At 35.2% G+C, this 72,089-nt stretch overlaps 1 protein-coding gene, 1 long non-coding RNA gene and 1 pseudogene across 12 annotated transcripts; all 3 read right to left on the bottom strand.

Annotated features, from left to right (window-relative positions):
* Positions 1-33,352: 33,352 nt before the first annotated feature.
* LOC147394304 (uncharacterized) lies at positions 33,353-39,459 on the bottom strand. Its single transcript, XR_015181507.1, has 2 exons — positions 39,321-39,459; positions 33,353-33,760 (listed from the first exon to the last, which is right to left on the bottom strand). It is a non-coding gene; the product is annotated as an uncharacterized LOC147394304 (long non-coding RNA).
* LOC147394305 (protein FAR1-RELATED SEQUENCE 5-like) lies at positions 34,503-39,314 on the bottom strand (annotated as a pseudogene). Its single transcript, XR_015181506.1, has 2 exons — positions 35,878-39,314; positions 34,503-35,788 (listed from the first exon to the last, which is right to left on the bottom strand). The product of XR_015181506.1 is annotated as a protein FAR1-RELATED SEQUENCE 5-like (transcript).
* A 4,406-nt stretch (positions 39,460-43,865) lies between the features above and the next one.
* On the bottom strand, positions 43,866-52,345 carry LOC147394303 (DNA (cytosine-5)-methyltransferase CMT2-like). 10 transcript variants are annotated; one of them, XR_015181336.1, is made up of 7 exons: positions 50,953-52,345; positions 48,625-48,823; positions 47,546-47,690; positions 46,079-46,122; positions 45,662-45,747; positions 44,243-44,314; positions 43,866-44,128 (listed from the first exon to the last, which is right to left on the bottom strand). XR_015181336.1 is itself a non-coding variant. In XM_086453400.1 (7 exons), exons 3-7 carry the CDS (start codon positions 48,690-48,692, stop codon positions 44,035-44,037), a joined length of 423 nt encoding a protein of 140 aa, XP_086309526.1. In that variant the 5' UTR covers positions 48,693-48,823; positions 50,235-50,275; positions 50,953-52,345; the 3' UTR covers positions 43,866-44,034. The 10 variants fall into 10 exon arrangements, 7 of the variants coding, with proteins under 7 accessions (XP_086309526.1, XP_086309528.1, XP_086309524.1 ...); XM_086453400.1 differs by lacking the exon at positions 45,662-45,747 and adding an exon at positions 50,235-50,275; XM_086453402.1 differs by lacking the exons at positions 45,662-45,747; positions 50,953-52,345 and adding exons at positions 50,235-50,275; positions 50,397-50,944.
* Positions 52,346-72,089: the final 19,744 nt, after the last annotated feature.

Here is a 72,089-nt window from a genome sequence, read left to right as displayed (position 1 = left end):
TTATGGGTTGGATGTGAATTGGATATGGATAAAGGTTTGTGGGCTTTTTAGTGTATTGAGCTTGGGTTATGGAATGATTTTGGGTTATTGGATTGGGTAGGGTTTGTTTTGGATTAGATTTTTTAGGGTGGGTATGTTTTAAGTTTTAGGTGGTGTGGGATTGATTTAGGTTAAGGGATAAAGTTAGAAATGTAATTTGTGAGTGTTGAGGGTTTGTGGGCCTTAGGCGGGCTTAGAATTTATTCGAATTAGGAGCGGAGCGGTGAGGGGTAAGGAAGCTGGAGATGGTCCCAAGTCTCATTTTATATTTTTTATCTTTTTAAGAATTTTTTGAATTATTGGATTGATCGAAATGCCACGTGTTGGCAAATCGGGCTTTTTAGGCCCGTCGCTTAATTTCATTGAGAATTCGTCATTTTTTATTTTGAGAATGGCACGACGGATATTGGGAAAGTGTAAGGTAGACCGAGTCCTTTTTGTGGGCCCCCTAGACCCTTAGGGGGTTCTTAAAGGCCTTGATTCAATCAAAATGCTATATTTCAATTGATTTGGGCTTTTGAGACTCGTTGGCAATTTTTATTGAAAAATCTGTACTTTTGGGCCCTTTCGAGTATGGGCATGTTCAAATTGGGGTGTCTACAGATGCTCTTCTTTGCAGGAATTGTGTGCAAAGAACTGCAAAGAATAGACTAAATCCCTATTTGCACGGGCAAGAGAACTTTGTAAAACACAACTTCGAATTTCAGATTAAATTGATGACTTTTGTAGAAAATGACTACTCAAGCACGGGGTCTGACAGAGTTTTGCCTTATTAATTCCTTGATCTTTATAGCGCGAAGCTCGTGTGAGATCTCGTGTTTGATGAAAGTTTGATGAGTTTTGAAATTTGGATATTTTTTGTCGTGTTTTAACAAATCAGAGTTAAGTGCAACTCGAAAGGATTTTTGAGATTTTTTTATTTTTTGATTTTTTGATTTTTTGATTTTTTTTGTATTTTCTTGATTTTGATTTTTTTTTTATCCAAGAAGGAGTTTTGTTGTTGGAGTCGAGTCAACCAAGATCTGAAGGCAAGAGGGTTACATAGTCTGAGTCGTCCCCATTTAAAGCCACATTCATCACAACAATGTCAACAAAAGCATAGACTACGAACGAGCCTGTTGCATCGGTGCTACTTTCTTGCAGTATCAACATAGTCTTTCGCACTTCTTGATTCATTATCACACCAATCGATCTAAAGTAGCAACCCATCGCTTTGCTCCAAATCCAAGGTCAGAGTTAACCAGTGCTCTATATGTACTGTGAACTGCTTTATCATCCACTTCTACATGTTCGACCCATATGACCTTGGAGTGACCATTTGACATTTCTTGGATTAAATAACGTGATGGCCTTCTTCAACATCTCGATATCGTGTTAGGACACAAATGATCCAAGGAAACATCGACCACCACCCAAATCCCTTTGTCATGTTGTTTACAATACCTTACCAAGAAACTCTCTCAAGTCGGAATCAGAGGTGAAGGGACTTGAAATTCTACTGTCGTCACTTGAAGGGTTCCATTGTAGTTTTCTGCTACGCCTATTGATACGACCTCAAGAATCATTGCTCTTGAAACAATGCTAGAAAACACGGTGGACCATTGATTCACATTTATAAGGATCTCAACAAGGTTAATGTGATTTCATGATAACAATGGCCGTTTCTCGAAAAGCTTCTGACTTTAATCCAAATGGTTTTGGCCCAACTCTCCTCGGGAATGTTCACATGTACTCATCTTCACTTAGAATCTCACAAGCACGATCAAGGCTATGCACCCACAACGGTTTTCCTAGTTGGGCCATTTTTATAAACTCTTTCATTGTTGCAACTACGAGTTCGATGATTAATGGTTTATCTGCCTCAGTAGGCCCGGAGAGTGATCTCAGGTGAGACTTGCTCAGGGTCCCTGCTTCGATGCCTTCGCATCTTGTCTAGTGAGTCGTGATGCTTCGGACGCTAAAAAAGTGATGATGAGTCAAGCTGCCCGGATCTGTACTTTGGAGGATCACCTTGACTCTTTTTTCATGATGTTTGATTAACTGCATTGTATTAACTCTTTTTGTATTTTCTTTTCATTATTTGAATGTATGCAAAATGCAAAGAAAATAGGTTTTGTACTTACTTGGCCTCAGGTGTATCTAATGCTTTGAAAACTTGAAGTTTGAATAAGTCTTAAAATCTTCATCATCGGCCAAAATAGTAGTTTTTTTTTTGAAATTTTATGAAATATCTTTATCAAATGAATACGATAAATTCAGAGTTTGTAAAATCTTTGGTTGCAACGATCTCGGTGTTTTTGCCAATCACAGAGGATATAAACATCAATTGCTCTTTTGATTCCTTTAGAGTCATTCCCAGTGCCCTGGTATTGGAAGACTATTATCTGTTTAGGTCTTGGGATTTTGGAAAGATTTTGCCGTTCACAGTTTATACTCTTGCGGGTCAGGAGTTTTTTTTTTTTTGTTTTTTAACCTTTATTGCTCCTGATGCCAATTACGGTTTTCATCAGACCCAATTTCCACATTTTTACGCATCGACATCCTTTTTGGGATTTTCATCGTGCTGGTAGCTTTGATCTTGTCATAGTCTCATTCTTTTACTCGTAGTGCCCTTTCAGGTTTTCACTATACCCATTTAGATTATGTTTGTATTTTTTTTATTTTTCATTACAATTCTACTCAGAGTCTCTGTGTCTTTGTGGCTTGGTGACTCAAGTTGAGCTGTGAGATCGTTGACTCTACTCTTGTAGTGGCACTTTTTCTTGAGTAATAGATTTAGATTTTCCTCTCGAGTTTGCTGACAACTATTCGTGGTTGGACAACTCAAGTTGAGCTGCGAGATCGGCTACTCTACGCTTCAAGTACTCTTTTTTTTTCAAATATCCGATTTGGATTCTCCTCCCGAGTCTTCCAACGACTAACAAGACTTTGAGGTCCGGACCAAGTTGCAAGATCATTGGTGCTGTCACTGTCATTATGTTGCCCTAGAACATTTCCTGATCAAAAAGGACTTTAAGTAGGACTAAACGTTGGCTTAGGCTTATGGTAGTAGAAGGTTACAAAAAGGTTAAGGTTTAGGTTTGTCTAGAAAGGGTTAAACCTGGGATTTGTCTATTTTTACTTCGAAAAGGTGATCTATGTCTCCTCTCAGCGTTTCTCGAACTTGTTTAGGCTGGAGATTTAGTTCGAGCTTAGATCAAGTATCCGAGTTTTTGACTTTTTTGATTTTTTTTGTATTTTTAGCCGTTCACAATTTATCCTCATGCGGGCACGGAGTAATTTGATGTTTTGATCCTTCTGATTTTTTTTTCTTTTGTCTTTTTTTTTGTTTTGTAGTTGTTGACTTGCCTTTTTCTTAGGTTAAGAAATGAATGTGATGGCTCAAAAGGGTTGACTAGGGTGTAATAGTTTGTTTGAGATAGCAAAGATGGCCTTTCGTCATCTCAGGATCAATTTTAGGCATAGTATTTCTTGACAGTGTCAGCATTAATTGGTTGCGGGAAGACTTGTCCATCCATTTCTATGAGGATTAGAGCTCCTCCCGTCATCACCTTTTGCATAATGAATGGTCATTCATAGTTTGGTCTAAACTTTCCTCTGGCATCTTCTTGGATTGGCAGAATCTTCTTCAATACAAGGTACCCTGGTGAGAAGTTTCTAGGCTTAACCTTCTTGTTATAGGCATGAGCTATTCGTCGTTGGTAGATTTGTCCATGGCAAATGGCTGTAAGGCATTTCTCTTCAATCAGATTCAGCTGATCAAACTAAGCTTTAATCCATTCAGTTTCATCTAACTCTACTTCTTTTAAGATTTGGAGGGAGGGAATCTCAGGGCCCGTGTGGATATAGGAACCAGAAGTACTTAGAACATTAAGTACTTTCGTAAGTACTTTTTGAAGTATTGTATGGAGTAGGTGGATAATTGTTGTGTGTTTGGATGTAGGTTTTGAAAAGTACTGTCAGAAGTACTTTTGATAGAGTTTTGTATTTGGAAACTATTTTGGATTCTATTAAAATGATCAAAATGCCCTTATAAGTATCAGTTACTATTTTTAACATTATAAGTCAACAAATTATTCTTTAAAAGAAATAAAAGTTATTATTTTTTATCCATAAAAACTAATATAAACACCCAACAATTATAAACAAATAGAAGATATTGTGAGCAAATATATACAACCACTAAAAATATGAAGAAGTTTTCACCACATCAATGGATAGTAAATTTGTGTGTAATTGTTCACATCAATCTTGCAATAAGAAAATTTCAACCATGGTTGGAATGTTCATGGATAAAATCATTGAGTAAGCAATTGGGGGAGTTAGAAATCCAAATTCAAATACTACACTAAAAGACTATCACCACATCAATGGATAATAATAAAATATTATTTAATTACTTTTTTGAGGATATGCTTGTAATTTTCAAAATTTATGAGGGGCATACTTGTCCCAAATGCTACACCAAAAAGCTACCACCACATCAATGGATAGTTATATATATTACTGCAATTGCATTTTTGAGGGTATGCTTGTAATTTTCAAATTTTATGAGGGGTATACTTGTCCCAAATGTTACACCAAAAGACTTCCACCATATCAATGAATAGTAATATAATATAATTCCAATTACCTTTTTGAGGGTAGGTTTGTAATTTTCAAAATTTATGAAGGGCATACTTGTCTCAATCCCGTCATTTTGACAATATTTTGTGGCTCCAGGCAAGAGTAATTTAGAGAAGTAGCACCATTAGTACTCTGTGAAAAAGCACTAAAATGACTCCGCAATGAAGTAGTTCTTTCCATATCCAAACACCTTTAAAGTGCTTCTGACTCCCCGCAAAAGTCAGAAGTACTTAGAAAAATCAATCCACACATGCCCTCAACTTCTACGGGTAAGACTACTTCCATTCCATAGACCAATGAATACAGAGTTGCCCCAGTCGAAGTTCTGAACGAGGTTTGGTAGGGCGTGTAGTGCAAAGGGCAACATGTCGTGCCAATCTTTGTATGTAACTGCCATTTTCTCGATTATTTTCTTGATGTTCTTGTTGGCTGCCTCGACTGCTCCATTCATCTTAGGTCTGTAGGGTACAGAGTTGTGATGAGTGATCTGGAAATCTTTGCACATCTTGATCATATCTTTGTTCTTAAAGTTTTGGCATTGTCAGTTACCAATCCGCTTGGAAGTCCATACCGGCAAATGATGTTATTTTTGACAAACTTCATGATGTTGCTCTTAGTGACATTAGCGTATGAAACCGCTTCTACCAACTTGGTGAAGTAATCGATAGTAACAAGGATGAAACGATGCCCGTTTGCAGCTTTTGACGAGATCTGCCCAATGACGTCCATTTCCTAGAGTGAGAATGGCCAAGGAGTGGTCATATTATGTAGTTTTGAAGGTGGGGCATTGATCTTCTTGGCGTAGATATGACATAGATGGCATTTGCGAACATGCTGATAGCAGTCACTCTCCATTGTCAACCAATAGAATCCCATCTTAATGATTTTCTTGGCCAGCATATGACCATTCATGTGAGGCCCACAGACTCCACCATGTACAGTCTCAATTAGTCATTTTGCTTCTATTTCTGCCACACCTGAATAAGATCTCGTGGTGTGATTTCTTGTATAGAATACCGTTGCTCAAGAAAAATTGTCCTGCTAGCTTCTGAATGGTCCTTCTATCATTTGACGTTGCATCTTAGGGGAGCGTTCGATCTTCAAGATATGCCTTGATGTCAGAATACCATGGCTTTTCTTCAGATTATTCTACTTCGATGGGTAAGCAATAGGCTGGCTCATCTTGAATTCCAATCTCAATATGGTTGATGATTAGGTCTTCCAAGATGTTGATCATAGAGGCAAGTGTAGCTAGTGCATCTGCAAACTGATTCTTACCTCTTGGCATGTACGTGAATGAAATCCTATCAAAGCGTGAGCTTAGTTCTTCCAGATATTCGTGGTAGGGGACCAGTCTCTACTTTCAGGTCTTCCATTCTCCAATCATCAGATAGACTACTAAGCTTGAATCTCCGAAAACATCGATCTCATTTACCTCGAGATCTAGTGCTGCCTTCAACCCTGCTATGCATGCTTCGTATTCAGCCACATTGTTGGAACATTGGAATTTTAATCTGATTGCAATTGGTACGTGGGATCCATCTGGTTTGATCAAAACTGCCCTTATTCCGTTTCTTTTCTGATTGGCTGCTCCGTCGAAGTATATTTTCCAACCTAGCTCCTCATCATCGTCTTCAACCTCAGTGATTAGTATGGCTTCATCAGGAAAATTCGTCTTTAAAGGCTCATAGTCAAGCAACGGGTGCTCGGCTAGGTGGTCGGCTATTGCTTGGCCTTTGATGGCTTTTTGAGTGAAATAGGTGATGTCAAACTCAGATAATAATAATTGTCACTTTGCTGTACGACTTGTTAATGTCTGTTTCTCGAAAAGGTACTTGAGGGGGTCCATTCTGTCAATAAGCATAGTTGAGTAACTAAGCAAAAATAGTGACGTAGTCGTTGAGATGCCAAGACTAGTGCACAACAAGTTTTCTTAATTGTCGAATATTTCGCTTCGTATTCGATAAATTTCTTGCTGAGATAGTGGATGTCATGCTCCTTTCATCTTGATTCATCATGTTGCCCTAGCACACACCCCATTGATGTTTCTTTCACTAAGATATACATCAATAGAGGTCATCCTGGAGTAGGAGGGAGTAGGACAGGTGGATTGAGCAGATATTACTTGATCTTATCGAATGCTTTCTGACAGTTCTTGTTTCACTTCTTCGGCGTATCTTTCCTTAATAACTTGAAGACTCGCTCACAGAGAGGCGTGAGTTGAGCAATGAAACGGTTAATATACTGTATTCTTCCCAAGAATGCCCGAACATCTCTCTCAGAAACGGGTGTTTTCATCTCGAAGATATACTTGATTTTTGCCGGATCTATCTCGATGCCTCTTTTGCTGATGATGAAACCTAGTAGTTTGCCCGATGTTGTCCCAAATATACATTTTGCAAGATTTAGTCTTAAACTGTACTTCCTCAGCATGTCGAACAACTTCTTTAGATTCACCAGATGGTCTTCTTCAATGTCAGATTTAGCAATCATGTCGTCTACATAGACTTCCATTTCCTTATGGATCATATCGTGGAATAATGCGGTCATTGCCCGTTGATAAGTCGCCCTTGCGTTCTTCAGTCCGAATGGCATGACTTTGTAGTGGAAAGTACCCCATGGTGTGATAAATACAGTCTTTTCTTGATCTTCTTCTGTCATTTTTATCTGATTATAGCCTGAGAAACCGTCCATGAACGAGAACATGCCGTGTCCTGTTGTACTGTCTACTAGAGTGTCAATGTGTGGTACTGCGAAATCATCCTTAGGACTAGTCTTGTTCAAGTCTCGATAGTCAACACACATGCGTACCTTTCCATCTTTCTTGGGTACTGGGACGACATTAGCCAACCACTGAGGGTATGTAGAAACTGCGAGAAATCCTGCTTCGAACTGCTTCATGACCTCATCTTTGACCTTGAGGGTCCATTCTGATTTTAGCCTTCTCAATTTCTGCTTGATCGACTTCCTTCCCGAGGCAATTGGTACCTTGTGTACAACAAGATCTGTGTCCAACCCAGGCATATCCCTGTATGACTATGCAAAGACATCTTGATAATCTTGTAAGAGTTTGATCATTTCTTCCTTTTGTTACAACGTTAATAAGGCTCCGATCTTAACAATTCATGCGTCCTCTTCGATACCAAGATTGATTGAATCTGTATCCTCAATGTTTGGCTGAACACCTTTCTCATGACGTTCTACCAAGTCTTTGATTTCTTTAGACAGGTACTCCATTTCGTCCTCAGACTCTTCTTCGATCCCCATGAGGTCAAAGTCGAGTTCAAGATCGAAATCATACTCGTCCCTTTCAAATTCTATTTTATCTAGATACTCATTTGATTGAGACAGATCCCTTGAAAACTCTTTTTTTGACTTTTAGAAAATATCTATTTTTTTTGCAATTTTGAAAGTTTTTTGATTTTTTTGTCTTTTAAGAAATTTTTTATTTTTTTGTCTTTTGAGAAATTTTTGATTTTTTTGCTTTTTGAGGAATATTTGTTTTTTTGTTACTTTTCGAATACCTGAAATAAGAAGAACAATCATGCAAATTCATTAATAAAGATAGGGAGCCCTCAAAACAGTCTTTACCCGAGGAAGAGGGCCCGTTATGATCCTCAGGCAAACTAGATTCGTTTAACGATAATTTTTTTTAGGCCTCAACAGCCTCAAGGGTCAATGGGAATTCCTCCCAGTTGTTCAAAACTTCCCCTTCTCTGAGTGGACGAATGAGATGCGAAAGTGATTTGCTGGGTGATTTGATCAGTGGTTCGGAGATGACCATGATCTCCGATTGATCTTTGTCAAGTTGGGGCATAGTCCCTCCCAAGCTTGGTAGGATGACGACTGATGCCCAGTCAATGCCAGTGGGAAAGGGTGATTCTTTTCCCTTACTCTTAATTGCTTCCTCTTTTTTGGGTTCTCAAATTCTTTATGATAGACTTTCGTCGGAATCCCCATTGAATAAACATCAATGCCTTCTATGAAGGATGATTGGGACTCAACGACTGAGTCTTCTTGAATGTGCATAGGTTTGAAATTTATCGTCTTTGACTTTTTTGATGGTATTGTTGGCAGTGGTTCTGATAAGTTGTTGGGTCTAATCTGTGATTTTGGAAAGCTGACACTGATATGTGGAACTCTGCCCAGATTCCAGACATTCGGTTCATGGTTTTGCTTTCTCACTAGTCGAAGTTCTTTTTTCTTGTCGTTCATTTCTGCTATGTCCTTTTTTGTGGACCTAAACCCCAAATCGAAATAAGGATCGTGCTTTGTTGCTTCGACCGGTGTAGCTTTCTCTCTTCCTCCTAGTCCCAACCCTTGTCTGGGTTGATAACCTGCTTTCTTCAGAACTCGTCCAACCATAGGATTTGCCCTTGACAACTCTACTCTTACCTTCTCCTTCCCCTTTTCAACATGATTGACAGCAGCGAATTGGTAAAAATGGTAAAGTGTTTTGTCCTTTGTCATCTCAATGTCGATAAAGGGGACGTCCGGAGCTCTCCCCGTCGGGATGAGATTTTCTGCTAATGCCGATATCATTCTCTGCCCCATGATGAATTTGACTCTTTGGTGCAACGAAGACGATACAGCCCCCGCTATATGGATCTACGGCCTGTCCAGCAGTAAGTTGAAGGTTGTAGGTATCTCCATGACCTCGAAGGTGTAGGGTCCTATAGTGATTGGTAAATCTATCTCTCTTAGAGAGTCCTTTCTCGAACTGTCGAAACCTCGGACAACCTTATTGTTGGGTTTAACATGCGACCAGTCTGCATTAAGTTTTCGAAAGATTTCGAGGGGACAAACATTGAGGGTTGAACCATTATCGATTAACACCCTAACAACCATCATGCCCTTGCACATGACCATGATGTTTAACGGTTCCACGTGCCCCTGCCCTTTAGGCACAAATTCACTCTCTATGAAGATAATGGGATTGGAGGCCATGATCTGACCGACCGTTTGTTCCAACTGTGCTGGTGACGTGGTCGAAGGTACATGTGATTTCCCTAGAATCTTCAGCAATACTTCTTGGTGCTCCTCTGACTTCTGTAACAAACCCAGAATGCTGATCTGAGCCGGTTGTTTGTTCAATTAGTCTACTATATTATTCTCACTCTTGCGAATGAGTTTAATGAAGTTTGTTGTCTCATTGTCTGATATTTTCTCATTCTGGTTATTCTCATACATCTTGCCTTTTTCCTTTGCTCTCATTTTTTCTTCATCTGTCACCCCTTTCACTGTTTCTTTTATTTCTTCTCTAATATCTGCCCCTTTTAATGTTTCTTTTATCTCTACCCCTTTCACTGATGCTTTCTAACATCTTCCTACTTTTGTCATATGACCAATGTCGGCCACCATTGCTTTTTTCATTGTATCGACCCCTGTGGATGTGGTAATAATGGTCTCGTAGCTCCAAGGAACTGCCTGGTCGGAGCTATAAGGGAATGGTTTAGGTGAGTATATGGTCATGGGAGGTGGATTGGGTTTTACATTGAGAATGAAGGGTGGTGGTGGTGATTTAGATGTAGTGGTGGTGGGGAGAGTTACGTGAGGGGTTGATGGAGTGTATGGAATGACGAGCGGTGGACGTGAGGGTGAAGTGTATGGTATATGAAGGGGGGTCGGGTAGATCCCTGAGAAGTTGACAGTGTGTAGGGTATAACAAGAGGAGGTCGGGTTGAATTTTGATAGCTTGGTGATCCGTAAGGTATAACTAAAGGTGGTCGGGTAGTAGTATTTTGATGAGTAGGGTGGATGTGAGGTCAGACAATCTGAGAGGTGGTAATGAATTTTGGGATGAGTTTGTTGTGTAGTGGTTGACTGTGTTAACCGTAGGTGCTTTTGATTCCTTTGTTAAGTGGACCCTGATTTTTGCTCCGATAGGCTCTATCAAATCTGAGGGATTGAAGTCGAGTTCTCCACAGACAACATTTACCCTGTGCCCACTCCCCTCTCCATTGTGAGTAGGTAGAGGGTTTTGATTGATATTCTGTTGTTGGGGCGGGTTGGCAGGTCCATCCAGGATGAGAGCTTTCTTATCGATCAAATTTTGTACTTGATGTTTGAGCTGCCACCATTGATCTGTGGAGTGCCCTAGTGCACCCATGTGAAATTCGCAGAACAAATTGGGGTTGTACCCTGGCCCTTTGGCAACCTCAGGATTTGGTTGACATTTTGCAAGATACTCACCCCTGAGCAAGATTGGCAGTAACTCAGATAGCGTCATAGGTAACCTGGTAAACACTCTATTCACCCTATTAGGTAGTGCCTGTTGGTTCTGTCCATATAGTGGTGCCTGCTGTGCAACTGGTGGAGGATTCATCCTGAATTAGTTTTGAGGTGCAGGAGCCTAGGCAGCTCGAGGTATTGGCGTCCAAGGGGCCTGGGGTGCCGGTGTCCGCTGAGCTGGTGCCTGAATAACGAGAGGTTGGCTGGGTTGTACATTATTGACTTGGGTTTCCTCTTTCTTTTTGACAAAAGGCATTGATTTCTTCTGTGCCAATGTCCCTACTATTGCACTCAAGGCTGTAAAGTCGAATATTAGACCAGTTCGGATCCCGTCCTCGACCCGGTCTGCCACTTGAACTAAATTTGAGAAGGTGCCTGTTGTGTGTCTGACCAGATGAGTATAAAAGGCATGTCCTAGTGTAAAGATGAACGTGGTGTTCATCTATTATTCAGTTATTGCAGGCCTCACTTGTGAAGCAGTCTCCCGCCATCTCTGGGCATACTCTTTTATTGTTTCCCTCTGTTTTCTCACCATCTTAGCCATGCCGTTTCGATTTAGTCCCACATCTGTATTGAACCGATAGTTGTGCCAGAACATCTCAGTTAGATCCTGCCAATTCTTGATGGGTGTATGGTCCAATCCGGAAAATCACTTAAAGATCGGCCCTATTAAACTCCTCTGGAATAATTGTACCAACAGCCTCTCATCCTCGCCATATTGGCACATAGACCCACAGTACAATTTTAGATGTGACAGCGGACAGCCTACCCCATTGTAGTTTTCAAATTCTGGACATTTGAACTTGGTCAGTAATTGAGCATTGGGGTAGAAACAAAGGTCCTTGAACTGAGTTCCACTCATAGTGTTGATGCTCTTCATCCTCCTCATTTCTTCTTGTAGATACTTGAAAGCGCCCTCGATCCGCGGGGTGCGCGGATCCGCTTTTGACCCTTGAGGTTTGGGAGTCGCCACCTAGTTATTGTGATCTAGGAACCATACTGACTCTAACATGGATAAAAAGAACTAATCTACCATAAAAAAATCTGAATTCGGGGATCAAGTTACGGGGTTGGAAGGTGTTAGGCACCAACCCCGCCCGGCCAAAGCCGGTCTCTACGAAAGTCCCAAGTAAATTACATTACTAAAACCTAGATAAAAAATAAATAAAAATAAAAATTTACCTTTCCGATGGCAAGGACTTGGTTCCCTCAGATCTGACAAAAAGAGCTCCTTGTACCGTGCTCCCTTGCTTCGTTCTGTTTTCGGATTTGACTTCGGATCTCCGAGGCAAGGTATCTCCTTGTTTTTGAATCTGAACTCTTCAAGTTCGTTGTGGATTTGGGGGTGTTTTTAGAAGGCTTTTAGGTGTTTTCTAGACTAAAATTGAAGGAGGGATGTTAGTTAAGGAGTTGGGGCTCCAAAACTAGGGTTTATGGGAGGCTAGGGGAGCTTCTAGACCTACTTCTCTTAGGGTTTATGATTTGATACGAAAATAGGGTGTGAGCACCTCTATTTATAGATGTTTTTAGGGATTGATTTGGATAGAGTTAGTATTTAATTAGAGATCTTTTAATTAGAGTTGTGTTTTAATTTGACTTGTTTTAGGTAGAATTATGTTTTAATTAGAATTGTTTTAGGTAGAATTATTTTTAAGTTAGAACTCTATTAGATAGAGTTATTAATCAATTATAATTCTATTATGACTTTTGGTCTTATTTGACTTTTAATGTTTTGACTTTAGTCTTAATTGATTGACTTTTAATATTTTGACTTCAGTCTTGCTTAATTGACTTTAATTTTGACTTCAGTCTCACTTGATTGACTTTAATACCTTGACCTCAGTCTTGCTTGATTTACTTTAAATTTTTGGAGAAGGCCCCTCCATTATTTCTTTAATTCTTTGGACCCCCAAATGGAGGGGTCCTTAAAGAAATATCCCACGAACCCTCAACAATTTTGCCTGAGAGTCCGATTAATCGATTTTTTAGGTTCAAATTTTTAAATTAATTTCATTAATGTTTTAATTTAATTATTTAATGTTTTATTTATTAATTTCGGAATTTTTTATCATGAAAATTGTGAAATTACCGTTTTGCCCCCGGAGAGGACTTTTCACGTTTCAAGTCGGTTTTTAATGTTCCAGGATGTTTTAGAATCGATTTTTCGTAAGGAATTCAATGGAAATATTAGTTTTTGTTATTTATGAAGTTTTTTTGTGTGAAATGGTTGTGGACTTTACGAGGGGCATTTTCGTAATTTTGTCAAATTCTGTTAAAATTGGTGAAATGATTTATTTGGTTCCGATTTGTTATTTTATGTGTTCGAGAGAGTTTTTCTAAGCGTAACGTAAGCTCTAGGGTTGTTTTGAGGTTAGGGATATTTTGGTAATTTGATAATTTTTAGTGATTTTTATCGTGAAGTTTCTTTCTGGTCTGCAAGATGATGATTTCTATGTTTCTGGGGTCGTATTTTCCTAGCGTAGCATAATTTCTAAGGTTTTGTCAGTTCGAGATACCTCATCCGGATTTCTGAAACATATCTGGTAACAAAATAAAGCATTGGAATACACATCCATCATTGGGAATCATTGCAATCGGGTTGACGAGTTGATTAATCAGGCGGATGCAAAAATGGGGTGTCTACAATACTCGATTTGTTGAGCCAATTTTTCATTTGTAGCACTCTTGGCCTCTATGGCCCTAACTCGCATTCGTCATCAGGAATGACCACAGGGGGTGATCGATTCTGTGGAATATAGAGCGGGGGCCCCTGGTATTCAGGCACTACAGGAGGCATGGTGGTCTGTGGTCCCTATGGAGGTTGTTCGGGTAGATCCTGATTTGATCCGAACGCATGTTGCTGTATTGTTTGGGCTTGTATGATGCTAGCATTGGCTAACACGACACTTACCATTTTTTCTTGCCTCTCAATTATTTTCAATGATGCTACTATTTGTGGATCGATACCAGACGTTTCAACTACTGGGGGTTGTGCTGGTTCGGAAGAACTCATGATGACGGTGGAAGATCTGAGAAAATACGGAGATTCCTCTAGTTGCTTATATTTATTTCATTTGGCCACCTTCGGGTACAGAAGACCAAGCATTACTATCTTGTTTACAAAAAGAAAATTGCATGACGTTTTATTAGGTCGGGTAAAGTTATTTATTTTAAAGTAAACGAGTTTTAAAGAAAAGAGTTCTTCGGCTCGGAGCCGACATTAACCCGAAGTTGGCATCAACACGGGACTGGCAAAATATTTTGAAAAAGAATTATATCAGCCGGAGCTGGCATCGACACGGAGTCGGTAAAATTAAAAAGATTTCATCAGCACGGAGCTGGCATCGACATTGAGTCGGTAAAATTTAAAAACGATTTCATCAGCATGGAACTGGCATCGACACGGAGTCGATAAAATATTTCGAAAAAGAATTACATCAGCCGGAGCTGGCATCGACACGGAGTTGGTAAAATTAAAAAGATTTCATCAGCACAGAGCTGGCATCGACACGGAGCCGGTAAAAAAGATTTTGAAAAAGAATTACATCAGTTGGAGCTGGCATCAATATGGAGTCGGTAAAATTAAAAAGATTTCATCAACACGGAGCTGGCATCGACACGGAGTCAACAAAACTTTTGAAAGAAGAATTCCACCAGCACGGAGCTGGCATCGACACGGAGTTGGTAAAATTAAAAATGATTACATCAGCATGGAGCTGGCATCGACACGAAGTCGTTATAATTTAAAAGTGATTACATCAGCACGAAACTGGCATCTACACGGGGTCGGTAAAATATTTTGAAAAAAAAAATTCATCAGCATGGGGTTGGCATCAACACAGAGTCGGTAAAATATTTTGAAAAAGAAATTTCATTAGCACGGGACTGGCATCTACACGGAGTCGGTAAGACATTTTGAAAAAGAAGATTACATTTTGAATTTTGTACACCAATCCATTAAACAATTCATTTATACAATGATTATCCACAAAGAAACTAAAAGAAATTTTATTGAACTATTGAAAATTGTTTGACAGATAGGATTTTTATTGAATAACAACTTTCAATAACTTTGACTTAGATTTTTTTTACATGGACGCTTGGATTTGTTTTGATCGTCATTAGGATTGCTAGGACAATTAGGCTTACTTTTCTTGGTTCTAACGACTAGCTCTTTGAACTCTGCTGGTCCCTCTGGATATCCTAAGGTGCGCTTGTTCCAAGTCTTTTCAATGAGATGCACTAACTTTTCAATCAATGGTTCGAGAGGAAAGAATTCCTTGAGTTGAGGTAGCGAAAACTCTATAGGTACTCCATACTGTACTGGAATCAATGCAGGTTGGTAAAAAGATGTCTCCTCCAGTCCAATCAAACGGACGTAATAGGATCCTTTAGTACCTAAAACAGGGTAGTCAGCCATCCACCAAGGGCATCTCAAACCAATATGACGGGCAAGACGAGAATCCAACTACTCGCTCCAAGCCTTGACTAAGTTGTGACGCACTAACATGTTTCTCTTGGAAAAGTACTCTGGCCTATACTCGAGGGTTAAAGGAATGTCCACAATTTTAAGACGGTCGTAGAGCCACATATAAAGTAGGTGAGGGATTCCTTTGAAATCCCTTCCCTCACAATTTTTTATGGCATCCAAACCTGAGAAGGTTTCAGCTAGAATGAGAGGTACTGGATTGGTTTTCCTGGAGAGTTGGGAAGCTATGTCTATGAAGGACTTAGGAACAGTTTGACCCTCACTTTTGAAGGTCAGTATGTATTAGGCTAAGATCCCTAAACATAACCGATAGTCTCTAGTGGCTCGCCAGGCTTCTGGTTTTACATTGATGGGAGGACTGCGGGAGTGGTATGGACTCAATAAGGGTACTAAATCCAATCTCCCGTTATGGACTAAGGCCTTGACTTCTTTTTTTGAAATGTTTAGGCCTGTGGCGAGGTCACCAGAATATCCTGTCTTCAATGAATGCCTGACTAGAGGACCTGAAGTAGATATCCTCATGATGCGACAATAATCTTCATGAGTAGGACACAAGTGCATATGCCCAATGTAAAAGATGTGAAGATAAGGATTCCAACGCTTAGCCATATCGCGCAAAAGGTTCCAATCTATCTCAACCTCATGGAAGTACAGGGCGTATCTCAACATAAATTTTTCAAAGTTGAATTTCTCTACGTGGTAGCTGATTGGATCACGGATTCCATCGTCAAGTTACTGTTTTGAGGACTGTCATTGTTACTTTTTGAGCTTATTATTTGCTGTTGATTCAGATTTAAAAAAAAAAAAAGAAGGAAATGGCTATTCGCTGTTTGTAGTTGCAGAAAATTGATAAATTGGAGCTGTTAAATTCAAACGGCCATAACTTTTGATCCGGATATCGGAACGACTATTAGTGCATATCAAATCGAAGCTCTTTTCGAGATCTACAAGTTAAACTAGGCATAGCCTTGTTCCACACCATTTCGACCTTCAATTCCATCATTTTCATCACTTTCCGAGACTTACAAGATTGTTGCATATTTTTTTTTGTTTTCGTTTATTTTAACTTACAGGATTTCAACCATGAGTAAGGAAGGGGGAGAACCACATGAGACCGACTTAAAATTATTCATCAAGGCCGTTCATGATCAATTTAAATTGTTGAATTCAAGGTTGGACAATATGGAATCCTCTAATGAATCTAAACCATATCGAAGACATGAGTTCGACGGAGAAGACGATATTCATTCCGAAGCGGAGAGAGTACATTATCGACGGGATAAGAAAGTAGATTTCAAAGAACATAACAATTTGGGTAGCATAAAGATGACGATTCCGACCTTTCACGGAAAGAATGATCTTGAATTATATTTGGAGTGGGAAAGGAAAGTTGAACACGTTTTTTATTGTCATAATTATTCTGAGGATAAAAAAATAAAGCTAGCCGCAGTGGAATTTACAAACTATGCCAGTATATGGTGGGATCAATTGGTGATCAATAGGCGTAGAAATGGTGAGAGACCTATTCGATCATGGGATGAGATGAAGTCAGTGATGCGTAAAAGATTTATTCCTAGCCATTACTATCGAGATTTGTATATTAAATTGCAAGGGTTGGTTCAAGGTTCCATGAGTGTAGAGGATTATTATAAAGAAATGGAGATTACCATGATTAGAGCAAGCATAGAGGAAGATAGAGAAGCAACCATAGCTAGATTCATTGTCGGATTGAACAAAGAGATTGCTGATGTGGTTGAGTTGCACCATTATGTGAAGATGAAAGAGTTACTGCACAAAGCCATTAAAGTGGAAAAGCAAATCAAGTCTAGAAGGTTCAGATCTGGATCATCTTCTAATAATCCGTGGAGACCAAATTGGAAGGACAACAAAATTCCTTTCAAACCAAAAGAAGACACAAAGTCAAAGCCTTTGGTTTCTATTCCTAAAGATAGACCTGAAACAAAGCCTCTTATTAAGTCACGTCAGATTAAGTGTTTTAGGTGCCAAGGGTTTGGACATATTGCTTCTGAATGCCCAAACAAAAGGGTTATGGTTGTATTGGCAAACGGAGACATTGAAAGTGCTAGTTCAAGTGACAACGAGATGCCTCCATTAGAGGATTGTTCTGATGTTGAAGTAGAAGAGCCTGTGCATGGTGATTTACTTGTCACCAGGAGAGCTTTGAGTATACAGCCTAAGGATGAAGGAGATGAGGAGCAACGTGAGCATATTTTTCACACAAGATGCCACGTGAAGGATAAAGTCTGTACATTGATTATTGATAGTGGGAGTTGTACCAATGTTGCTAGTACCTTGTTGGTAGAGAAATTGAATTTTAAATGGCAGAAACATCCTAAACCGTATAAGCTTCAATGGTTGAATGATTGTGGAGAAGTGAAGGTAAACAAGCAAGTTCGGGTTCCTTTCTCAATAGGAAAGTATGTGGATAAGGTTATTTGTGATGTGGCACCGATGCATGCCGGTCATATATTGCTCGGTCGACCGTGGCAATTTGATAGGAGAGTGTCGCATGATGGGTATAAAAATCGTTATTCTTTTGTAATGAACAATCGAAAAATTGTATTGGCCCCTCTCAAACCTTTGCAAGCTTATGAAGACCAGGTTAGGATAGCAAGTGAGTGCAAAAAGAGAGAGAAACAAAAGTGTGAGCAAAAGGAGAGCAAAATGAGCAACCTGGAGATAAGAATAAAGTACTGGGTGTACTTACTGACAAACATGATGTTAAAAGTGTAATGATTGTAAGACCACAAGTTCTAGTTCTTATGTACAAAGATGTTTATTTTTTCACTACCGATCTTAACTTATCTCCGAAGCGGAGAGAGTACATTATCGACGGGATAAGATGGAACATGGCGCATGTGTGTGGATTGTCGAGCTATTAATTAAGATAACGGTAAAATATAGGCATCCTATCCCTAGGTTAGATGATATGTTTGACGAATTGCATGGCTCTCGTTTGTTTTCTAAAATTGATCTAAAGAATGGGTATTATCAAATTCGCATGAAAGAGGGAGATGAATGGAAAACTGCATTTAAAACTAGATATGGGTTGTATGAATGGTTAGTAATGCCCTTCGGTTTAACTAACGCCCCTAGTACATTCATGAGATTAATGAACCATGTCTTGCGTGCTTTCATGGGAAAATTTGTAGTAGTTTACTTTGATGATATTTTAGTCTATAGCAAAAATGTTGATGACCATGTGAAGCATTTGCATGCTGTGTTTAGTGTGTTAAGAGAACATCAATTATATGTTAATCTTAAGAAATGCACATTTTGTATGGAATCTGTTGTGTTTCTTGGATTTGTTGTTAGTTCGCAGGGAATTAACGTTATTGAGGAAAAGGTAAGGGCAATAAAGGATTGGCCTACACTTAAGAATGCGAACGAGGTAAGAAGTTTTCATGGTTTAGCAAGTTTTTATCGAAGGTTTGTTAAAGATTTTAGTTCTATTTCTGCACCTTTGAATGAACTTGTTAAAAAGAATGTTGTTTTTAATTGGGTTAATGTGCATGATCAGGCTTTCCAAACTTTGAAAGATAAGTTAACTAATGCACCTTTGTTGTGTTTGCCTAACTTTGATAAAGCTTTTGAAATAGAGTGTGATGCATCCGAGATTGGAGTAGGAGCTGTTTTGATGCAGGATTCTAAGCCAATAGCTTATTTTAGTGAAAAGCTAAGTGGGGCAGCATTGAATTATCCTACTTATGACAAAGAACTTTATGCACTAGTGAGAACTCTTCAAACATGGCAACATTATTTATGGTCAAGGGAATTTATCATTCATTCTGATCATGAGAGCTTGAAATTCCTGAAGACCCAAGGTAAGCTTAATAAAAGACATGCTAAATGGTTGGAGTTTATAGAAACATTTCCTTATGTAATTAAATATAAACGTGGGAAGGAAAATGTTGTGGTCGATGCATTATCAAGGAGGTACGTATTACTTACTTCATTGCAAACTAAACTACTTGGTTTTGAATTAATTAAATATTTGTATGCCAATGATTCTGATTTCAGTCAAGTATGGAATGCATGTGCTAAGTGTGCATTTGGTGACTTTTATAGGCATGAAGGATTTCTTTTCAAGAAAGATAAATTGTGCGTGCCAAATTGTTATGTTCGTGAATTACTTGTAAGGGAAAGTCATGGGGGAGGTTTAATGGGTCACTTTGGTGTCCTAAAAACTTTAGATATCTTACGTGAGCATTTTTATTGGCCCCATATAAAGCATGATGTTCAATCTGTTTGTGACAAGTGCATTACATGTAGGCAAGCAAAGTCTAAAATTCGACCGCATGGCTTGTATACCCCTTTGCCTGTACCTAATCAGCCTTGGACTGATATTTCTATGGATTTTGTTTTAGGATTGCCAAGGACTCAAAATGGTAAATATAGTATATTTGTTGTTGTTGATAGGTTTAGTAAGATGGCCCATTTTATTGCATGTACTAAAACCAATGACGCAACACATATTGCTGAATTGTTTTTTAAGGAGGTAGTTCGATTGCATGGGCTACCTAAATCAATTGTTAGTGACAGAGATGTTAAGTTCCTTAGTTATTTTTGGCATACTTTATGGAGTAAATTAGGAACTAAACTTCTATTTTCTACTGGTGCACATCCTCAAACGGATGGCCAAACTAAAGTAGTTAATAGGACACTTACTACCTTGTTGCGTGCTATCATTCAAAAAAATTTAAAACAATGGGAAAAGTATTTACCACATATTGAGTTCGCATATAATAGGACTATTCATTCAACTACTTCATTTTCTCCATTTGAGATTGTTTATGGTTTTAATCCTTTAACACCTGTGGATATTTTACCTTTGCCTACTAATGAACATGCTAATCTTGATGGTAAGAAAAAGGCAGATTTTGTGAAAGATTTACATGCCAAAGTTCTAGCTAACATTGACAGGAAGAATGAGCAATATGCTAAGCAAGCCAATAAGGGTCGTTTGAAAGTTATCTTCCACCTGGAGATTGGGTTTGGGTGCACTTGCGTAAGGAGCAATTTCCTACCCAAAGGAAATCAAAATTGCAACCTCGAGGAGATGGTCCATTTCAAGTCTTGGAACGGATCAATGATAACGCCTACAAAGTTGATTTGCCAAGTGATTATGGTAATGTTAGTGCAACTTTTAATGTTGCTGATTTATCCTTGTTTAATGTAGGTGATTCGAGGACGAATCTTTTCGAAGAGGGGGAGAATAATGGAGATCGAGTTGCTGTTTCCAAGTCTTCTCAAGAACCATTGCAAGGAATTGACGGTCTAATGACTAGGGCAAGGACAAAGAAGATGGAAGAGGCATTGCAAGGCTTGATTGTGGAAGTCCAATACAAAGAGGCCATTCTAGAAGATTCTAAGGCTAATTTTGGAGATATCAAAGTTTCATCAAGGATGGACAACTATCTTTTTATGCAAAAGATCAATTTGGAAGATCAATTTGAATGCCAGGGTTAATTGGGAATTGTTATGTTCTAATTGTCCTTAGTTTTGAATTCTTTATTTCCTAAGGACTAATTAGACTTTTCTTTATTTTTCCAAGGACTAATTAGAATTAATCTTGATCTGGTTTTTGACTTGGGCCAAATATATATATATATATTTTATGTTTTTTTTTACTCATTTTGTATCCCGACAAGACGTCGAATAGAAATGCTAGCGTCAACGATAGTAAACGAGCTCAAAAATCGATTCTGACTTGACAAAATCTTGTTAACTTTGTCACATTTGAAAGAAAATTTTGTTTTACCCAAAATTGATATGCACTAATAGTTAATCGGAGATCGGAAGAGAAAGTTACAATCAGTTTAAGTTCGACTATCCATTCGGCAAAAAAAAATGATTTTTTTATTATTTTTTTTATTTTTTTTTTATTATTATTTTCTTTAGTTATTTTGAGGCACATTTCCTTTGATTTTTGGCTTAGGCCAAAAAAAAAAATTAATTTTTTTTTATGATATGCATGCTTAAAAGACATATAATCGGATAAATAAAGTAAAAATCGATTTTTTTTCCCTTTTTTTTAAAAAAAAAAAACCCAAGAGAGTAAATAAAGAAAAAGAAATCCACCTAAAAAAATATAACAAATAATGTTAGCTTGCAAATAAGTATATTTTGAATTTTTTTCTTTAAAAATGCCCGAGTTGACAGAGGGTAGAGCCTTAACTCCCCAGTGGAGTCGCCAAGCTATAGATACGTGATTTCGTCATTACGATGATCACATCTACTAAGGTTAGGAGTCGCCACCATTCATATTATAAGTGGGTGTGAATGGTCACCCGATGTGAATTTTTTTTTTTTTGAAAAAGTGACATTTTAGAGTTTAGTGACTCTTGATGGATAAAGTACAAATCAAATATTGAGATTCGGGGTAAGTGGCTCGGTTGGAGAAAAGGGAAGGTGTTAGGCACCTTTTTCTCCTCGCCAAGTGGCGGTAACCTCAACTCAACTCGATCATTTTGATTAAAAATACAAGAATAAAAACAAAATGCCACGTGTATGTGCATTTGTACCCTAAGTAGAGATTTACTTTCGACTCGATCATAGGATCATCTCATTGAAGGAGATGATCCTAATGAATCATTTGCCTTGAGGACATTCATCCTAAATCCATTTGAACAAAGTGAAGAGGAGAGTTGATAATAGAAGAGGGAGGAGGAGAGAGTGTAGAAGAGAAGGGGATTATTTTTGTTGCACCTACCTTATATCTTCAATCTTCTTTTCTTCTTCTTCTTTGAGTCTTCTTGAGTCTTTAGTAATTTAAGAAAAACTCTTGTATGATTGAAGGAGTAGAGAAGAGATGAGTGTAGAATGTAATTTTTTTTTGTGAGACTTGGGGAGGATTAGTGAGAGAGAATTGATAAGATTTTTCTTAGTGAGAATCGGGGCCTTTTTTGGGAAGACGATGAGGGTATTTATAGATGTTGAGGGATTATTTTAGGGATATAATGAGGTGAAATGAAGAGAAGTGGTAGAATGATGTAAGGTTTAAGAGAAAGGTGGGGGTAAATTAGAGATGATTGAAGGGCATTTGTGTAAGAAGGGTAAATGGGTTGTTTTACAACCCAAATGGGTTGAATCTTTCAACCCATTTAGGTTGAGTATTAGATGGAATAAAATAAATAAGAGTGGTTGAGAGGACGGGATTGTGTAAGAGAATAATTAATTGGTGAAGTGAGTTGAGAGGATATGATTTTAATTAAAAGAATGGTTGTGTAAGAGGGTGGTTGATGATATTTTGTGAAGGTGTGGGAGATGATGCCATGTGTCAAAATGGGTGGAGATGGAAGGTTGAGATGGGTTGATGGGAAAGGATGAGTGTTTGATTTGAGAGGAGGGGTGTGGGTTTAAATTGTAGATGTAGGTTTTGTAAGGAATGATGAGGGTAGATTAGGGGGAGGTATAGGTTAGGGGTAGGGGTAGATTAGATTTTTTTAGAGAAAAGGTGATGGATTGATGTGGGTAGATTAGGGGAGGTATAGTTTAGGGGTGTGGGTAGATGATGTTTAGAGAAAAGATGATGGAATAGGTTGGGGATGAAGGAGGTGAGTTGGGGTGGTCACATGTGTCCCACCTTGATTATCAAGATGGTGATTAGTTGATGTGGGTAGTGGTTTGTGATTTAGGATTATGGGTTGGATGTGAATTTGATATGGATAAAGATTTGTAGGCTTTTTAGTGTATTGAACTTGGGTTATGGAATGGTTTTAGATTATTGGATTGGGTAGGGTTTGTTTTGGATTGGATTTTTTAGGGTGGGTATGTTTTAGGTTTTAGGTGGTGTGGGATTGGATTTAAGTTAGGGGATAAGGTGAGAAATGTAATTTGTGAGTGTTGAGGGTTTGTGGGACTTAGACGGGCTTAGAATTTCTTCGAATTAGGAGCGGAGCGGTGAGGGGTAAGGAAGGTGGAGATAGTCCCAAGTCTCATTTTACATTTTTTATCTTTTTAGGATTTTTTGAATTATTGGATTGAACGAAATGTCACGTGTTGGCAAATTGGGCTTTTTAGGCCCGTCGGATAATTTCATTAAGAATTCGTCATTTTTTATTTTGGGAATGACACGACAGATATTGGGAAAGCGTAAGGTAGATTGAGTCCTTTTGGTAGGCCCCCTAGACCCTTAGGGGGTCTTAAGGGTCTTGATTCGATCAAAATGTCATATTTCGATTGATTTGGACTTTTGAGGCCCGTTGACAATTTTATTGAAAAATCTGTATTTTTGAGCCCTTTCGAGTATGGGCTTGTTCAAATTTTGGTGTCTACAGAGATATTTATAAATGTTTGGATGAGGTTTAGGAGTATAATGGGGTGAAAATTTGAAAGGAAAAATAATGGCATAGGTTTTAGTAGTAGAAGATATGAAATTTAGAATGAAAGTGAGGGTATTTGTGTAATGAGGAAAATGGGTTGTGTTTTAACCCAAATGGTTTAGATCTTACCCAAATCCATTTAGGTAAAGTGTTTGGTGGGGTGAGGTGAGTGATTGTTGATGGAGAGAATGGGGGTGTAAGGTGTTAGGTATTTGATTGAGTATTGAATTGTTGGAAGGGGTAAGGTGTTTAGATTTAGAGGGATAGGTAGTGTAAGAGATTGGTTGATTGGATTTTGGGAGAATAAAAAAGGGAATAACATGTGGCATAGGTGATGAGAGAGTGTGGTGATAAGATTGGTTGATTGGTTGATAGTGGTTATTTGATTAGAGAGAGAGGTATGGATTAGTTAGTTGATGATGAGGGAAGTATGGGTTGAGATGATTTTGTTGGAGTGTTTTAAGGGGAAGTGATGGATTGAAATGTAAGAGATATGAGTGGTGATGTGGGTGGTGGATGATGTTAGAGAATGGTGATGGATTAGGGTATGGGTTGAGATGTTGGTTGTTGATGATGTTAGAGAATGGGGATAGATTAGGTTAGGGTAGGGTATGGGTTGAGGTGATTTTAGAGGGAAATGATATGGGTTAGATGGATTGTTTAGAGAATGGTGATGGGGGTAGGTGATTAGATGAGAGAGGTGAAGGGTGGTGATGACATGTGTCATCTTTTGATGTTGAGAAGGTGAATGGTTGATGTGGGTAATGGATAATGGATTAGGGTTGTGGGTTGGATAATGAATTGGGTATGGTTAATATGATGCCTTGTGGGATTTTAGTGTTGGGCTTTGAGTTGTAGGTTATTTTGGATTGGGTAGGGCTAATTTTGGATTGGATTTTGAGGGTGGGTAGGTTTTAGGGTTTAGGTGATATGGAGTTAATTTTAGGTTAGGGTGTAAAGTGAGAAATTAATTTAGGAAAGAGGTAAATGTTTGTGAGCTTCGAATGGGCTTAGGGTGTTTGCGGGTTTGGAGGTGGAGCGGTGGGAGGTAGATGAAGGGTAGGTATCTCAAGTCTCACATTTTTTAATTTATTAATTTTTTGAGATTTTTGCAATTGTTGGTTCGATCAAAAATGCAACGTGTTGGCAAATCAGGCCAGCCCATTGGAGAATTTTTCGAGTATTTGAGTATTCTTGGATGCAAAGGTGGAACGGTGAGGGTTGGGCAAGTGTAGGATAGCTTAAACCCTTTTAATGGGTCCCTTGGACCATTAGGAAGTCTTAGGGGCCTCGATTTGATAAAACTGTCAAATTTTAATGTTTAGGACCTTCGAGGTCCGTTGGCCTAGTTTATTGAAAAATTGTTGTTTTGGTACCCTTTCAAGTGAGGGCCAGTTCAAATTGGGGTGTCTACAATGACTAAGCTTATTAAAATAAAAATACTTACTATTTTTTTTCTTGTTTTTATCAACTTTTTTCTTGAAGAATGAAGTCTTCTTAGGTTTTATCCTAAAATCATTCTTCTTGGGCTCATCACCCTCAATCATATTCACTTTGGTTTCTCTCTTTAGTCATCTTTATGTTCCCTATTAGGAGTCTTTTCTTCTATACGAAGATGATGTTCTAGAGACTCCAAAATATACTTCTTCTCCTCATGTTTCATCTTTTTCTTGTAACCTTTCAAAGATTGAAGAAGCTTTGAAATGATAACTCCCACTTGAAAATCTTCTAAAAGATCGATCCCGATAACCTTAAAATCCCCAACAATTAATTGAAGTTCATGTACTTGAGACAGAACCGATTTTTCATTGGACATCTTAAATTCAAAATAATTACTAACAAGAAATTTTTGGTTATTTGCCTCTTCTATTTTATATTTATTTTCCAGAGCTTTCCAAATTTGTTTGGCTAGGTTGACAGTGCGGTAGATATCGTAAATCGAATTGGAGAGTGTATAGAGAATATGATTTTTGCACAAGAAATCATCCGCTTTTTGTTTCTTACGCCTCTCTTTCAATTCAGTACTATCCTCTAGAATAGCATCGAGAATGAGTTTCAGATAATCTTTTAGAACGTATGTTATGATTAAAGTAGTGAGGAAGAACAACACTTTTTGTTGTCATCGAGTGAAATGTTATCCATTGAAACGGTCAAGACGAGGCATATCTTGTTACATGGTTTGGAGATAATGAAATGTCGAAACCTCTATAGAATAGGAATATTTGTCTAAAACTATTGGAATTATGACCTTAAAATCGAGAATAATTCAATAAAGGGAGAAAAATAACTTCTAGACTCGAATCTGATTCGATCTCTTTTAGACAAATATTTTCCCCTATTGGTTAGAACCACAGTATAGAAGGAGTCAAAGAACAAGTCTACATTTAAATTCCTAAATCAGATTATGTATAGTCCAATTTAATTTAGAACACTCGGGAATAATTAGAAATTGAGGATGCCAAGTGCTTAAGCTTAGAAAAAGGAGAACACAGAAATTTTCAATGAAGAAATCTGATTTCTAATTGGATTTTTATAGTCATTTTTGTGTCTATTGACCAAGAGCCATGATTTAGTGTCTCTTGGTTTAATAGTCATTGGATTGTATCTACTCTCAGATTTTACGATCTAAATCGCATTCTATTGAAGGTATGTGTCTCATACCATTTAATCAACACCTATTAGTTGAATTTGCATAATCTAATGGGTCTAATCATCTCTGATCAGTTGCCACTTTATCTAACGGAACTGATCGTCCTTGATCGGATACCAATCATGAATCAACACACCTGACGATTCTAATCGGGTACTAACTTGATCGAACGCACCAGATCATTTTCGATCAGGTATTATTTTGATCCATCGTATCTGATTGGATACTAATGTGATCGTGCGGTGCATATTGAACCCGATCCATCACACATGACGAATCATCCACAACTATTGAATGATTTCGTATCCTGAAAACTTTAAAACTCCTTAGCTCCTTGAACCGATACATCACACGTGACGAATCAATTACAACAGTAGGATGGTTTCGAATCCCAAAAAATTCAAGGCTCCCTACCTCCTTGTGACGATGCTAAGTGTAAAGTGTGCCTCAAAGCGCCCAATGCGTCCTAAACACCCAATCACCCTTTCACACTACGCACAGACGAATGCACGGGTGGTGTTTCGCACCAGATCGAAGCCTTAAAGGTGTGACATAAATACAATTAACTATGTTGACTTCTACTTATAAGGTATACCACTTTCTCACTTGTAAGCAATATGCGATTAAACCTTATATACACAAAAATCCTCAAAATCTAACTTAAGAAAAATAAAAAAATTAAACCACAAAAATCTATATTTTATTTTGAAAATATTCGACAAGAGTTAGAAGAGTTTTTTCAACTACTATCCATTAAAACCAAAAGGAATTGAGAAAAAGAATCTATCTAATAAGTGGAGAAGAAGTCCAAAAAAATATGATTAAAATGCATTCTCAAATGCTCATTTTTTCCATGCGTTATCCTTAGTGATTAAATAGGTAAGCTAGGAAATATGGTTTTAAAACTCGACTTCACACCTCGTCTCGTTCAACAACAAGACAATGGTTTCAAACCATTTAAAAAATCTAGAAAAATCTGAAAATTCTCTTAGATTTCGTCTTGATTTTGAGGAAGATGGAGTTTTTTTTACCAAATCCCATTGTCCAATAGTTTACTTGGTTGAAAAGAAAAAAAAATTGATTTGGGTTGTGAGGTGTTGAAAATGATAAAGGTTTGGAAATGAAAATTGATATATCTCATTCGTCTTGGATGAGATTTTCTATATCTCATCAGAGACATACTATTCGTCTTGCGAGATTTTGCAAAATCCATAAAACACATTCTTCCATCCATCTCGGTGTTAGGTAATACCGAGATGACTCAGGCAATACTTCCTGATCTCAAACAAGTTTTGAAACCATGTTAAGAAACAAGTAGTAAAACTATAAGTACCAAGATCTACTAGTTGATAGACTTAAGAAAACTCTACTTCTCACAAAAGTTCAATAAGTAAAAATGATAAACACTACTTCCAATTAGGGATGCAACTTAATCAGGTTCAAACTAAGAATCGAACCAAATCGATAGTTTTGGGGTGGATTGGTTTGGTTCGATTCAATTCGGTTTGGAACAAATTACAGTTCGATTCCGAATTACGAAAAATGGAGAATCGATCAATTTGATTTGATTCTCATATTAAGCTTGTATAGAATCGAACTAAAATGAGATCTAAATTCTTATGCAATATATATATATATATCTATGGTAGCGTCTTTTTGACAAAATTATAGATAACATTCTAGACAAAGTTTTGTCTTATATGATTAAACTTTTTTGGAATAGATTGATTTTTTGTGAGGATAATCTCTATCGTCAATAGATCATCCTCACAAAAAATCAGCCAATTATGAAACTTCTAACCCCATTAAAAGTAATTACAAACTAACGGTAAAAATTTACAATTCACAAATCTTCATCTTATAAATTAGGGTTAGAAATTTCAGAATTTGCTGATTTTTTGTGATGATGATTTTCTTATCATAGAGATCATCCTCACAAAAAAATTAGCCCATACTGAAATTTTTAGCCCATATAAAAGAAAATACTTTAACTAGAATGTTGTCTAAGATTTTGTCAAAATAACACCACACACACACAAACACACGCGCGCGCGCGCACACACACACACACAAACACACGCGCGCGCGCACACACACACACATATATATAGGGGACGATTCAAGGGACATGTAAAAAACAATGGTTTTTCAAAATACGGGTTAGAGGTTTTGGATTGAGCTGATTTTTTGCAAGGATGGTTACTATGATGAGAAAATCATCCTCACAAAAAATCAGCTCAATCTGAAATTTTTAAATCCATCAAAAATGATTTACAAATTATTGGCAAAAATTCGACGATCCACATTCTAAATGACTTTTAATGGGGTTAGAAGTTTCAGATTAGACTAATTTTTTTTTTTAGGGTGATCTCCCCATCATAGAGATCATCTTCACAATAAATTAGTTTAATCCGAAACTTCTAACCCATATTTTGAAAATTTATTAATGATATATATATATATATATATGGGTCCTGTTCCCCACCCTAAGCTTTACCCTACACTTTAACGAACGTGTTTTGTCTTATATGGGTTAAAGGTTTTGGAATGGGCTGATTTTGGTGAGGATGATCTCTACGGTAGAGATCATCCTCACCAAAAATCAGCCCATTCCAAAACCTCTAACCCTATCAAAATGGTTTACAAAAAATGGACGATTCACGATTTTTCAACTTGTAAACATGGGGCTAAAAATTTCGGAATGGGCTGATTTTTGGTGAAGATGATCTTCCAATCATAGAGATCATCCTCACCAAAAATCAGCTCATTACAAAACTTCTAACCCATGTAGGACAAAACACGTTTGTTAAAGTGTAGGGTAAGCTTAGGGTGTTGAACATTTCCATATATATATATATATATATATATATATATATATATATATATATATATATATATATATATATATATATATATATATATATATATATATATATATAGGGGGCGGTTCAAGGGCCATATGAGAAAACATATGAAAAAACTTTCGTTTTTCAAAATAAGAGTTAGAGATTTTGGATTGAGCTGATTTTTTGCAAGGATGGTCACTATGATGAAAAGATCATCCTCACAAAAAATCAGCTCAATCAGAAACTTCTAAACCCATCAAAAGTGATTTACAAATTAATGATAAAAATTGGTAAAAAATCGATGGTCCACATTCTAAATCACTTTTAATGGGGTTAGAAGTTTCAGATCGGGCTGATTTTTTTTTTTTTTTGGATGATCTTCCCATCATAGAGATCATCCTCACAAAAAATCAGCTCAATCCAAAATTTCTAACCCATATTTTAAACTTTTATTAAAAACGAAAGTTTTTACATATGTTTTCTCATATGGCCCTTGAACCTGACTCATATATATATATATATATAGGGTCCCGTTCGCCACCCTTAGTTTTACCACACACTTTAACAAACGCGTTTTGTCTTACATGGGTTAGAAGTTTCGGAATGAGCTGATTTTTGGTGAGGATGATCTCTATGGTGAGGAGATCATCCTCACCAAAAATCAGCTCATTCCAAAACTTCTAACCCCGTCAAAATTGATTTACAAAAAATGGACGGTCCACGATTTTTCAACGTGTAAACATGGGGCTAAACATTTCGGAATGGGCTGATTTTTGGGGAGGATGATCTTCTAATCATAGAGATCATCCTCACCAAAAATCAACTCATTCCAAAACTTCTAACCCATGTAGGACAAAAAACGTTTGTTAAAGTGTGTGGTAAAACTCAGGGTGCTGAACATTTCCCATATATATATATGGGTCGCGTTCCTGGAACACACATTGCGACACACATATAGACAACGTGTTTGTCTTATATGGGCAAAAATGTTTGGAATGGGCTGATTTTTTGTGAGGATGATCTCTGTGATGAGGGGATCATCCTGGCAAAAAATCATCCCATTCCAAAACTTGTAACCCCATCAAAATTGATTTACAAAAATTGGACGGTGTATAATTTTTCAACAAAAATTGGACGGTCTAGAAGTTTCATAATGAGCTGATTTTTTGCCAGGATGATCTCCTCACCACAGAGATCATCCTCACAAAAAATCAGCCCATTCCAAACATTTTTTCCCTTATAAGACAAAACACGTTGTCTATATGTGTGTTGAAATGGTTGTCGTTTGAACCTGACCCTATATATATATAGGGAGCGGTTCGGCAGCCCTAAAGTTTGCCAAGTTTGGTGCCAAACATTTTTTGTAAATCACTTTTGATGGGGTTAAAAGTTTTGGAATAGGCTGATTTTTTGTGAGGATGATCTCTACGGTGAAGAGATCATCCTCACAAAAAATCAACTCATTCCAAAGCTTCTAACTCATATTTTGAAAAATGTTTGGCACCATATATATATATATATATATGGGAGCGGTTCAGCGGCCCCAAAGTCTTCCCACTTTCGTGCCTAAGTTTTATGATTGTTAGATTATAGTACATCCAACGGTTCAACGGCGTTATTATACTTTTATTATAAAATGTCTTGTATTTATAATCGGATCCCTCAAAATTGTTTTATTCTATTTTAACTCCCTCAACCATCTGTCCTCTTCTTCTTCGAATCACTCTCTCCCTCACAAAACCCCAACTGAACCCATCGGCGATTTCTCTCTCTCGAAAACCCATTTCTCGAATACGAGAGCAGCTCCCTCCCTATCTCAGACATCCTCTCTCTCTCTGTCTCTCTCTCTCTCTCTCTCTCTCTCTCTTCGAACGACAATAAACGCTGTTCAGATCGAACGACAGTAACATCTCGTCGTCTTGGAAGAGCTCTCAACCCTCTCTCGCTGTCGCAGCCGCCGTCCATCATCTTCGATCGAACGGGTATTTATTTAACTCTTGTTTTTTTAGGCGATAACAAATCGATTGGGTTTTTTTATTTTTTATATTTTGTTTTTGTTGTTCTTGAACTTGAATCGATTGGGTATTTTCTTTTTTCTTTTTTGTATTTGTTGTTCTTGAGAGAGAATCGATTGGGTTTTTTTAGTTTTATTTTTTTGTTTTTATTGTTCTTGAACTTGAATCGATTGGGTTTTTTTTTTGTTTTTTTTTTGTTTTTGTTGTTCTTGAACTTGAATAATGTGGATATTTATTTATTTTTTTTTTTTTTAAACTTAGATGAGTTGAAAGAAATTAAGTTTTTTATTATTTATTTTTTTTAAGCCATATAGATTGGGTTTTTTAAGTCTTCCCACAAAACTTTTGTTTGCCAAAAACCAGAGGGGTTAGATTTCAACACTTTTGGGCAAATGTTTATGGAGATTTAGTGCTGATGAAAGATAGTTCATAAAATATAAATATAAACTGAGGAATTTTGGGTGGAAAAGTGGAGAAGTGCAATTTTGTGTTTTAATCCTACATGTATAAAATTGTTTGTTTTGTAAATAATCAAATATAAAGTCTATTTTTTAGTGTTAGGTGGGGACATATAATGAGTAAAAAAAATATGAAAATCCTAATTGATGATTTGGTATATATTGCACATATTATTACAGGTATTTAGGATGACAAAGTTTTACGTCGTTTTTATTGGGAGTAAACCTGGGATTTACACAACGTGGGAAGAATGTCACAAGTATACAAATGGATACAGGGGTAATTGTTTTAAAGCGTTTGGGACATTTGAAGAAGCCGAAAGGCATTTTTTGGCTTACAATCAACTTCACTATGGAAATCCAACACAATTCCCTGAAAAAAGTCAAGGACACGAGAAGAAGTCACAAATTCTTGAAGAAAGTCAAGGGCCAACAAAAAGATTGCATAACTGCGAATGTCCGTTCTTTTACGTAATTTTTATTTTTACTGTGTTTATGGTTGTGTTAATGGTGTATAAATTTATCGAATAGAAGTTTATCTAATGTATAAATTTATCGAATAGAAGACTTGTATAAATTTAGTGTTCTCAAAACACTACTCTTTCTTGGCAATAGCCCTTGGTAAATTTATCGAATAGAAGACTTGTATAAATTTATTGTTTATTCATAATGTTTCTCCACTTCTTGAAAACACTTTCAAGCTTATAGCTTTCAAGCTGTAATGAGTTCCATTGGCAACAATTAGCGCTTCTATAAATATAATTAACATGGTTGCATCTTGAATAATTGAATTTTTTTTGAAATGAGAAGGGATGGCTTCCCTGGACCTACACACTTTCCAAGAGTAATAGGGTTGTATTTAATTAGTAGTTGAGATTTCAAAATTTCCTACTTCAGCATTAGAAAGGTATGTGTGAGAGTGGGAAGGAAAGTAGTCACCCACACGTGATGAAGAGCCATGGTTCTGTTTATTTGGGAATGCTCTATTGTTACACGGTTTAATATAGCAAGTGTTCTATTTTGTTTGCTTAGCCAAAACTAAAAAAAAGTGATCTGTTTTGTAGAGCAACTCAAACAAATTACTATATCTTGTACATGTTTGAAACATTCATCAACTGTTGAAAGTTGAAACTCTCCAACTTTTCATAACTCTTACTTTATAAGGAGTTGCAACTCTTTACTTAAGTGAGACTTGATAACTCACCTTAGAGTCTGATATGGGAAAATAAATGATGAGGGTGACATTATCCCACTATATTGTTCACTTTTTTATTTTTATTTTTACTTCTGAAAGTTAAAATAAGAAGCAAAAGTAGAGTATTTTCTATGTTTTTTAAAACTACTTCCTTTTTTTTTTTCTTTCTATTCAAATGGCTTCATATTGCATGGTGGTAACCTTTTGAGGGGTTGGGGGCATGCGTCCGTACCCCCCCCCCCCCTCTCTCTTTCTCTCTCTTAATGTGTTTTTCTTTTCTGTGAACATGAGCAGTTTGCTGAGTGCTCATGCTTTAAAATTTGTGGCTTATTTTCACCATAGAATTGTTTTATGGTGAATTAACTATGTGCCATCTATTCCACATTTATGTTTCTAAGAGCAATAATCTTTACTGTAACCAGAGCCCTAGATGATTTTGAAATGCCAACAAGTCGGAATGATGCCACTAAGCAAGTTTCCCAATGTGAATCGGTTTCCTCATTCAACAAGATTTTAATATGAAATAAGGTAGAAACAAATGATCCCAGCTTTATTCTCTAGACTACAAATACATAAATATCCAATATGTATTACTGTGAAACACATTAATAATTCTAGGACCTTTGTATTGCGGGTTTATAGGGTAGGTAGTGATCATGCTAGCACCACGCTCCTGTTCACCGCTCCTACTTACACGTGTAACGAATTTTCCCTCCCCATCTCCATCATAAAATAGTTCAATTTCTAACTCTCAAGCTGAGAGTTTCAGAGATGGAGAGATACTTGTGCAAGCTGAGACTGTGTCATCTTCTTGTCCATTCGAGCTTGCATGATGTTTTTCTTCAATTTGGTAGGTACCCGTTCATCTGAGTGTAAAATAGAAAGATCAGAGACACGTGATATACTGTTTACATTTAGTTGTAAGGACTTCAAAATAAATGATCTAAGGAGGAAAGATTATATTATTTAAAAAAGAAAAAAATAACAAATGGAATCAATGTAGCATTCTTCTTTCTTTCTTTCCTATTTTTTTTTTTTTTTGACAGAAAAATGGCATAAAGACACACAAATGTTCAAATAAATGTATGCCAGATCAACATGACCGATCCATATTTCAATTTATAATTTTAAGAGATGCTCCACTAAAACTCATGCAATCCAAATGAATCTTAATCAACCATTACAAGTTTGATCACTTCGCCTTTTTTCCTTACTAGTAAAGAAAACCACAAACCTCAATTCTCAACAGATGATGGTAGTGCAAACAATGGTTATGATACAACTCTTCCCCACCTTCTAGCTGCACTAACAAATCATATATGCCTACATAAATGAGTATGCACCCTTCCTATAATAAGATAAATATGCATTTGAATCCATGATTACATGGCTCTACAGGGATTTATTGTTTCAATCAGATGAATATGCACACCATCAAACAATTATAAATACTCACGAGCAAGATTTTCTGTTTCCTCATCAAGCTTCCTCGTGTTCAAAGAAGTGCTGCTAGAGGCAGCTTTGTTTGTCCCCGCAGTAGCTAAAGAGAGAATAAAAAACCATAAGCATTGGAGACATCCAACAAGATGCTTAAGAAAAGACACAAGAACCATGGTCGATGGGAGTTTCTATAATCTTCCAAATTTTAAATAGAATTTTGGAAATTTTCAGATGCAATTCAGATTGAAGTATGGATGGGACTTTCACCCATCTGGTTATCATCACTGTCTTGTCTTCTCATTGTCGTGCAATTTGATCTTATCAGTGAGCTTTTAATTGTCATTGAAGGCAATAGAAATATTTATTTGTTGTCCAATTTGATTGATCCCCATCTTCGTATAAATGAACATTTCTATTTGTTAATTAAATCAGACACCAATACATCAACGATATACAAAAGTAAGATCATAAATCAATTCATCAAAATATATATAAATCAATATTAGCTTAATCAATTAAATTCAGATCAAGCAAACCCAGAAGAACCAAAACTCAAGCATGTATTAGTTGAAATTGGACAAAACCCGTTAACAGAAACTCATTAATATCCCCAATTATAACCAACTCACTCACAGAAACATCAGAAAACAACCTTAAAATCAATCCAGATTCCATCCACCTTCAAATAAAACCATAATAACCCAACTCAAGATTGTATTAGTCAAAATTGGACAAAACCCATTAACATAAACTCATTAATATCCTCAATTATAACGAACCCAGTTATAGAAAAAAACAGAAATCTACCTTAGAATCAATCCAGATTCCATACCCCTTCAAGCAAACTATAAGAACCCAAACTCAAGCTTATATTAATCAAAATTGGACAAAACCCATTAATAGAAACACAATAATAAGCCTAATTATAACAAACCCACTTACGAAAAAATCAGAAGACTACCTTCCAATTAATCCAGATTTCACCCCCCTTAAAGAAATCATAAGAACTCAAATTCAAGCTTATACTAATCAAAATTGGACAAAACCCACTAACAGTAATACATTAACATCCCCAATTATAAAAAACCCACTTACAGAAACATCCCAAAATCATCATAGAATCAATCCGGCTGAATCCATCCCCTTCAAAGATCATCTTCCATTCTCAATATTTGTTTCATTTTTTCATAGACAACAACCGATCTATTCTAAATTGTTAAAACAAAAAATAAAAAGTGTGTAAATGAGATGAGTCCATTAGCACTACTATAGCCCCTCCATATCTGTTACATAAACATAAGATGCTTCAAATTAGAAATTTGGTCTCTGATGTCCATTGACACTACCGCAGCCCATCCACTGTTATAGTCACACAGCAACAACGTCCTACCCCAAAGGCAATGCATCGTAATTGCAATCAGTTTCTTGATCTAAATCTTGCACTTCCTCATTCACTAAAAATAACAAAGAAGGAAAAAAAAACCTTACGTCATATTTCAATAGATATAAATGTGTATTATCTTACAAATATAAATTTAATTACCTTCGATAGATCCAATCAGCTTTCTGTTTTGATTTTCAGGACAAATCCGCTTGTCATGCCCAAGTTTTTGACATAATGCACACTTCCTTTTTTTCTTCTGTTGGGCCAACTCAACACTGCTTTTCAATCTACTAACATACTGAACCTTTTCTTTTCCCTTCTCATCCTTCTTCCTACCCTTTGTTTGTGAGACATTTGGATTCAAAAGTAACAAATTCATTTGATCATTACTTTTTTCTTCATCTTTGGATGACTTAAGTTTCATTTCTCCAATTTTTTTTGATGTTTCATTTAAGTCATCCAAAAAGATTTTGTATCCCTCGATTGAAGTTCCTGCAATACAAGCCAATTTAGTGGCCTGTTGACATAGGAAGCTAATTCTCACTGCATCCGACTGTTCATTTTCATTGCCCATTGTATGTGAACCCGTGATTCTGAATTTACGATTGGCTTCTTGTCTCCATCTTCCAAGAATGTAGTGGGACGGTATACTATCAATGTCGTGACAAGCAAAAACCTTTAAAAAATGTCGACAAAGTATTCCAAGAAATTCAAATTTTTTGCATTCACAGGTACCCTCGTATGTTTTCAAATTAAACTTCACTATGAACTCCTCAGGTGCATCATATTTACTTTTCACCACATATAATTGATATCCATTATCGATTGCCCGTTCTTCTTCAATTCTGAATTGAATCACTTTGACCCATTCTTGCTTAAATTTCTCAAACACATTTTTAGTGTATAATTTTGCTGCATGCTTTAAAAGTAACTCACCCTTATGAACACATCGAAACTTATGCTCTGAAATGAAATCTTCTGTACTCTCTGCATCTACATTCCTTTGCAACGCTTGCTCATGCTTAACAATAAATTCTTTGAGATTTGACCTTGAAGTAACATATCCATCGAAAAAGGCATTGATACTTTCACTACGACCGGTGGTATTCATACCAGTAAAAAATGTTTGGCGATTATAAACTGGCACCCACGACTCCCTTATTTCAAATAATTGTTGAAGCCATTCGTTGTTTTCCAATCTATTTTCCATGATCACTGACTTCCATTATTTTTCAAAGTCCTCAATCGTGTATGTCGACCATATACAACTTCTCATTTTACCTTTGAAGTTAGTATCTTGAGAGTATATATGAGACAATTTCTCAGCAAACTTCTTCTCGATATGCCAAATATAAAGACGATGACGGGTGTTGGGAAACACTTTGGCAATTGCATTCCGCATTGCTAAATCTTGATATGTGATTATGGATATTGGATGACGTCCTCTCATTGCTTCTAGCCATGTCTCAAACAACCATATAAAGGTTACCTCTGTCTCATCTTGTAGAAGAGCACCCCCAAATTGTATTGACTGAAGGTGATGATTTACTCCAGTAAATGGGGCGAATGGCATATTATACTTGTTTGTTCGATAAGTTGTGTCAAATGACACCACATCCCCAAAATATTCATATGCCATTCGTGATCGAGAATCAACCCAAAAAAAGTTAATTGCCCTACATTCGTCATCACATTGTATCGCATAAAAAAATTGTGGATTTTCGGCTTGTTTCTTCTTGAAATAGTTCAATACTGATTGTGCATCACCCCCTTCTAGTTTCATGTGTCTAACATCTCTCAAATGGTTGTAACAATCTCTGTTATCGAAACTGATCGTGTCCCCACCTAAAATTGATGCCACTTTCCCAACTGGCATGTTTTCTCTATGGAATGCTTCGACTAAATTCTTAGTTGCTTTTGGCATGATTCGATTTGACCTCATCTTCATTCTCCTAGCTGGTGTAACTACCTTATGATTATGGTCATCATTAAAAATTGATACTTTCCATCTAGTGGTCCATCTGTCGTTTAAAATACGCATAGTTGCGTTACATCCACATCTAACAGTAGAACAACTTCTTTTTTTCTCGATTTCATCTTCTTCTATCTTCTTTGGTTTAAATTTACCTTGATGTGAACAAACGTATGTTATTCCAGTCGGTTCATTTGAACCACGTCGTGACCTAGTAGTGGTTCGAGTTCGAATCCAAAATCCTTGTCGACGTCCATAATCCTCATAATACTTTTGAGCTTCTTCACTTGAGTCAAACAACATCCCCACATAAGGCACTTCTAGATCTTCAATGTCTTTGTTAGGATTCTGACAATCAACATATTCATCACTATCTACTTCAACTATCGACGATCCCACAATGTCATTAATAGGCATTCCCTCATCTTTGTCAACACCAATCTTATCCACAATGGACTACTACAACTGAAAAAAGACCAATAAACTACAAATGATTCAATTCTTATTACGTGAGGATAGATTTTTTCCCAACCCTACGTTAATAGAATATCTAAAAAATTTAGACTTGCATAAAAAAAAACACAATTCTTATCAGATCGATGGAGAAAATTTAACAAGAATTGGACTCGAAGATTGGAAACATATGCATGATAAAAACCTAACAAAAATCAAAGTTTCATCAGTCTTAAATCCCTAAGGTGCTAGATAGAAATCTAAAGACATTTCTTGCAACTTCTAATTAAGATTATTATGACCAACTCATCCCAATCAACTTTCCCTTTGTTTATCATCACAATCATCTCATTATTGCACAAACACAAGTCCTCCACCTAAGCTTTGGAAGGATGTCAGGAACATTACACATGGGGGGTTGCGAGTGAAAACCACTACACCATGTCATATTTTAATGCTCGAGATCATGTGTAGATAGATATTGTTGTGGAGTATATAGCTCAAATTGGGTCTAAAGTTTATATGTGCATAAATTATTCAAGACATTTTAAGAGGAGAATGGGGCAATCCAGAAAACTTCCTTTTTTTTTAGGCAAATTAATTTATACAGATTGGTAAAATGCGGGGAGAAAATTTCAGCTTCAATAAAACCTCAAAAGAACTCCTATTCATCCTAGTTTGTAAGATTTTGAATCTTACTAAGGGTCGTTGAGCTCACTTGTGGCATCCAAATGGGTGTCCTCAATCAAATACTAAAAACCATTTAAAGACAAGGTTTCTACCAGATGACCCCGACAAGGTCACAGAGGGAACCCATATCTTCTTCAACACATTGGTCCTATATGGCTTAAAAAAAATAAATAATAAAAAACCTAATTTCTTTCAACTCATCTAAGTTTTAAAAATAAATAAATAAATAAACATCCACATTATTCAAGTTCAAGAACAACAAAAACAAAAAAAAAAAACCCAATCGATTCAAGTTCAAGAACAATAAAAACAAAAAAATAAAAATAAAAAAAACCCAATCGATTCTCTCTCAAGAACAACAAATACAAAAAAGAAAAAAGAAAATACCCAATCGATTCAAGTTCAAGAACAACAAAAACAAAATATAAAAAATAAAAAAACCCAATCGATTTGTTATCGCCTAAAAAAACAAGAGTTAAATAAATACCCGTTCGATCGAAGATGATGGACGGCGACTGCGACAGCGAGAGAGGGTTGAGAGCTCTTCCAAGACGACGAGATGTTACTGTCGTTCGATCTGAACAGCGTTTATTATCGTTCGAAGAGAGAGAAAGAGAGAGAGAGAGAGAGAGAGGATGTCTGAGATAGGGAGGGAGCTGCTCTCGTATTCGAGAAATGGGTTTTCGAGAGAGAGAAATCGCCGATGGGTTCAGTTGGGGTTTTGTGAGGGAGAGAGTGATTCGAAGAAGAAGAGGACAGATGGTTGAGGGAGTTAAAAATAGAATAAAACAATTTTGAGGGATCCGATTATAAATACAAGACATTTTATAATAAAAGTATAATAACGCCGTTGAACCGTTGGATGTACTATAATCTAACGGTCATAAAACTTAGGCACGAAAGTGGGAAGACTTTGGGGCCGCTGAACCGCTCCCTATATATATATATATATATATATATATATGGGAAATGTTCAGCACCCAACCATTTTTATCTTACATGGGTTAGAAGTTTTGGAATGGGTTGATTTTTGGTGAGGATGATCTCTATGGTGAGAAAATCATCCTCACCAAAAATCAGCCCATTCCAAAACTTCTGACCCTAATTTACAAGTTGAAGAATCGTGGACCGTCCAATTTTTGTAAATCACTTTTGATGGGGTTAGAAGTTTTGGAATAGACTGATTTTTGGTGAGGATGATCTACTCATCATAGAGATCATCCTCACAAAAAATCAGCTCATTCCAAAGCTTCCAACTCATGTTTTGAAAAATGTTTGACACCATATATATATATATATATAGGGTCCCGTTCAGCACCCTAAGTTTTATCACACACTTTAACAAACGTGTTTTGTCTTACATGGGTTAGAAATTTTGAAATAGGCTGATTTTTGGTGAGGATGATCTCTATGGTGAGGAGATCATCCTCACCAAAAATCAGCTCATTCCAAAACTTCTAACCCCATCAAAAATGATTTACAAAAAATGGACGGTCCACGATTTTTCAACGTGTAAACATGGGGCTAAACATTTCGGAATGGGCTGATTTTTGGGGAGGATGATCTTCTAATCATAGAGATCATCCTCACCAAAAATCAGCCCATTCCAAAAAATTTTCCCATATAAGACAAAAAGGTGTGTCGCAAAGGGGGTCGTAATAACGCTGTTCATATATATATATATATATATATATATATATATATATATATATATATGGGAAATGTTCAACACCCAACTATTTTTGTCTTACATGGGTTAGAAGTTTTGGAATGGACTGATTTTTTATGAGGATGATCTCTATGGTGAGGAAATCATCCTCAACAAAAATCAGCCCATTCCAATATTTCTAACCCCATCATAAATGATTTATAAAAAATGGACGGTCCACGATTTTTCAACTTGTAAACATAGGGTTAAAAGTTTTGGAATGGGCTGATTTTTGGCGAGGATGATCTCCTCACCATAGAGATCATCCTCACCAAAAATCAGCCCATTCCAAAACTTCTAAGCCATGTAAGACAAAAATGGTTGGACAAGTTGTTGGGTAAATGGTTGAGTGTCGAACGGGACCCTATATATATATATATATATTTGTGTGTGTGTTATATAAATTATTTTAAGAGTTGGGACATAAATTAATGATCTTCTATTGTTATATTAAACCTCCAAACTAATGTTGGATCCATTTACCTGGTCTTTAACATTAAATAATCCAAATAGAGCCAGTTTCCAACCTTTTTCAAAAACTACTTTGGGAAAACCTGTCACTTTTCTTCCACTCCACCATGGAATTTTGGGGACAAGATAATTATATGTTATGGTTACAAATTTTCTTTTTATTTTATAATCTTCGTTTACAAAATTGTTGACGAATTTTCCAAATAAATCAAGTGCTTGATAGATTTCATAAAAATACATAAAAAAAAAATTGAGGAAAAACCCATAAATGATATAATCAATGTTTTGGCCAATATTTTAGATTTGATAAGCCCTCATTGACCCAAATAACCTTGTCTCCTAAGAACCCCTGATTTTTCTACTAGAAAATTTGTAATTTTTGAATTATAAATTTTTTAAATAATGTCTTTTTAAGACCTTTTGTTAAACTGAGCAAACAAATACTAAAAAATTATAATTGATGAAATTGTACAAGTACTAAATTTAAATGATAAAAATATTATCTATTTACCTATTTAAATTGTATTGAACTGATTCAAATTAAACATTGTAATCACAGAATATTATTTGTTAGTTACTGTTGAAAATTGATAAAATAACTATATTATCCTTTTCAAGCACGATATATTCTATTTAACTATTTTGACTACTAATTCATATAACACATAATAAAAACAACATAAATGTAAAAGATAATATATTTTGATATTTTAAATGATGTACACAATCTATTGTACTCAAATATTAAATTACAAGATAATAATTTTCTCATCCAAATTTAAATGTGTTCATACAACATGCATGATCTTCTCGCTCATACTCATAGTAACAATTGAAACATCCCATCATCTTATTTCAAAGATGAAATGACTTAATATTAAATGAATAATTTTCAATGAAAATGAAGGATGTATAACTATAAAAACATCCCACGAATTAATAAAAGGAACCTATAATATAGTCAATTTTTTTGTCTTATGACTTAAATTTTTTGGAATGAGTCAATTTTTGGTGAAGGTGAATATATGATCTGAATATCACCATCACAAAAAATCAGCCAATTTCGAAATTTCTAACCACATTAAAACTGATTTCCAAAAAATATGAACGATTTACAATTCATAAACTTGTTTTGATGGGGTAGAGGTTTCAAGATGAACTGATTTTTGCTAAGGATGATCTCCTCATTGTAGAGATCATCCTCCCAAAAAACTAACTCATTTCAAAACTTTTAACCCATTTAAGATAAAATATTTCGACTATAGTGTGAGTTGCCTTATTAATTTGTTGAGTGCTTATAAATATAAGGGCATACTTATCTATACCAAAAAAGAATCAATGCTAAATGTTTTAGAGAAAAAAATTAGTGACCAAACTTCACTTAAATTTTTTTTCATTTATTTTTCAACCATAAGTGTCGAAAATATGAAATAAACAAATATTTTGATTTGACAAAAAATGCTGAATTTTTTTTTCCTTTGTTAAACTAAGCAAACAAGTGTTGAAAGATTATAATTGATGAAACTATATAAGCATTGAATTTAAATGGTGAGAATGTTATCCATGTAATATTTGAATTGTGTTGAACTGATTCAAATTAAACATTGTAATCATAGAATATTATTTGTTAGTTATTACTGAAAATTGATAAAATAATTATATTACCCTTTTCAATCACAATATACTCTATTTAACTGTTTTAACTACTAATTCATATCACATAATTAAAATAGTATAAATGCAAAAGATAATATGTTTTAATATTTTAAATTACATACACAATTTATTGTACCCAAATTTTAAAGTACAAAATATTAACTTTCTCATTCAAATTTAAATGTATTCGTAAAACTCACGCACACCATAGCCAATTTTTTTTGTTTTATATGAAATAAAATTTTTGGAATGAACCAATTTTTAGTGAAAATGATCTATATGACCTAAATATCATCCTCACGAAAAATCAACCTGTTCCAAAACTTCTAACCACATCAAAACTAATTTCTAAAATATATATATAATTTATGATTCTTAAACTTATTTTGATTAGGTTAAAGATTTTAGTTTAAGCTGATTTTTGGTAAGAATGATCTCCTCACCAAAAATCAGCTTATTCCAAAACTTTTAACTCATATAAGACAATAATTCAATTATGGCGTGAGTTGCCTTATTAATTTATAAAATACTTATAAGGGCATATTTATCCATGTCAAAAAAGATTGGTGTTTAATACTTCAACGAAAAAAAATTAAGTGATTAAACTTCACATAAATTTTTTCACTTATTTCTCCATCATAAGTGCTGAAAATATGGAGTCACTACAAAATATAAGGTATTTAGAGGCGGTTTTAAACTGCCTCCAATTTCGACTAAACTGCCTCCAATATATTTAAGGGCGGTTTAGTCAAACCGCCCACTATAGTGGCGTCGCTGATTCCTTTTAGTGGCCGACTAAGGGCGGTTTTAAAACCGCCTCTAAATACTGATTTAAGGGCGTTTTTTATATTTTTAGAGGCAGTTTTAAAACCGCCTCTAATAATAATAATTTAATGGCGGTTTAAAAACCGCCTCTAAAAATTATGATTTAAGGGCGATTCTTATATTTTAGAGGCTATTTGAAAACCGCCTCTAATAATAATAATTTAAGGGCAGTTTTAAAACCGCCTCTAAATATTGTTATTTAAGGGCGGCTTTTATATTTTAGAGGCAATTTGAAAATCGCCCCTAATAACAAATTAGTTTTTTAAAAAAAACAACATTAGAGGCAGTTCAAAACCGCCTCTAATGTTGTAAAAAAAAATAATAAAATATTCATTCCAAAATAAAACCCACAATTATATAAAGAAAAAGAACTGCTATTAACACTACAAATTTCACTTATTACTTGTTTATAAAAAAATACCACAACTTGTAAATGAATATTTTATCAAACATAAATTACAATATACCAAACATGCATCTACGAAATCGAAAAACAAATTACGCATTCATGAATATTTTCACTATAAAAAAAGAGACAACTCTATGAATTATAAACAAATGTGATATGTTTCTTGGATTTAGTGTGCACTTGAAGCCAATCATCTCTCATACTCCACCCCATCTCCATGCTCACTCTAGCAAAATAAAATGATAAAGCCATAAATCATGTGCAACCAAAACATACCTTAGAATATGTCGTTTGCAATGATCTCATGGATGGCATACAACATGAAGGGATTAAAATTAACCTTTTTCTGGATCTTTCTATCCATGGTATCCACGTCAACATAATAACCAGATTGATAAATCTGATCTCGTACCTATGAAAATATAATAGGAAAGAACATCGATATCAGTAGACTTCTGAATTGTACACATAATAAGAGTCAAAGAATATCAATTAGTATAACAATGAGACTAAGGAACTCTAGAGCATTAAATTGTTCATACTTATTGAAGCCACAACTACAATTAACCTTTCTAAAGTTTTCAAATCATAAATTGATATTCATTACAAATAAATTATACAAGTTTAAAAAAATTATAAATAAAAGTAAACAGTTTACAGGCAAAACATGCACTGGAGGTCTTCTTACACCAGTCCAACTAGTGAATGTTATCAAGGAAAACTAATAAAGCTAAGAATACATTTTGGCTATCAATGTATGTATATATAGCCAAACTATTAAGTGACTCCTCTTAGTTGCAGTGCACATGGTTGAGATTTCTCAGACACAAGAGGGCCACTTTCCTCTATAGTTCTAGAAGTATTGCAAGCCTACACTCAACATATGCTAGGATGGCCCGGTATGTCATAACTGGTCTCTCCCTCTTAGTTTCATCTTCTGCCGAGTAAGACAAATAGAAACGAGAATGTTTATTTTCAATATCAATAAGAAAACACATCGAAAGGGCTATCGTAAAAAAGTGGACCAAATGATCTCCCATTGAAATAGTGATCCATGCCTCGAACACAATTGCAGTCAAGTTCACTAAACTTCATAGCATAATATTCTGAGATTACAAATATACCTAAAACAAAACTATAAATAGCAAGGATATGCAAGAGGAGAAAAAAATATACAAGAACTCACTTCAAGATAAACATTAGTGGCATACAAACATTAGTTTCTTTTGGAAATTTGTAATTGCAAAGAAGCGGATCTTTGGCATAATTTATAAACTTGATCAGCAACTTTTGAAAGTTCTTTCTTTTATAAGGGGGGAGGGTGGGGTATGTCCATATTATGTTTAAATTTGGCATGAGAGCATGTTTATAAAATAACGCATATACATCAGGGCATTCAGTGACTTCACCCTGTAATAGGCTTGTAATATAGGTCAGAATATCTGAACAGGGGTATTTTAAACCTCTATTTGTTCAGAAATCATCAGAAACCATAGTAGCTTATGAATAAAAAATTATTGTACTAGTAAAAAAATATTTTTGATTTGAACTTGAAATTAGAAAATAAGACACCATATCATATAAGTCCATGTGTGTGAATATATAATGCCTAACTGAACCCCACAAAATGCATTTATAATTTATAATTTATAATTACATATGTACATTATAAGACTATTATGTGAAGGTTCCCGTTTGGTAGTTGGGTTAAAGTCTCTGGATGTCGATACCATGACCTAGATTAAAAAACCAACTCCACTTGTTACTGAAAAGTAATCTCGCTTGCCTAGCAATAATAATAATAATAATGACTATCATGTGTAAAGTAAAATGTGTCTTTCCTACCTGCGCACACAAAATGCTTTATGTAAGTACCATAACCATAATCATGTGATTTGTATAAGTAGATTGATCAGATATGTACTTCAGCGTGAACATATGCTATTAAACTTTTCTATCAACTTTTTAATCCAAAGAAAATCCATATTTTGAAATAATAATAATGACTATCATGTGTAAAGTAAAATGTTTCATTCTTTAAAAGGTCATTGACTATCATGTGAAAAGTAAAATGTGTCTCTCCAATGTTTCCACAACATTATCTTTGAAGAATGAAACATAATCAGACAATGACCTTTTAAACATTGCAAAAGGCTCCCAGAGAGCAAGGGCTTACCTTCTAGATTTCCCTTGAGATAAACTAAAAGCAAAGTCTGGAACCTAATTAATAACCAAAGCAGAAAAAGAAACATCACATCAAGGTAAATAATAAAGGCTTATTGCAAAACCCATGAACAAACACATGAAAAAACTTATACAAGTGTGTGTGTGTGTGTGTGTGCGTGGGGGGGCACATGATCCTGCACACAAACATATACATCAATTCACTTGCAAGACAAATGCACTGACACAAAGTATAAAACTGACAAAAAATTAGTCCAAAGAAGTTAAAAATGAATAGGAGATACAAGTGACTGAGAAACCTGAAACATAAATAAATTAGATGAAAAATGCAAAAATTAAAAAAAGGAACAATAAAAAAAAAGAAAGAAAGAAGAAAAGAAACCACTCAAATTATGTTCAGAAAGGTGAACCCCATGTTGGTTCAATCACATTCCCCATGATTTGCGGGGCTTGCTTTAAAGGAAACAAGCTAGTCAACCATGATTAATATTGTAGGCAGGAGGGTGTTGATGTAGTGCATTTGGCATATCTGTTCTGAAAAATATCAACACGCAACCATGTTAACAAGTTGCCAAACTTCTCTTTGAGACACTAATTTAATGACTATCCAATGTTATGGTCAGTTATGGATCTTCTAATCTACAATTTGATTTTTTTGCTAAAGGGTTTTTCATTCCCTCATATTTTGGTGTTCAATGTTAACCTCGCTAGCAATATCAAGCATGGTTGTAAAAATAGATCTATGAGAATGAAACGTTAGTTTTCAGCCAAACAACTGATACTATGATAATTATAAAAGATTTTTTCATAGGTATGAATATCATATTAAGAGATGGTTTGGTCATGGCAGTTTGGTGGAAAATTTAAAAACCCAAGAGGAAGATTTAAACGGATGGATCAAGGTAGTGAAAACAGATTTAAAGACACTTGAATTAACAAAATACATAGCTTTCGACATAATTGAATGGAGGAATAAGGATCCATTTAGCCAATCCTAGGCATTTGGGATAAAGGCTTATGATCATGATGACATAGTGTCAACATTGCCATACTCAATTTCTGGACTCACTTTAACAGAGTACTTGTACCCAGAGAGTTGGGGGTTCGGATGGATAAAACTCCTAGATTCATACCAAAACCAAGCAACCTTAGCCGAACACATCTTGTTTCTACCATAAATGCTTTTGTATTCTTGTTGGTTTGATATCACGCAAGCTCTTGGGATCAATATAGGAGGAAGCTACTAGTGTCGTGTAGGAAGGAAACTAGAATATGCAAAGCAGTTACATTAACAGTAGCTGGGAGGGCAGCATATGGAAACAATACAAAAGCATCTACTTGTATAAATAAAATATAAGAGAAAAGAGAACAATGAATAAATAGAACAGTGCCTTCAAATTAAAGCAAGGCATAGAAAAATTGGTGATTACTACTCTTCAGTCTCAGAAAAGGATTGTACCAATTGAAGAGCATTGGAATGGGAGAATTTCGGTGGGAGCGTCATGAGTGGATGATCCCCACTCACCTTCAGCGACGCCATCCCCAAAGTATATCCTAAAGCTCTTGAAACAGGAACAGCAACTGCATTGCCAATTTGACGGTATCTGCCCAAGACCAAACACCACTCCAAATATGATCATCGGCCTTTTCCATTAAATGAAGATAATTATTTGCATGTTTGTCAAATCCCATGAAGAAAAGTTGGCTAATTGAGCACTTTTATCATTTGGACTATTTTGTAATTTCTAATCTTTTCAATTTATAGGGAGCAAATTTCAGGGACCTCCCTGGAGTAATTGTTGGACCTGATAATGTTGTTCAATTGGATCCAAAAATGGAGGGGTTGCTATTACCATCTAGAAAGCCATTGGTGCAAGATTTGGTGATATTTGACTTTTTAGTTTTGAATTTGGTGCACATGCCAACAATTTAGAAAATTATTATTTTCTACATAAATGAAAGAGAGGGAAAGCAAATACGAAAAACGAATGTGCTATAGTGAATAACCTGTAGTGTTGTGCATTAGAATTTCCTCTTTAATGCATAAAAAGCACTGATATCTATCTTGGTCCATAAAATGCACCATCCCCTTCATTTATCTGTACAATACAACTCCAAATAATTTCACAGGAAGTTGTTCTAGAGGAAGAGAGCGGGATAGGAAATAGAGATTAAATTCCAAAAGAAAAATATATGACTCAAAAAGGCATCCATTCTTGATGATAATTACATTTTAATAAATGCTAAAATACTTAACCCTAACAGCAATTTTATAATATAGTGTCCATTTCTCCAATTTAGGGATCTTTTCTTTAACCAAAACAAAATTAACATCTGTAATTGCAGCAAGAATCACAACTCCTAAACATCATCACACTCCTAAATATATAATAACTCTCATATCTACCGCATCTCTAAGAGCAACAACTAGTGTTTTGTTTTTTGCTAATATTGTCAGTTCTTACTTCTAGTTACGAAGGCTCTGAATAATGAACCTTAACCTCGGGACATTCATCTCACCTTTACTATTACTTGTACCTGTGGTTGGGGATGACCAATCCTCTCCCAATGCCTTGCTTGCATGCCTGATAGTATTTTTCAGGCATTGGAAATACCTTGAGATGGTCTTGAAAGCTAACGTGGTGTAAGGTGTAGCAGTACTGAGACACGCTACAGTTTCAAAGGAGAACACTACCATTTGCATTTGTTGTTAGTAATGCTTGTACCTTCTGCAAACCTTTAGAGAGCACAGCAAGGGTGGACAGTCACCAAAACAGATTTGGAACCATGAAAATAAATTGAGATGCTACTATGATCCTCTATCTAGCTAAACATGAAATGCACAATACATGGATAAAAAATTGAAGCTTCAAACAATACTCTGCAGTTTATGACGAAGCGCTTGAGGAAATTGCTAATCTAATAGCACATATTATTGATAATAGAGTTTAGAATAGCCTTCATTAACAACAATATAAACATTCTAATATGGAAAAAAGAACAATACATTAAACATTGTGACCATATTAAGATACAGGGGATACTAGTGAATTCAATTTGGACTAGTGTGACAATTACTTTAGCTGTAGTGCTGGTTCAGCACTGAATTAAAGTTAGATAAGACTGGTTGTAGTGTCATGAGCCAGGCCACTTGATAATTGTAACAGTAATTTGGCAACACTTCATCAGTAGAGGATGACAACTATTTGGAGTTAGGATTTTGGATTTTGGCCGGGAAAAGTAACAAAAAAGTAGTGGTGGATATCCTATTATCCAAAAATTCATTCCCCTTAGGTGGTCCAATTTACTTATGGATAAGTTTTTCTATGTTTTATACAAAAATAATTCAAAAAGGTGCAAGATTCCTTTTTGTGGAAATGTCTAAATGACTCTAAAGGAGGAATCAACAATACCATTTTTCAGTAACTTGAAAACTAGCTACTGTTCAATGTTCCATAATTTATTCTTAGACCATTCATTCCCCAACTAATAAACACCCAACTTGTTTGCTTCACTGAGCAATAAGAAAAGTTATAAACATCTTTCACCCACACAATGTCATCAAAACCTCAAGAGGCTTGAATGATCTCCTGGCAAATGACAAACCACTCAAATTCCTTATGGATCATACTGAGGAATAACCTCGTTATATTAATTGAAAGAGTTATCTTATAGAAAACCTTGAAGTTGTGGTAGTGATTATAGTATGAAAAGATTCTAACTCATTTGCTATACAGACTGAAAAGAAAGCAGTGCTATCCTACAGTCATGCAACACCCAATTATTCATCTCTAGGCATAATTTTAACTCCTTCATACCTAGCTATGGTAGATGCCTTAATCAGTCCCACACTCACATTACTTTTACTACACAATTCCAACATTAGCTTCTTGTGTTTAATTTGCCTAGGATTCTCAATGTTCACGGTTATACACTTTTTTTTCTTAAATATTTTACCCAAATTGTTCAATAAACATTTAAGCAACATATTCATGTGTTAACACACCCTTTATTAATACTTCAGAAATACCAAAGACCAAAAATTTTGACAAATCTTGTTCTAGGATTTTTTATGTTTCATGTGAAACCAAATTGAAAAAAAAAAATTATAACGACGACTATAAATGAGACTGCCAATAAAAATGTACCTCAAGACTTTATCTTCTTAGCTATATTATTCAACTTCAACCTACGATGAGGATGCAAGGATAAAAATACAGCCTTTAAAGCACTACATTTGGTTCAATAAAAAATAAACTTCTAAAATAGACATGAAAAACATAAACCAAAGCAAAGCAAAGAAATCAAACCTTCTCCTTCCCGATAGAAACCTTAAAAAACATGTTTGTCGGTGCAGGAAGTTCAACTGAGATGATCTCTTCTCAATATTAAAATTTTGGAAAATAAAATTTAGTGTTCAAGGATCCGTTGCCACACCGTAATCAAAAGTACATCATTCTTTTATTAAAATCCTAGCTATAAAAATGAGAGATTAGGTTAGGTTTGAAACTAAAACAAAGATAAAATCAAAACTATATAAATTAGGATTTTGGTTTGAAATCAAACCAAAAATCGAATCAACACTATAGAAATTAGGGTTTCGATTTGAAATTCATTATCAAACCTAATAAAAGTTTCGATAACAAAAAAAAAAAAAAACCAAAACTTGATGAACCCTAGTACCAAAACAAACAAAGATTATATATAGAGAGAGAGAGAGATAGATAGAGACCAATAGTTAAAACGCACAGATCTGAAGAAATAATAAATAAATATCACTGTGTTAGATAGATAGGTCTACCACTAGAACAGATTGAGAGCTCGAAAAAAGAAAAAATGGAAAAAAGAAAAAAAAAAAAAAAAAACCTGATGAAACTTCAGCTTGAACCGATCGAGAGAGGGCGCGATTTTGAGAGGGAGAGAGGGTAGATTGAAAAGAATCGCGCCAAAAGCCCCGTTGATCTGGATTTTGTGGCGTTTTTCCAATAAACGCCCTCACTGATCTGATTTGAGCGGCGTTTTTCGAAAAACGTCTCTGTTGGTCTGAAATTTGAGGCATTTTCCTTATAACCGCCGGTGTGTAAACGCCTCCAATCAGTCTCCGTTGAAGATATTCTTTGTTCTTCACGGCGTTTCTGACGAAATCGCCTCCAAAAACCCTTTCATTGCCTTATCTTGACGTTTCCACCAAACCGCCCAAAAAAAGAGCCTCTAAAAGCCCTAATTTTTGTAGTGAGTATACAAACCTGCTAATTTGACAAAAAGTCTTAAATTATTTTGTATCAGCATTAAGTGTTGAAAATAAACGCAAACATACAAACCCTTAGTCTGATCAAACTCATCTTCAATGTGCCATTGAAACCCTAAGATTCGTTACACAAAATTTTACCGTACTTTTCCTTCTCCAAAACTCCTATCTAGATTGTCTTGAGGTTTGAAGGTTAAAGAGATTGAGAAATCTTAAGGTCAAAGCAGGCCCTAAGATTCTCATCCTCTGAACTATTAACCTTTTGAATAACAAAAACAATTTCCTTAAAAACTTGGTATAAGATTCCCTCTAGATTTCATAGAAAAACTCAGATCCAAGGTTTTCAATATTTCCTCTAGAATGATGAGAACTAAAAACTTTAATCTAAGATCTAGGTGATTATTGATTTGGAAAAAAAAATTTAACAAAATAGATCAAGAGAAATCCATGGGGGTTATTACTAAAGGTTGAAGATAAAGAGCATTTAAGTCATTTTATGCTAATTTATAGATCAAAACCTATGTCAAGGGCCTTTTTTTTTTCCAACAACTAAAATACTTTCACTTGTAAATTTAACAAAAACAAATATTAGATCCAACCAAGATTTTAAATTAATTTCAGATCTGTGAATCAGGAAAAATAAGAACTAGAAAAAAAAAAAAAAAAAAAAGCCAAACACAAAAATTAAGAGAATCTTATAAATAAAATGAGAATAAAAAGGAAAAAATAAAAGAAAAAGAAAAGAAAACTTCCCTGACTGTTTAGTATAGAATGAAATCCACCTATATAAGAAGAAGAAGGTGATAAGATGGAAGGGAAAAGGAGAAACTTCCGGAAATCATAGGAATGGGAGGCATAGGAAAGATACCAACTTAGTTTCTCTTTCTCTCTAAACAAAAAAAAAAAAAATGAGAATAAGTTTCGGACTTTCTTTCCCATGAACCCATTCCAATAACTTACGGTAGCTCTGCCTCCCTTTCCCTCACTCTCTCTTTAGTCTTTCCTCATCCTCACATGAAGAAGAACGAAGATAAGAACGATTGAACAACATTTATAAAGTGGTGATTTTAAAGTAACCCTAGAAGGTTTTGTTAAAATTAGGGATGCCACCCTAGCTTTTTACAACGATGACATCGTACCCTTTTGCTTTAGTCTTTAATTAAAAACTAAGATGAAATGACTTAAATACCCTTATTTCAACAACTTATTAAGAAAGCACTTGTAATCTCAACTCTCAGACAGGGCAAAACGTGTTCGAGTATTAGACGAAGAAAAGGGATTCTTGGAAATTTTTTGTTTTTGATGTTAGAAATGTCAAAATTTTAAGACTAATTTTCAATCACAAAATTTGATCTCCTTCAAATTTTGACAAAGAAGTCGAGGTTGCTAGGCTTGAAACTTCAATGTATCATTTTTTTGTTTTTTTTTTAAGTTTAAATGTAAGGGTATTGTAGTTAATTCGTACTAGTACATCATCAAAGACAAAAGTTATACTATCAATTTTAGAAACCCTGGAGATATCTCACATTTTTTATCAAGATCTAGTGGGGTACTTCAAAACTATCTTTATAAAGTGAGTGTCTAATCGTATGATAAAGAAAGCACCTAAAGACTTTTTTAAATAAGAAAAAACTATAAAGGGCATTTCAGTCATTTTGGACTCCGACATCTAGTTTGTAATTTTCTCTATATTTCTTCAATGAAGTTGGTGAAACTGACGGATGAGATGGTTCCTTGAGAAATCCTAATGGATATCTTTCCATCTTATTTGTTTGGATGGAGAATCAGTTTTCAACGATGTTGTACAGTATAATTTTCACATAATTGTGAGAAGCTATCCTTTCTCGAATAGATAAGGTTTTCCATGTAGCAGCTAAGGCAGTGGGATCCACGTGCTTCACCCACCCATCTCTACACTTTGCTTCCCCCCACCCCCAAGTAACTTGCCCACCCTTTTCTATAACGCTTATTTTTTTTTCTCGAATAATGATAAAACTCCCCCTTTAGACATACTTCCCATAAAATCTCTTGACATGACATGTGCATAAGACAATAGTTTTCCTCGGGATACATAACTGTGCATCCCTATAAATATATGTCGTTGTGTATCCCAAAGAAAAAATTATATGGTTTTATATGCATGCCACGCCAGGAGAGTAGAGTGGGGACTACAAAAACCATGAATTTTTTCTTTCTAAATAAATTATATTTATCATTTTTTGAACAAGTCATCTTTCTATTATGAGTCGTGATAAAATGACATGCTAAACAGTACACAACTAATGTGATAAGGGCATATAACCATAGATCTTTTTCTTTAGGATATACAAAGAAAAAAGATTTATGGTTTTGAGTGTTTGTCACTCTCGCAATATCACTTGTAGCTCGTTAGTATATTCCAAACAAATAAAAATTAAATGCCTTAACTCGATGGTGCAAGTAAGAGTCGATCCTCAGAAAGAAAGATTCACAGTAAATTAAATGAACCAAGGAAAATTATCTAACTTATCTATTTGATTTTTGAAAAGCGTTGATAATATGATTGAGATAAGTTAATTTGAAACTAAATTTTCAAACAAAAGGGAAGAAAACTATCTGAATTGGGAACATTTAAGGAAACTGAATCCACCAAAATAGTTATTCAAAATTCAATTAAACTTTAAGTTCTTTTAAATAATTTAAATCAAGAAATTGACAAAGGTTCTTGATTCCAAAAGTTTAACAATAAAATCCTAGAATTTTATAAATCTACGAATTAGTTGAGATTTCTTTCCCTTTAAAATTTTTATTCACAAATAATCCTACATCACAACGAGCATCCGATATAATGGATTTCTCCAATAGTAAAGATCACGTATGAGATGGGGATGATGCAAAGTAAATAAGAGAATATTAAGATACCAAGATTTGTGAAGACAAATCTTTTTAACACTTGAAACATACCAGAACTTGAAAAGTAATAATAAAAAAATAAAAAATAAAAAATAAAAAATAAAAAGAAATATATTTTCTTCATATCCCCTTAGATTGAGAGATTAGTCAAGATTCATGCTTGAAAACAACAAAAATAAATAAATGTAGTTATCTTTATTTAATCTTGAATTTGAACTTGACAATTGTTGTTCTCAATTGTAGAATTTAAACTAAAAACCTAAAAAAATAAAAAGAGAATAGAGGGGAGAGAATAAATTCAAAAAAGAGTTAGAGAATAGCGAATAGAGATTAGTCTCTATTTATAAAATCGAATCCTTCTTGATAAGTTGTACGATGTTCGAACTCTGTTTAACCACAAGTCTCTATGATCAAATACGTACACGAAATTTTCTCGTGTAATGTTCTAAATTTGAAGCGCCTCATAGAGTGTTCACTGCGCTGCAATCATCTTTGTGTGTTTCACTTTAAAGTTTCGTGGTTGACTCCAAATTTTGACTGTATCTACTTTTGAACTCTTGTAATTTGACTTGGTTTCCTCGAATACCTATAACATGGATTTTACACGAAATTAAATTCTCCAAAAAATAAAATGAAATATGTAAAATGACCTAATTATCCTAAAAATCATTAAATTAAAGTTAAAGCTTACTATAGGGAATTATTAATTAAAACTAGGACTTTAAGTTGAAAATCTAAATAAGTGCCCTATAAATTAATATTTAATTGGACATTTATAACACCCCCAAACCTAAGTTTTGCTAGTCCCTTAGAAAATTAAATAAATTTTAATACCTCTCAAGGGTTTTAAATTTGATATTCTAATTTACTCACGTTTTTATTATTGACAACTTTTACCCTATTGAAACATAGATAATTTGGTCACATTAGGCTCTTTTTTACTTTTTCATTATTTTCACTTTTGTTTCTTTAATTTAGATCTTTTCAATACATTATTATGTACTCCATACTTCAATTTTTTCTTTAATATTTTTACTTGACCTTTTTTTTCTTTCATTTTACTTTTTAAGTAGTAGCATTTTTTAAGGTATCTAGTCTAATCCTAAGGTCATCGTCCAACATATAAATACCTAGTTCTATTTTTCTTCTAACTAGCCAACTAAAAGATAAGGAAGTTAAAGTTTACTAGACTTGATTTTTCCTAAGTAAAGGTCTAACACTAGGAAAAGCGTTAGAATCAAGTAAAAAACATGAAATTAATTCAAATCAAACAAAAATACTGTTTTTTGTGTTTTGAAGTCACTAAAAGAAAAAACAAATGTTACTTGAAATAAACTAATAAAGAGACGTTTAAGTTAAAAGATAGAGAAAAACACTAATAGAGAGAGGTCCCACTTAGACCAACTTAGTCTAACAAAGTTTAATTCATATTATTTTTTTAAACTCAATCATAAGGGCTTGGTGTTAGCTCATTTGATTGAAAGGTTTAGCAATAAAACTTTGATTTAAAGGACCTAGATAGAATTCATTCACTCACGTGTGAAGCTCCTACCACCAAGTATCTAAACATGCCTAAAGCATCTTTAACTTATCGAAGTATGATTCATCAACTTTTAGCATATAAGGTGTAGGAGTTCACTATAGCCTTACTCCATAGGAGTTGGATAAGTCGTGAAGTCAACTCATGAATATTAAAATAATATAAGAGAAATAAAACTAAATTATAGTAGAAATTGAACTTGCTCTTGGCTTCTCCACTCTACAATAGATGGAACATTAGCTTAAGATCATTACAAATGTACATACATGCAATAAAGTTGCCATGTGGTGCACGCGTGTTGCCTTCAAAGCCGCCACGTGACATCGTCAAAATCGTTGTGTCACCTGTGAAGCTACCATGTGGCGTCATAAAGAGCTCTAACCATGCGAACACTAAGGATACACATTTCTCCTCTTTACTAAAAAAGGAGCATGAAACTTTCGTTAAAGGCAATGATCTTCTTCTTCCTCTTCTTCTATTTCTCTCTCTCTCTCTCTCTCTCTCTCTCTCTCTCTCTCTCTTTGTAACATCATGGATTGCGAATCATGTAATAATTTCAAGAATAGTGGAACGGCTCTTCGGAGCTCGAAACATTCAGATTTGGACGAAGGTATTGTCCTCTCTTTCCTTTCTTTTTCTCCTCTCTTTCATTATCTTTGTATGGTACACGCATAGTCCATCATTATAACACCTTACCTTTATCTTGTCTGAGCGCTACAAGATCCACACGACTATTTCATGAGCTTAGTAGGACCTTAGAGTCTTTTTAATCATTATCATCGAATACATATTAAAGACATTATTCATTTTGGTCAACATTTAGCGACTCCAATGAGGACAAATATTAAGACTCACATCGTAAAATAAGGACTACGAGACAATCTAAACAAGCGCATTATGGTGGTGTCAACTAGAGAGTTGATCAAGAACAATGACGCAACCCTTTAGCAATATCAAAGGATGGTTGTGTCCCAATCACACTATCATGGAGCCGTTTGGAGAGATCCTACCTAGATTTGCAAAGACAAACCAAGAAATTTAGCAAGGATACAACACATGGAAAAATTGCATCGAGATTCACCAAACAACCAACTAATACTTGACACGGTTATTAAGTCACGAGGGGCCTCAAGTTCTTTCACTCATTGACAACTGGTCAGGAAACAAGCGGCACCTGAACTGGTACAAGCAACCTTTCACATAGATTGAGGTGTCAGTCATCCAAGGAGTCATAAAGGAATTTTGTTAAAAATGTCATGCCACGTCCAAATTTTAGCTAAAGCGTCAAAAGAGAAAAACTATTGTCAAAGGCGACAATGGAAAGGTCATATTTCCCTCAAAAGCGTCGAACACTTCAAATATACTTTAAGTAAAGTGTCATGCACCTCTCATAAGAATAAATTGGTGCTCATTGTACTCCATGAAGTGTCATGCACCATAAACTGTATTACCCCTAGACAAGGCGCTATGCGCTATAACTTACAAAAAAAAATAATTTGCTGGCTATCACACTTTATGAGGTGTCGTGCACCACGAACCGTATGCCCTTGATAAGGCGTGACCCCATCTTCACACCCTCCTCTCGGTCCAACCACCTTCGTCAGCCATACCGCTACCTTTTCCTAACCCTTCTCGGTCTCTTCCCATTGTAGCCCTTCCTCTAGACTTCCTCTTTCTCATATACCCCCCAAAACAGCAACATAACCCCAAAAACGCTTTAGCCCATGTGCTCACCACATAGTCCAACAATAGTAGGCCCCCAACAGTGCCCTAACAACAAGCCTTAACGGTGTCCCCACAACTGAGCTTCAATTGAAACCTTAGCGAGTGCCCTTCATCAACACCTTAATGGCCGAAAATAAGTACTTATTAATACACCCTAAGTATAAAAGAGAAAAATGTAAATGCAGTTTAGACCCCATCCTTTATATAATGGGTTATGCTTACATGCCTCAGAAACCACACCACCAAATTCTAAGTACAATCTTTAAAATATCCCTAAAACATCAGTGATGTACAAAAAAGACCTTTATGGGAAAAAAGCTCCATAAGGGTGTCAGATAGTATACTCTTACCATAAAATGCTTTGGGTGACTTATTTCTTCACGCTTTGGAGGGACGCCACCAGACAATGTGGTTCACTACATACATGTCTCAAATAAGACCTAGGTGCACGATAAGGATCGATAAAGCCTAAAGGTTGATGCTTTGTAAGAAATGTTTAATTGTGAAAAAATTGACCTCTTGCACAATCAAACAAGGGCCAAATTGTGATGGGTTTGTGAGTTGCTTACAATGGCAGTGGCTATTCACCTTTTATTATTCGTCTGTCAAAAAATGCCTATTGAAGGTGACGACACGTCGCTCCCTAGTATTGCGGTTTGGCGATGGTGGTATATTGGAACATCCCTTTTTTCTCTAGCCATCACTAAGGTAATGACAACTAGATTGGAATTTTGGGCGACGACACCAAACCTTCACTAACATAGATAGTTACTTAGATTTACACTCCTCAAGTGTGGGCATCACACCCACAGTACAAGGTGAAGATGTCACAACTACCCTGTTCAACGTCATACCATCCCCATATCTACGACACCTCTATTAAGCCCTAAGACAAACCACAGATGCAACTACGATACCCTAGTTGAACCCAAGGGAAAACATAAGGGACATAGATGTAGTTATGGAACCCTAGCCGAACCCAAGGGCAGATCTCTTGCTCATGGTAATCTCAGGCTAAAAATGGGTAAAATTTGGATAAGCCCTAGTTTTTGCTAGCAACATTCAAAAACGACGATATGCCTCTAGCTTTTTTTTCTCTTTTAATCGAATACCTAAGTGAAAGTGAGAGGCAAAGTCCCTTTCGGGCGGTTCAGTTGAACCTCAAATATGGCACCATGACTTGGCATTTAATGCACTCAAATGCCCACCTATAGCTCCTCATGCGATTTGCCCACCATGATGAGTTGATTTCTGCGCATCCCCAATAACAACTAATATCTATGGCAAGGAAGGCAGGGGATTCACAATGCCTTATGTGCTAGAGTGAAACAACCATAGCATGTGGTCACAACACCTTAGGTGCTCAAGTGAAACCGCCACAACAACGTGCAAATGGTCACAGTGCCTTGGGTGCTCAAGTAAAGTGCCTTGCTGTAGCTCCCTAATAGAGCGTAAAATGGCATTTAGACTATGTTTAATTGAGAAGTTTTAGCCCATTTTTGCCCAATCAAACAATAGCCAAATGTTGGTAGTGTTAAAAATGGAGTTCTACAATAAGGGGCATGATCACGCCATGATCTTTGAGCACCACCAAAGGAAAGAAATCAAATCTCTACATCATCGTCGATCGAAACCAATAGCAAAGAAAGGGTCGTGGCGATATTGTCACAAAGCTTTAAAAGCAAATATAGGTGTGAAGCACCCTTACATAAGATGAACAACCGTGTCTTGTACATGAAGACTTCTCAAAGGGTGTAAAGCCTTGAATATAGCAAACTCCAAGGTGCCTTGTACTTGGGGATACCTCAAAATGGTGTAGAGCTATAGGCGTCGAGCAACCCCTCTAAAGTCATCTCATATATTTCTCGAGCGTCATAACGAGTTCAACCAAAGGCACCAACCATGTCTATTCTTGACAAGGCACCATAAGCCTTGCTCATGCAAAAAACCTAAGGCTCATACATACTCAATGAGGCATCGAACATCATCAAAAAATCATTATCGAATCGGGCGTTATGTGTTCCTAAACTAATACATCATATGTATCTTAGACAAAGTGTCGTGCGCCTTAGTCACTAGATGACACAACTCTCATTCATGTTCATTGAGGTGTCGAGCCCTCTTGAATAATGCATCGTGTGCATTATCAAATGGTGCCAAGTACCTTACTAATATAGAGAACTTGGTGTTCATTCGTCAAATTAGGCGTTGTGCGCTGTCGGCCTAATACACTGTGTGTATTTTATATAAAGCTTCGTGCACCACTAATCTAATGCACGAGGGCAAAAGACTCTTTCTTAATGAAGCAAGGGAGCCTATTTATAGGAAATACGAGGTTTTGAAAAAATCTTTTTCGAGATACTGCTACAAAATCATTCTTTATAACGTAGGAAAGCGATCACCGAAAAATTAGATAATGCATATAGAAGAATTTAAAATTTATAACCTTAACTTGGGAGATAAATAAGGGATCTAACACTAGGAAAGGGGGTAGAATCAAGCTAAACGTAAGAAACTGAATCAAATCAATATATAAATCTATTTTAAGGTTTTAAAGTCACCAAAAGAAAATTAAAGTTATTGGAAAATAAACCAATAGAAAGGAAAATAAGGCAAAAATTATAGAGGAAAGTATCATTAAAAAGGATTCCACCTAAAGCAAACTATCCTACCAAAATCTAGTTTCTAACGTCTTTGATAACTCAATCATAAGGGTTTGATGTTAGCTCTTTAGATCAAAAGATTTAGCAACAAGAAAATTTAAACTAAGCTAAAATAGAGCTCCTTCATTCACTAATGTGTGAAACCCTTGCAACCTAATATCTAACTTAAGCATGCATCATCTTAAACTTATCTAAGTATTGAGACATCTAATTCTAGCATAAAAGGTGTAAGAGTTCAACTCTAACCTTAAATCATAAGAGTGGTCATACCTTGAAGTAAACTCATAGACATTAAAGTAATAAAAACTAAATTATAACATCATCATTTTGTTCTAGGCTTCTCTACTTTCCAATAGAAGGGAGAGTTAGCCTAAGGTCATAACAAGGACACAAGAAAAGGTCATTAAACAAATATTTGTATTCATTATGAACCAAAGATATAATCTCTTATTATCTCTTTCTCATAAAATTATAAAAACTTGGAAAAAGAAAACTTAAGCTAAAAATGGAAAATACAAGATAAAATGCCAATGGCCTTAGGTTAAAGGAATAGGGACCCTTTCCTCAATAGGGAAGGGTTATATTTACAAATATCTAAGATTCTGGAAGGATCATTTTTGAGTCGCTATCAACATTGCCAATACGACCACGTATGGAGCAAAATCTTAAAAAATTAGGGTGAGTCACTTGCAGGCCTGGATTTTGATTGGGTTGCCCCATTGGTCCTTTTAGTTGTAATGCAAAATCAATTTCTTGATTTCAGGTTCATCTTCGATGATTTAATCTTTGACCTACACAGTGAACACGTGCGTAATCAAATTTTTGACAAATGCAATTATTTCATGTAAATAGACGTGTTATCATGGTAGAATATGCAACATGATATTTCAAGGGTTAACATGATTATTTGCCTAATATGGTCAAATAAGGACGTAAATCGAGATAAATTCTTGGCAAATGTGCGGAAAAATCGGTGTTTTGAGACACTGATCACATCCCTAAACCAATATTTTTCTAGTCCCTAAAAAATTAATTGCCACTTTCGTAGGCATATTTACTACATTTAAATAATACAGCAAAGCCTTAAACCACTAGGTTACCATTAATGGATAAGTTTGATTTGTGGGGGTTTACATAGAATATACCCACAAAATTCAAAACAACTTTAAAGTAAAAATAGTCAAAAATCAAAAATTATATTTTAAAAACACGGGTCCTTTAAGATATGTTAGTCTTTTGGATGTAACACTTGTATAGAAATCCAACGCCAATTTATCTATGAACAAAACTTGGACTTACATTGATGTTTAAGAAATGGTATTTCTAACGTAGAAATTTTAGAGATTTGATTGTTTTTTTAGAGTTAATTTTAACCTTTTATCTAATCAGGAATAGTTGGATTAACATAGGGTTTAATTCTAAATTTAATTTCTTGTACAGGATAGTGAGATATGTGGATGTTAACTTTAATATCTCTAAGGGATTTTCTTTATAATATTCACATTTTTACACTAATGGGAACTCCAGATCAAAGCTTCCAACCAAAAACTAATTTAATATTTTAATTAAGTTCTTAAAAAGGGAAGCTAAGATCTTGAAAGTAATACAACAAAGTTGCCAAACTAAATATTTTTCTTGAAAATTTTTCAAATTTTTATGATTTTTGGAATAGAAAATATATGGAAATCCAACCCTACACCCCCAAACATAAACATAATATTCTCCTTAATATGTTAACAAGCAAAATATGCATACAAAAATTTAAATTGACAAAAAGAAATGAAGTTGATTCGATAACACATAATAAAGATCTTACAGTCATATTATTACCAATATAGTGTCTCCTAAAATGAAACAACACACCACTTACCATTATCGCAACATGGATTGTATTTGTCATATTAATCGTGATCATGTTGTATTATGCCAAAAGCACCATAAAAGGTACTATGCTCATACACTGGATAAATAGTTCCTAGGCTATGTTGAAAAAATACACACCAATATCTTCAACTTACATCGTATAAAATAGCAAAAGGACAAAATAACTACTACAAAGAAAGTAAAATCCTAAGATTTAGATGGAATGGTAGCTTCAAGTATAACTTAGTGCTATAAGGGTTCATCTCGTCACTTTTAAGCACGTAGAGTTTGGGTACATCAAGTATGTCGTTCTGATTTCTGGGTGACTATTTGAAGAGGATCAGCAAAATGAAAATCTATCTATAGGCAGACCATTCCTTATTACTAAGTTTTGTGTTATCCTAAACGTATGAGCCCAATTACGACTTTTCTTTTAAAACCTACCAATTTGATTCCAAACTAATAATTATTTCCAATAAGGGAAATGGCCAAGTTTTAGGTCAACAGAAGTGAAGAACTACATAACTATTCCAAACTACTAAAATGAAAATAGAAAAAGTAGGGTGTCTTCCAAAAGTGCTAAGTTTAACGTCATCTACCAATTAAAATCTTTGTTAATTTTGATAGACGGGATCATCGAAAAGAAAAACTTCCTCTTATGGTACACACTTGAGAAAAGGATTGCGTCCCTGGCCATTCACTTTGAAAGTAGATCCGCCTTAGGATAAAAGATTTTAACAAGATCATAAGGGTAAACTATTTGGATAATATATGTGTAGACATGAGAATGTTCAACTTTGAACCTCAATGCTACGTTGTTTGGAGTCGCCACCATTCTTTTTTGTAAATGAGTGTGAATGGGCACCCGAGTCGATTCTTTTGAAAATCATTTTTTATGGCATTGTAATGACTCTCAATTATGGAAAAGGTATGGTCTACCTAAGATCTAAGTAAGGGGATTCGGTTAGAGAATGGGGAAGGTGTTAAGCACCCCATTCTCTCCACCTAAGGTGGTTACCTTTAGATTTGGTCGTTTTTGGAAAAGATTAAAATAACAAGTAGAATGCATGAGATACATGAAGTGGGTGGGTGCACATAATGTGTATGTACCTCATTAAAAGAGAATTTAATATTAGTGTGGACATAAGGAATATCCTATAGAAAAGGGTATCCCATGGAGTCAATACACTTTTACATGTGTTGAAATGTTGGTTTATGATTTTCGAGAAGTTCCATGAAAGGAGTTCTCTTAAATCTATAACCTTAATGCATGCATGTTTAACTAGAAACTTAGTGTTTTAACCCCATCAAGAGAGTTACACATTTCTTCATCATAGCCAACATGTGTGATGTGTATGCATAGTGTACATTATGATGCATGATACGAAAAATAAAGTACCACGTGTTGTGCATTTGTACCATAAATAGGGATTTATTTTTGACTTGATTATAGGATCATCCCATTGAAGGGGATGATCCTTATAAATCTTTGCTTTGAGAAGAGAGGAGGGGGATGATAGAAGAGGGAGGGGAAGAGGGTGTAGAAGAGATGAGGATTATTTTTGTTGCACCCACCTTGTATCTTCTTTCTTCTTTTCTTCTTCTTCTTTGAGTCTTCTTGAGTCCTTAGTATTTTAAGAAAATACAATTCTTTTTTGGTTGAAGGAATAGAGAAGAGATGATGAGAGAGATGAGTGTAGTATGTGATTTTTTTTTGTGAGACTTGGGGGAGGATTAGTGTGAGGGAATTGATAAGATTTTTCTTAGTGAGAAGGGTGATAGTTGTTAGTAGAGAGAGAGTTGGGGAGAAATTTTATAGTGAAAGTTGGGGGAGATTTTTGGGAAGAGGATGAGGGTATTTATAGATGTTAAGGAGTTGTTTTAGTGATATAATGGGGTGAAGTAAAGAAAAATGATAGAATGGTTATGAGTTTGAGAGAGGAGTGGGTGTAGTTTGGGAGAGATAGGAGGGTATTTAGGGAAGGGAAGTTAAATGGGTTGTTTACAACCCAAATGTGTTGGATCTTTCAACCCATTTGGGTTGAGTGTTAGATGGAAGAGAATTGATGAGAGTGGTTGAGAGGATGAGATTGTGTAAGAGAGTGATTAATTGGTGAAGTGAGTTGAGGGGATGAGATTTTAATTAAAAGAAGGGTTGTGTAAGAAGGTGGTTGATGATATTTTGTGAGGGTGTGGGAGATGATGTCATGTGTCAAAATGAGTGGAGATGAAGGGTTGAGATGGGTTGATGGGAAAGGTTGAGTGTTTGACTTGAGAGGATGGGTGTAGGTTTAGGTTGTAGATGTGGGTTTTGTAGGAAATGATGAGGGTAAATTAGGGGGAGGTATAGGTTAGGGGTGTGGGTAGATTATATTTTTTAATAGAAAAGGTGATGGGTTGATGTGAATAGATTATGGGAGGTATAGGTTAGGGGTATGGGTAGATATGTGGGTAGATGAGGTTTAAAAAAAATTAATGGGGTAAGTAGTTGGATGAGGGAGGTGAGATGGGGTGATAACATGTGTCATATTTGATTATCAAGATAGTGATTGGTTGATGTTGGCAGTGATTAATGGGTTAGGGTTGTGGGTTGGATAATGAATTGGGTATGGATAGTGGTTTGTGGGCTTTTAGTGCATTGGGCTTGGGTTTTAGGTTTAGGGTAAGGTGAGGAATTAATTTTGGGAAAGAGTTGAGGGTTTATGGACCATAAGTGGGCTTAGGTTTTTTCGGATTTGGAGATGGAGCGGTGGAAGGTATAGGAGGTGGTAGGCATCCCAAGTCTCGTTTTTTAATTTTATTTATTTTTTTGGGATTTTTGTAATCATTGGTTTGATCGAGATGCCACGTGTTGGCAAATCGAGCTTTTTAGGCCCGTTGGAGAATTTCATCGAGCATTCGGGTATTCTTAGATACAAAGGTGGAGTGGTGAGGGTGGACAAATGGAGGATAGGTCAAACCCCTTTGGTGGGTCCTTTAGACCATTGAGAGGTCTCAGGGGCCTCGATTTAATTAAAACATTACTTTTTAGTGATTTGAGCTTTTGAAGCCCATTGGCCAATTTTGTCGAAAAATCGATGTTTTAAGTTTTGGAAGCGGAGCGGTGAATATTGGGAAAGCGTAAGGTAGGCCGAGTCTTTTTGGTGGACCCCCTAGACCCTTAGGGGGTCCTAAGGGCTTTGATTCGATCAAAATGCCATACTTCGATTGATTTGGACTTTTGAGGCCCGTTGGTAATTTTTATTTAAAATTTTGTATTTTTGGGCCCTTTAGAGTATGGGCCCATTCAAATTGGGGTGTCTACAGAAATAATTTGATATACTCTTTATAGCGCTTGGAACAATCATAAGAATCATATTTGATCTCTTCTAACTCATCGAGTTGTAACTTACGATTCTCACTAGCTTTATTAAAATCAAAGTTAAGGCGTTTGATCACCCAATGAGCACAATGTTCAAATTCAACAGGGAGATGGCAGGCCTTTCCAAAAATTAATCAATAGGGAGACATCCTTATAGATGTATTTAATGCAGTTCTATAAGTCCAATGTGAGTCACACAATCTCAATGACTAGTATTTCCTCGAATAATTGACCAATTTTTTTAAAGATGGTCTTGATTTACTAGTATTATAGTGTAAAACTATCATGTGTAAATTTTAATTGTAATTGGGGTGGTTTTACATTTTTCTTAATTATTTTGGGATTATTTATAAATAAACGGGGCAATTATGTAAATTTTCTTATATTTTGGGATATTTTTTAGAATAACTATAATTACAAACAGAGAGAGTGGTCTATAATAAGTGAAAATTATAAATGAGAGATGGACTGATCTCTAATAATTGTAAATTATAAGGGAAAAACCTAGTTGTAATTTCGAGATTATCTCTTTATAAATAGAGGAGAGATCTTAGAAAATAGGCATAATTTATGGAAATAATTTATTTTTAGAATGAATTAGATATAGAGAAAAATTTGAAGAGAATGAGAAAGGGGGGAGAGAAAATATATCTAAAAGATTTAAAGGAGAAAGAATGTAGATCTAGAGGAAAAAATAGAGAAGATGAAGAAAACTCCGTTAATAGAGTTTCGAAAATGTGTAAATTTCTTTGTTTTTCAAATGAAATTCTCTAATTTTCATGCAATATTTTTTCTAATTTCATGTTCTTCTTTCAATTTCTATTTTCTTTAATTTTTATCTTATATCTCAATTTATATTTCTTTAATCTTATCCATCAAAAACACCTAATACCCTATCCAAATATATGTAAAATTCAGAATCTTGCATTCCCGACCCTCTTTCTTGCGGTGGGGACGAGATCAACCTATAACTCATCACAATTCCCCCAAAATCATATTCGAGATATATCTAGAGCTAGAGGGCAACTATTAATAGGGGAAACAACCTATTAGAAATCTTCACTTGCCTACTCATTCATGGGTGGTAAAGTATGGAAATCTTATGAGTTATGAGTTATGAGGTATTTCCTCATTAATGCTTGAAAATGTTTTTACAAAAATACAAGCCACCAACACTAATGATAACTCTGAGTATATTAAATCTTGAAAAGATCATTTCCTTGACAAAACTGATCACCACCTTGTGATTATTCATCCTACATGCTATAACTTCAATCCATTTTGATATGTACTCAATAGCATCAAGGATATATTGGTAACCCTGAGAGATCAGAAAGGTCCCATAAAATATATGCCCAAAATTTCAAAACTCTTGATAACCAGGATAGGATTCTGAGGCATTTTGTTCCTTTTGGATATGTTTCCTAATCATTGACATTAATTACAAGATTTGCTAAACTCATAAGAATCTTGAAATATGATAGGCCAAAAGAGCTCATACTACAAGCTTTTTACAGTAGTTTTTGTACTACTGAAGTGCCCTCCGTAGACATGATTATGGCAAAACTCTAAAATATTGATTTTCTCACTTGTTTGAACATAACATCTAATGATTTGGTCAGGACAGTTCTTAAACAAGTACGGCTCATCCCAAAAATATCACTTAATTTTCAAAAGGAGATAGAGTTTCTCTTGCCTAGTCATTGAAATTGATAATTGACCTGTAACTAAGTAATTGACATTGCCAGCCACTATGGAGCATTAGAATGAAAGATTTGCATAACTTGCTCATTTGGAAAGAATTCAAATATGGGTAAAGATTCCTTGGATGACTTAGTAACTATTCTAAACAAATGATCTGCTACGACATTTTCTACACTTTTTTTTGTCTTGTATTTAGAGATCAAATTCTCATAGAAATAAAATCAAATGGATTAAACTTGCTTTAGCATCCTTCTTAGATATGATGTATTTCAATGTTGTGTGATCTATGTAGACCATGACTTTCAGTCCTATTAGGTAGGTAAAAGTACCACGACACTTTTTATTAATTAAAATAAAAGAGTATCTTGTGATAATTTTGAAATTGGGAGATTGTTAAATAATGGCAAGTCGCCACTTATAGACGCCCCATTTTTGTATCTCCCTGACTTGGCGATTTGTCACCCGGTTATTGTAAATTCTTAATGATGAGCGCAAAGAACTCGAAGGCTTGTGAATATAGTCATTGATTTCTCTCATTTCTAGTCTATCCATCTCCCTTATTTGCTATGATTTGACATAGAAATTTACACACGCTTGAAATCGCTACACCTTATACCCAATTTAGCAAGTACATATGCTTAGGTTCAATACATATTTCGATAATCTAGAGACTTCGCGACACTAAAAAATGTGACTCCGAGATTTAGAAACAATCATGTTGGAACTGAAAAAATCTCATGTCAAAATTCGTAAAAATATGCATACACAAAAAATGACAAAAATATCCCTCCTGAATTTCGGACCTTTGAAAAATCCCGAAAGTACATCCATTGCATTCAGAATATGATTTCAAGTCTAATGATACCCAAATTGAAGAAAACAAAAATTTATGAGAAATCACAAAAATGATCGGAACGCCCCTCAATGCTTTACTTTGACTTAGAGACTTTGATTCTTAGGAAAACATAATAAAAATTAAACAAAATAAGATCAACCTTAAACTAAAATTAAAATTTATCCAGCTAATTAAATTTTAAAATCAATTTAAGTTTCAAATTAAAATTCAAACTAAAAATTAATCGACCCATTGAAAATTCAAATTAAAATTTAGTCGACCAAATCAAATCAAAATTAAATTTTAATCGAATTATCGAAATTCAAATTTAAATTAAAAATTTTAAATATCAAATTAAAAACTAAATCAAAATATCACCAAAACCCAACTAAAATTCAATCAATCAATTAAGACTCAAAATCAAATTAAAAATCAAAATTAAAGTAAAATCTAATCAACCAATAAAATTTTCAAATTAATTACCCATAAAATTGGAATTAAAATCAAAACAATCACTTAAAAATCAAAAAGATAAAAATCGACCAATCACGGATTCATCGACGAGGGACTACCAATGAGGTGAGTAACGTAGGATTATTTCCCATTCTCTCACTAAGAACTAAGAGAGAAAAAAAAATAAGAAACATTAAAAGAAAAAATAGAAAAAAGAGAAACAAAAAATAGAAACAATGTTCTATAAAAAGAGAGACGTCTCTCTCTCTCAAAGGTCTCATGTTTTTGGAACAGAAAAAAGGGGAAAGCAACAAGATAATTTTTTTTGTTCTCTCTCTCATTTACATCTATGCAAAGAGGTTCTCCTCTTAGATAACAACTAAAGGGAAAACAAAAAAAAAAAAGAGAAGAAGAAGAAAAAAAATAGACTTACCTGGGCAGTAGCCAATACTCTCATATTTGTTCTTCTTCTTTTGAACACGATAGCCACCAGCAACTTCATCCTCTTCTTCTCTTGAACCACCCAACAACAACAACTTCAGCTTTCTTTCTTCTTCTTTTGGGACGTCTCCAACAACAACAACTCCCAGCCATTGTCATCTTATATTCTTCTCAAGAACTCCATTATAGTAGCCACCCAAACTCTTTTCCTAATCTTTAATACAACAATCACTCTTCTCTCTTCAATATGCTCAAACGCAACCATTACCACTTCTGCATCCTAACAACCATGACACAGCCACTCCCATTCCTTCATTTTCTTTTCTCTTGAACATCCCATAACACCACCATGGCCATGATTTTTCTTCTCTTCTTCATGCCCCCAACGTCAACCATCTTCAGACAACACTTTCTCTACACAGTGATTGTTATGTTTTCCTCCTTCTATCAACGACAGTTGCAAGCCGTCTTGAGTTACATCTGAAGGAGCACATAACAACCATCATCATAGGGATAATTAAAGCTTGTTCTTGATTTCCTACTCTTCATTAATTTTTTATTTTATTTTCGAAAGAATGTGTTTTTCTTCATTATGAATGCTCATATTCTCCATATTTGATGATTTCACGTGACATTTTACCAAATTTACAATTTATGAATATTCATATTTTCCAAATTTGAAAATTTCATGTGACATTGATTTTCACCAAGTTTCTAATTTATGAATGTTAATATTTTCATTAATGTTTTATATGATATTTTCACCAATTTCATGTGGTATTTGATAGGATAGTGATTTTCACTAATTTTGTGATTTATTCATGCTCACATTTCTTAGATCCTATATTTTTATATGACATTGATTTTCACAAACTTTATGATATACGAATGTTTATGTTTGATATCTTTACATGGTACTGATTTTCTTTTAAGAAGCATGAATGTTCACTTTTATCTGATTTGGTGATTTTATATGATAATGGTTTTTGCTGATTGTGAGATCCATGTATATTTGTATTTCCTAGATTTGGTAAGTTCCTGGGTTATTGATGTTTGCCGATTTGTTGAGTCACCATATGTTTGTAAATTCCTAATTATGAAAATGTCATATTCGAAAATTTTATTTTGGGAAATTCATTTTTGAAACTTTCTAATTTGGGAACTTTGTAAAACTCTATTTTGAAAAATCCATATTCATAATTTTCTATTTTGGAAAATTTATTTTTATAAATTTCTAATTTAGGAATATGTCATATATGTGTAATTTTTTTTATTTTGAAAAATCATTTTTACAAATTTATAATTTGAAATTCATCATGTATTTGAAATTTCCTATTTTGGGAAATTTCTATTTAATAGATTTCTAATTTGGAAATTCATTACATATTTTTAAATTTCTAATTTAGGAAATTTCACATTTGTAATTTAGAAACGTCATAAGTTGCTAATTTAGCAGTTTCACATTCATGATTCTTTAACTTGAAAATTTTTCACAAATTCCTATTTCTGTTGATTGGGAAAATATTTACGTCTATGGGTTTTTAATTGAAATTTTACCACGTGAATTTGAAAAGATGGGCTAAAGTTAGGATTTTTTCAAAATTTTGGATTTTTGTGCGAAATTCAATAAATCATATAAATATTTGGGAGAATTTTAGCTGTAAGATTCGTTAGGCACAAGTGACATAAATTAATGATGATTGGACCCTAGCTTGACTTTAGTCTTTAGCCGTTGACTGTAGGATCATAGTAGAGATCGATCATCTCGATCGGGCGAGTTCGATACCTAACACCTTTCAAAACCAGTAATCTGGCCCCTTACTCATTTCTCTTACTTTTGAACCAACCCGATCCATTTTGGAGTTATCTATGATTCCTAGACCTAAACTAGGTCGCAAATTCCTGTTCTTAAAAAATTCCCAATTTACCAATTGGACCCTTTTTACTATTTAGTAAAAAAGGGTCAAAGTAATTTCATTACCTAGTTTAGGTTTAGGAATCAAAATAAGTCCAAAATGGATCTGGACTAATCCACGGGTAAGAGACTAGGATAAAGGGTAGATTATGGATTTTGGAAGAAGGCATCGATCTCGTCTGATCGAGGTGATTGATCTCTACTACGATCCAAGAAAACTCCTAAAGTCAAATGGGGAAGACTAAAGTCAAGCAAATATCCAGGGGTCAAACCCGAGAAAGCCTAAGTTAAGGCTAGAGTCCAAGGGTGTGGACCCAATCATCATCATTAATTTATATCAAGCTGCTAATCGAATCCTATGAGTATGATTACATAACTCCTCGAACTCAATACACAATAAGATAATGAATGATTAAAAAAAAGCCTAAATCATGTCCGATGTCCTAGCGTTTCATGTTACAAAAATAAAATTCCGTTATTGATCCACATGCATGAATAATTTCTTAAATTGACAAAAAAAATGTCATCACATGCTCAACTAATCTTCAAATCGGTCAATATCATCAAATGCATTGTTAATTTCCAAAATGGTAAATGTACCACATGTATAAATAAATTCCTAAATTGGTTAAATATTTAACACATGCATACATAATTTTCAAATTGGTAAAAAAAATCACATTCATAACTGATTTCCAAATTTTCAAAGTGATGTCACATGCATAATTGATTTTCAAATTGGAAAAAATCATAACATGCATGTTGCATTTCTAAATCAGTAAAAAAAGAAACATCACATGTATCAATGATTTTTCAAATTGGTAGAATTCATAACATGCATGAATAGCATCAAGCCAACCAAATCATCATAGGCATGGGTATTGTGTGGTCAAAATCCGATAAACGGTGCTGATGGACTCTGCCTCACAGATCCAAAATCGTTCCTGCCACCTCCCTCCTTGTCCTGGTGTGGTACCTTCCAAAAACTCTCTAACGCTCAAATTAGAGAAGTAGAGGAATAGTCTAAAGAACTTATTAGACCTTCAATCCACCTAAAAAAGATCTATTCTTCTATGCTAATTGTGTTATTTATGGATCCTTGCTGGGAATCAAGGTTTCCCCCTCTCATAAGCGGTGATCCCAGGGAATTCCCTGATTCTATGGATCCACAAATGAAATGGTGATATTTTGTATTGGATATATTATACTAGGGAAGGCTTGACGTCACATATCAGGATTATGGGTATTTTCTGACAAAGTCTGCCTTGCTTGGAAGGCCAAATCTTATTTAGTGTTGTGCTGCCCTTTTAGCTAGACTAGAGAGATCTTTATTTTTACATGCCTTACTGCTGAGTAGCGCCTG

The sequence above is a fragment of the Akebia trifoliata genome, chromosome 9 (assembly GCF_017979445.1).
Source record: "Akebia trifoliata isolate Shusen 1 chromosome 9, ASM1797944v1, whole genome shotgun sequence".
In the NCBI taxonomy this organism is placed as follows: domain Eukaryota; kingdom Viridiplantae; phylum Streptophyta; class Magnoliopsida; order Ranunculales; family Lardizabalaceae; genus Akebia; species Akebia trifoliata.
This window is presented reverse-complemented; position numbering and strand designations above follow the sequence as displayed.

Coding starts and splice junctions, on each gene's coding strand:
- LOC147394303 (XM_086453400.1), bottom strand. CDS start 48,692: ATGCCTGAAAAATACTATCAGGCATGCAAGCAAGGCATTGGGAGAGGA. Junction 46,123..47,545: donor ATTCCAATGCTCTTCAATTG/GTACAATCCTTT, acceptor GTTATTAATTAG/GTTCCAGACTTTGCTTTTAG. Junction 44,315..46,078: donor TCTCAAGGGAAATCTAGAAG/GTAAGCCCTTGC, acceptor ATATTTTCATAG/GTACGAGATCAGATTTATCA.